General features: G+C 41.5%; 1 protein-coding gene across 2 annotated transcripts; it reads left to right on the top strand.

Moving 5' to 3' along the window:
* Nucleotides 1-221: 221 nt before the first annotated feature.
* SHCBP1 (SHC binding and spindle associated 1) lies at nt 222-50,389 on the top strand. Of its 2 annotated transcripts, none has more exons than XM_005591827.5 (13): nt 222-335; nt 11,934-12,101; nt 12,563-12,678; nt 14,488-14,696; nt 21,260-21,352; nt 25,466-25,699; nt 25,780-25,948; nt 26,265-26,385; nt 29,940-30,071; nt 34,246-34,364; nt 46,810-46,896; nt 47,250-47,391; nt 48,885-50,389. In XM_005591827.5, exons 1-13 carry the CDS (start codon nt 233-235, stop codon nt 49,208-49,210), a joined length of 2,019 nt encoding a protein of 672 aa, XP_005591884.1. In that variant the 5' UTR covers nt 222-232; the 3' UTR covers nt 49,211-50,389. The 2 variants fall into 2 exon arrangements, with proteins under 2 accessions (XP_005591884.1, XP_065393723.1); XM_065537651.2 differs by lacking the exon at nt 222-335 and adding an exon at nt 11,667-11,808.
* Nucleotides 50,390-51,777: the final 1,388 nt, after the last annotated feature.

Here is a 51,777-nt window from a genome sequence, read left to right as displayed (position 1 = left end):
GGAAAATCATTCCAAATTATGTCCCAATTCGACTTTCTTCAACTTCATCCCAGAAAAGCAAAGGCCGGGCACTTGAACAAGAACAGCTGTCAGCCTGGGGCGCCGCCGCGGGGTTGGTGGGGGCTGGAGCGGGGCCGGACTCTAATTGGTCCACGGCCTCGGCCCGACTATCAAATCAGCAGAGCCTGCGTCATCACGTCATTGCCTGGGCGACCGTCCGCGGAAATTTGAAATGGCTGACGGATCGCTGACTGGCGGCGGTCTGGAGGCGGCGGCCATGGCGCCGGAGCGCACGGGCTGGGCGGCAGAGCAGGAGCCGGCGTCTCTGGAGAAAGGTGAGCTCTCCATGCCCGGCCCGAGGTGCCGCCTCTGAGCGGAGGCCTGGGGCGTCGGGACCCTCGGAGGGCGCCTGGGTCGCGGGCCTTCTGGACCCGTCTGTCCAGGGCGGCGGGAACGGCGGTGCGCGGCCGGGACCCAGTGACCGGACGTCAAAGTCGGGCGGTGCCGTGGGGGTGAGGGACTCCCTCTCTTCCCTCTCCCCATCTCCCCCTGTCTTTGCACTCTCTGGCCTCAGCCCGCCCCGAGATTGGAGGGAGCTGGATTGGTCTAGGAATTCCCAATCCAGATGGGTTTTGCGGAAACTGTGCATTTACCGTTGCTCAAGAGGTCATCTTTTTCATCTGCATCTCAAAGGAGATCACGAACCACACTTCCCTTTTCCGAAGAAGAGGAAAGCTTGAACCCTTGGCCTACATGGCTGTCCTGTCCACGGAGGGTAGTGACGTGTCCAAAGTGAGGAGCGCCAACTTGGGCCAGAGTCCAGAAATAGAGCCGGGGTCTCCTAGTTCTCTGCCCTTTCTTCCTCCTCATAGAGTTTCGTTACTATTTTTTTTTCTGGTATTTTAAGCTGGTTCACGTTTTTACGTTAACACTTTCCGTTGTATTGTGTAGCAGAGTCCCAACAAAGTGAGAAAACAGAAGTGTGACAATTCCACTGCTAACCCACCTCTCCAAGTGGCAAAAGTCACTTGGCTTCAGTTTTCCTATCTGGAAGACTAAGCCAATGGTTGTACTTGTGGTGAAGATGAAGTGAAATAAAGTTTTTAAAGTGGTTGCAAAAATAAATACTGCATGACATGTCTTATATGGGGAATCTAAAAAAGAGGAAGTTTCAGAAAGAGAGTAGAGTGGTAGTTGCCAGTGGGTGGGGGGAATGGGGAGATGCCGGTCAAAGGGTCCAAAGTTTCAGTTATGCAACATGAATAGTTCTGGGGATCTGATGTACATACAGCATGGTGACTATAGTTAATAATACTGTATTATTATTACAGTATTAATAGACAATGACGTGATGATGCAGTGACGACGCAAATTTTGTACTTGAAATTTGCTAACAGAGTAGATATAAGTGTTCACACCACACACACACAAAAGGTAATTATGCGAGGTGATGGAAATATTAATTCACTTTACTGTGGTAATCATAATGTAAAGGTATATCAAAACATCATGTTACACACTTTATTTTTTATTTTATTTTTTTGAGGCAGTCTCACTCTGTTGCCCAGGCTGGAGTGCAGTGGCACACAATCTCAGCTCACTGCAACCTCCGCCTCTGGGGTTCAAGTGGTTCTCCTGCCTCAACCTCCCAAGTAGCTGGGATTACAGGCACCCGCCACCACACGTGGCTAATTTTTTTTTTTTTTTTTTTTTTTTGAGACGGAGTCTCGCTCTGTCACCCAGGCTGGAGTGCAGTGGCTGGATCTCAGCTCACTGCAAGCTCCGCCTCCCGGGTTTACACCATTCTCCTGCCTCAGCCTCCCCAGTAGCTGGGACTACAGGCACCTACCACCTCGCCAGGCTAGTTTTTTGTATTTTTAGTAGAGACAGGGTTTCACTGTGTTAGCCAGGATGGTCTCGAGTTCCTGACCTCGTGATCCGCCCGCCTCGGTCTCCCAAAGTGCTGGGATTACAGGCTTGAGCCACCGCGCCCGGCCCAATTTTTGTATTTTTAGTAGGGACGGGGTTTCACCATGTTTCACCATGTTGGCCAGGCTGGTCTAGAGCTCCTGACCTCAGGTGATCCGCCCACCTCGGCCTTCCAAAGTGCTGGGATTACAGGTGTGAGCCACCGCGCCTGGCCATCATGTTATACACTTTATTTTTTATTTTTTTAATTTATTTTTATTTTTATTTTTATTTTTGTTATACACTTTAAATACATATAACTTCTTTATGTTAATTATACCTCCATAAAGCTATAAAGAATGGTGCTGGAAAAAAAAGAATGGTGCTAAAGTACTACTGTTTCTTTAGTAAACATACATTATATAATAGGCACTGTTGTAAATTATTAACAAATAATTAATCTTCTTAATTGAAGTAGGTGTACTATTTTTATCTTTCCTTTATAGACGAGGAAGCTGAGGCACAGAGTGATTGTCACATAACCAGTAAGGTACTGATGCCTTCTAAGGCTCATGTGCATCAGTGTTTGTGAGCAGTAGACCCTTCAGTACACTTTGGTCATCTGTGGGTCAAATACTTCTGGTGGCCTGAACAGGGACAAAGAAATGGAAGGAAGGAGGAAAGGGAAGGAGAAAATCAAGGGGGAGGGAGAAAAAAGGTATCTGCTAACAGCTCAGTTACCTTCCCTGAAACCACCTCTGGAAACTACTCTACATTCTAAATGCTACCCTTTTTAGCATTGCTTATTTAGTAGTTGTTTCATTTATTAAAAACATCTTATTACACAGAATTAGATATGCCACTGGCTGAATCATACCTTATGAAACATTATATACAGCCCAAACCTAATGTGATTTGCATTTTCCAATCTTTTCCTTAGACAGAGTCATTGAAATCAGTGAGGAGGAACCGAATAATCTTACTGAAGTAAACCTTATGGATTATTAAGACTCTCTCATCCCTGTTTATTGAGGGGTGATTGACAGACTGATATTGTAGGAAATAAAGGGAGGGTTTAACCCATCTGAGAGGAAGTCAGCTCCCTTTCTTAAAGGAGCTTTATGGAATTGTTTTGGAAATAACTAACTAAGATACTTGATTATTGTAACTTGCTAACTGCAGTATAAATCACAGGCTGTATGCTTTGCTGTAGTCCCAGAGACTCAGGAGGCTGAGGCAGGAGGGTAGCTTGAGCCCAGGAGTCTGAGGTTGTGGTGAGCTATGATTGCACCACTGCACTCCAGCCTACGTGACAGAGTGAGACCGTTTCTAAAACAAAAACAAAAACAAACAGCCTTCTGCTTCCCCATGTTATGCCCAGACCGTTTATTCCCCGAAGAAGACCACCAGAGTCCAGAGTCAAAGCTAAGCAGCAAGGATCTTTATTACAGGTTCGAACCTGGAGCTCTCACTTGCTCGTGAAACGAGACGGGCAGGAGAGCTCCCCCACTGAGCTCCGAACAAGGTTATATAGTCTAAGGAAAGTAGGCATAGAATCATTATACAAATTAGAGGTATGATTGGCTGGAGTTTGAACAAAGCGATTTGGCAAACTATGATTGGTTCCCGCCATTTCTGATATTTCAGTACAACCCTTGAGGCAGAAGAGCAGTTTTACACAAAGGCAGTTAATTATATTGCGTCAGGTTGCACAACCAGTTTATGGCTCTCTTGCTTAAACACACCTTGTGACCTGGCTATCTTACTTAAACATTCCTTGTGACCTGGCCTCAGAAAGAAAAACATGTACTTACAGAACTTACGAAACCTCTGGTACGTGCAGAGATTAGAAAGCAGAACAAAGAGTTTAGCAACATCGGGGGGCGGGGGGGAAGGGAGAGTACGCATTTTTGTATCTTTGTGTCCTTTCATTTCCCCCTCTCATAAGTAACTGGACATCCAATCTTGGATTTTCGGAGTTTTACAGTGCAACCTCACTTTCTGGGTGCAGGAGAGGCTGGTGATGGCTGCAGAGGACCATGAGTTGGATCGTATCAAATCTCTCTCTGACAAATTGTAAAATCTTATTTATTACACAGGGGCCTATGGTAAATAGAAGTAATAAGGACATCAAGGGGCCTAAAAGGGGGGCCAGAAGGGAAAACATTGAAGAGTTCCACCAATTGTTAGCAGCTGTAGCGAATTGCTGCTTTTTCATTTCTAAGCTTAGTTTATGTAGACGTTGGACTCTCTCTTCAACTAATCCTGACTCATTAATATAGAAACAGCATTCCTCTGAGAAACATGCAGGTTCCCCCTTTTTCTGCGGTGAGCAGATCTAGGGCTCTTCTATTCTGTAAAGTTACCTGGGCCAGGGAAGTGAGTTGCCTCTGGAGAGATGCAAGTGACTCGGCTGATGCTTCCATAGCCAGGGAAAACTGTTGAAGTAACTTATCGTTTTCTATCATGGAGTGTTGTAACGCCCCTCCTGCTAGCCCCGCCGCAACGACAGAGGTGGTTAAGGATATTCCGGCAATTAGCGGTAGAAAAACTGCCCGTCTATGTCGCGTAGTTTCAGTTGGGGCAGTCCCTGCCCAGCCTATAAACTCTGCCGGGGTCAGCAGAGTCAGTCGGGGAACTAGTGTAACGGGGATACACAGCTGCCCGTCAGAGATGCTTTTGGACAGAGTTTTTAGCAGGGTCATGTTACTCCAGAAGAATACACCAGGGGGAGCACGTATGGGGCTATTAGGGTATGTAGCCGTCTGGTTGCAGAGGCTGCTACTGAATGCTGAATAACAGTAGGGGTATTTTTCCTGGTAAGGGTCAGGATACAGGGCTACATTGGGTATTGCAACTGTTGATAAATTAGAGTCTGGTATATAGTTTGTTGGGGGGGGTGAGGATAGGGGAACAGCGGTTAATGGCGGTCTTCCTAGGGTGGCACACATAAAGCAAGAGGACAGGTCGCCTAAGCCAGTAAGGTTGGTGACTGCTAGCCCTTCCTGTAGTAAGGTCAGCCAAGAGAAGGGCTGCAAGTCCTGTGATAACTTGGTTTCTTGTCTGTGGATCTGTGTATGGATTAAGGGTTGAATCTGGACTAGACTTTGCCACAAATATAAGTGGCTACTGGGCCAGGTACTAGTTGATGAATAGTATACCCCTCCATGTTGCGGGGTTGTCCACCGAGAGTCCCACGGGTCTCTAATTATCCAGGTATAGGTGACTGGGGACTCAGTTTGGTAAAAATACCACCCTTGTTGTTCTGTCCAATATCGGACAGAGTGCATCTTACAGTAGCTGTATGGGCAACCTGCACTCTGGTGCCACCAATAATTTTTACAATTATATTCAGTCTGATCATATTCAAAATAGATCATGGGTATTGCTGGTTGGGCAATCTGGAACTTAGTGAAATTGAGGTAAACTATAGTATTACACCCGGAGGGGGGGCAGTCTGCGCTAGCTAGCAGTTTACCCGCTTGGGGGGTTTCCCTGGGGTGAGTTTTGTTCTCATAGAGCCAGAACCTCCAGACATAGGGATTAGACGGCACAGCAGTGAGGAGAGTCAGATGCATAAGGCATAAAAGCATAGGTAAGCTAGACATGGTTACGGCTATGGGGATGACGGTGCAGGGTTAGCTTTAAGGGATTGTTCTTAGCTTTGTCTACAGTCCATGTAACCGGTGCTCCAGACGGCCCGAGACGGTCGGATGATGGGTCCACTGGTTTGACGTGTGTGTAGTGGATCCACGAAGCGATGCCTTCTACCTTGAGAGTGGTGGGAGTAGTCAGGAGTACTTGCAGTGGTCCTTTCCACCTGGGTTGAAGAGTTTCCTGCCGGTGGCGCTTGACTAGGACCCAGTCTCCCGGCTGGAACGGATGAGGCGTTGGCGGAGGTCCTGCCTCATACAGTTCTCGTAGTCTGGGCCAAATTTCCTGGTGAATTTTCTGTAAGGCTTGTAAGGAGAACAAGAGCTCAGAGACGTTTTCAGTTTCAGGTTTGAGTATGTCATCTTTTAGACTGGGGACCAGGGGTGGGGGTCTGCCATACATGATTTCATATGGTGTGAGGCCCAGTCTGTAAGGGGTATTTCGGGCCCGGAACAGAGCGTGGGGGAGAAGTACTACCCAATTAGCGCCAGTCTCCATGGTCAATTTAGTTAAGGTCTCCTTTAGAGTCCAATTCATCCTTTCTACCTGTCCTGAGCTTTGGGGCCTATAAGCACAATGTAATTTCCAATTTGCCCCAAGAATGGAAGCCAAATCCTGACTTACCTTAGCAATGAAGGCTGGTCCATTGTCTGACCCTATTTGGACGGGAAAGCCATACCTGGGGAGGATTTCTTCCAAAATTTTCTTTGCTACAACCTGAGCAGTTTCTCTCTTAGTTGGGAACACTTCTGTCCATCCTGAAAAAGTATCTACAAAGACAAGTAAGTACTGATACCCATATTTTCCAGGCTTTATCTCAGTAAAGTCTATTTCCCAATAGACACCAGGCCTAGTTCCTCTACACCTGATTCCTGCGGCAGTCTGGGTTTGGGGGCAAGCGTTGTTCAGTTGGCAGGCTTTGCAATTTGTTGTGACATTGCTGGCCAGTTCAGCTATGCGTCTGATTCTGAACTTGGCGTGCCTGATTAAGTCTATCATTCGCCGGGCACCCAGGTGGGTTGTCCGGTGGATATGTTCCAACACCTGCCGTCCTAATTTTTCTGGTAGGATGGTTTGGTCATTTATATCAGTCCACCACCCATTTTGAACCTGTTTTAGGGGAAGCGTGTCCATCCATTCGCGATCCTGTTCGGTATAGTCGGGAAAACGTGGCAAATTTCGCGGGCCAGGATCAGGGAGCTGGAGCGCGAGGAGCTGACTGGGAGCTTTTGCTATGCTCTTTGCGGTTTGGTCGGCTAAGAAGTTGCCTCGAGCAATTGGCGTAGTTGGTTTCTGATGCCCAGGGCAATGTACAATAGCCAATTTCTTTGGTTTCCACAAAGCAGTTAATAGAGCTAGGATCTCTTGCTTGTTTTTTATTTCTTTGCCTTTAGCTGTTAATAGTCCCCTCTCTCTGTAGATGGCCCCATGTATGTGCGCAGTAGCGAAAGCATAGCGGCTATCCGTGTATACTGTTAGTTTTTTCTCTGCCCCTAGGGTGAGGGCCTGTGTGAGTGCTATCAGCTCGGCTCTTTGGGCCGATGTCCCTGGAGGCAAGGGTTCTGCCCAGATTACCTCAGTCTCTGACGTTACAGCTGCTCCTGCATACCGCTGGCCTTGGTGGACGTAGCTGCTGCCATCAGTGAACCAGATGAGTTCTGTGTCGGGGAGTGGACGATCTTGCAGGTCCTCCCGCACCCCATGCACCTGAGCCAGTATCTCAGTGCACTCATGGGACGGGGCGTCCAAGTCTGGATTTGGCAGCAGTGAAGCAGGGTTTAAAGAGGTTGGGGGCAGAAAAGTTATTCTGAGGGGGTTTAACAGCAGTCCTTGATAGTGGGTGAGCCGGGCGTTACTCATCCATCGGTCCAGCGGCTGCCGGAGGACGCCTTCAATGGCATGCGGGGTTATAACGTGCAACTCTTGCCCCATGATAAGTTTATCAGCGTCTCGGACCATTAGGGCGGTCGTCGCGATTATCCGGAGGCAGGGTGGCCAGCCAGCAGCCACTGAATCTAATTTTTTTGACAAATAGGCAACTGGCCTCTGCCAGGGGCCTAGGTACTGTGTTAACACGGCTTTTGCAACACCCTTACTTTCATCCACGTATAAGTGGAAGGGCTTGGAGACATCAGGGAGCCCCAGCGCGGGGGCTGATAACAAGGCAGTTTTGATTTGCTGAAAGGCCAGCTTAGCCTCTTCCGTCCAATTGAAGGGCTGCCGTTCCTTTGTTGCCTGGTATAGGGGCTTGGCTAACTCAGCAAATCCGGGTATCCATAACCTACAGAACCCTGCCGACCCCAGGAATTCTCTCACTTGCTGTGTTTACTGGGGTCTAGGGATGCGTAGGACTGTTTCCTTTCGGGCTTTGGTTAGCCAGCGTTGCCCCCCTTTTAATAGGTACCCCAGATAAGTTACCTCTGACTTGCAGATCTGAGCCTTTGTTGCTGAGGCTCAGTAGCCTAGCTCCCCCAGAGTCTTCAGGAGGTCCTCAGTCCCTTGAACTCAAGTTTCCGGGGACCTGGCCGCTATTAAGAGATCATCAACATATTGCAAAAGAGTTATTTCAGGGTGTTGCCGCCGGTACTCACCCAGATCTTCATGAAGGGCTTCATCGAACAGGGTTGGCGAGTTCTTGAACCCTTGTGGCAGTCTGGTCCATGTTAGCTGACCGTTGATGCCCCTCTCAGGATCCGTCCATTGAAATGCAAAGAGTTCTTGACTTTGGGAGCCAGAGGAAGGCTGAAGAAAGCGTCTTTTAGATCAAGAACGGTATACCACTGTTTTTCGGGATGTAAGGCACTCAGAAGGGTGTATGGATTGGGCACAGTGGGATGTATGTCCATGACCCTTTTATTAACTTCTCTTAAATCCTGTACTGGCCTGTAGTCCGTACTTTTGGGTTTACGAACAGGTAACAGTGGAGTATTCCAGGATGAGTGGCAAGCCCGTAGGACTCCCTGGTCTAGGAGTCGGCGGATATGGGGCGTAATTCCTTCTCTTGCCTCCAGGGGCATAGGATATTGCCAAACCTGAACCGGGTCCGTCCCTGGCTTAACTTCCACAAATATGGCAGGTCGATGTTTAGCTAGCCCCAAGCCCCCAGTTTCTGCCCACGCTTCAGGGAAACGCTGGAGCCAAGAGTCAATTTCCTGATCGGGGGGCTTTTGCTCTTGATGGAGTCGGTACTCATCTTCTAAGGTGACAGTCAGGATAGATATTGGCCTGTTTTGGGAATCAGTTATCTTGGGCCCTTCTGGCTCAAAGTGGATTTGGGCCCCCATCTTTGTCAGCAAGTCCCTCCCTAGTAGAGGGCAGGGGCTCTCTGAGATGACTAGGAAGGAATGGGAGACTTTTCCCGTTCCTAAGTCTACAGTCCTCTGGGTTGTCCAGGGGTATTTTTTGATGCCTGTGGCCCCGTGCACCCAGGATGTTTTCTTAGACATTTTTCCAATTGGTTTGGTTAGGACTGAGCGTTCCGCCCCAGTATCGACCAAGAAGCGAACTGGGGACCCCTCCACTTGCAAAGTTACCCTGGGTTCGGGGAGGGGGTCCAAACCCCGTCCTCCCTAGTCAGAGTCCTGGGTAACGAGTACGGAGGTAGAGTTAGCTGGTCTCCGTTTCTTTGGGCAGTCTTTAATCCAGTGACCACGTTCCTTGCAATAAGCACACTGATCCTTTTCTAATCCTTGCCTAGAGCCTTGCTTTTTCTGCTTTCTGCTTTGGCCATTCCCTGCCTGGGGGAAAGCTGCTACTAAGACTTTGGTCATTTCTTTGGTTGCCTTGAACTGTTTTTCTTCTGGAGTATCCCTATTATTATAAACTCGCTGGGCCATCTGAAGGAGGTCCTGAATCTGCTTTCCCTCTAAACCTTCTAATTTCTGGAGTTTTCTTTTAATATCTGGTGTTGCCTGGTTTACAAAGGACATTACTACCGCTGCCTGATTTTCCGGTGCTTCCGGGTCCATAGGGGTAAACTGTCTGAAGGCTTCCATTAATCTCTCTAAATACACAGCGGGGCTTTCTGTCTTACCTTGTAACACAGAATATACTTTAGCCAAATTGGTGGGCTTGCGAGCTGCAGCCCGGAGACCCGCCATTAGAGTCTGGCGATAAATGAGCAGTCGTCCCCTACCTTCTGCCGTGTTGTAGTCCCATCTGGCCCGGGTCAAAGGAAAAGCCGCGTTAATGAGGTCAGGATTTGCAGTTGGCTGGCCGTCATCTCCTGGAACCAGTTTTCTGGCCTCAACTTGGATTCTTTCCCGCTCCTCCGTTGTGAACAGGATTCGGAGGAGCTGTTGACAGTCATCCCAGGTCGGCTGGTGAGTAAACATGACACTGTCTAACAACGAGGTTAGATCTTTGGGATTATCTGAGAACCGAGCATTTTGGGACTTCCAATTGTATAAATCACTGGTGGAAAAAGGCCAATACATGAGACGGGAGAGCCCGGTATCATCGAGCGATCCTATTTCTCTGAGAGGCAGGGCTACAGTGGAGTCAGGGAGTCGGGAAGCTTGGTCCCACTGTACGCGGCCTCGTGTTCGGCCGGCCGGCCCCCCCAGGTTACTTTCGCTCTCGGCTGCTTCCGCTTCTCGGTTTCCCTCTACGGAAGCACCACCCTGGGGGACTGGGTCCTGCGGGATAAGGTGCGGATATGGTGGGGGAAATGTGGGTTCTAACGTTAGGGGGTCCTGGCTGTCCGGCAGCACAGGGGCCGAGGGAGCAGAGGGAGTCCTTTGTCTTGTAGGTCGCGTTACTAGGACCTTGCAAGGCTCAAGGATGAATGGAGTTATCTAGGGCGGTGAGTCTTCCACAAGATTTTGCCACACTAGAATATAAGGAATTTGATCAGGATGTCCTGACTGCCCTGGCAGGAAAATCTTAGTTTTTACCTTAGTAATAATAGAGAGACAGAAAGTTCCTTCGGAGGGCCACCCTACGCCGAAAGAGGGCCATTCCGAATGGCAGAAAGTAACTAGCTTTCCTTTCTTTAGCTCTACGCTTAAGTTATGCCCCCGAGCCTTCACATCCTTAAAATTGGTAACAAGGAGTGAGAGCGGCATGCTCTGGTTGTTGCCCATCTTTGGACTGCTCCTACAAAGAGAAGGGGGGACGAAAATGAGTGTGAAGCAGAGGGGAGTATCCGACAGGTCCGGTCCTGGAAGGGGAAGAAAAGGTTTTATGTTTCATTTTGGGCTTACACTTAACACTTAACAATAACGGACAGACAGTGATAACGATAAGCATTCCCGAGCGCGTGTCGGACTTCCGACCTGAGTCAGACGGGGCAACCAAGGATGGAGGCCCCCAGATGGGCACTGGGGGACGTCTCCCACCAGTCCCGAGTGGCTGTCTTCTAGCGCGTCCGCCAAGACCGTGCCACTTACAGAACAGACCAATACAGGTTACAGATTACGGATTTCGCGAAATTTCAGGGAGACAGACAGAGACAAAGACAGACAGTGACAAAGCCGGCTTACCTACAGATTAAGATCCGTTGACTTGGGGGTCTGGTGGGCTTGGGGGAAATCCCGGACGAGCCCCCATTTGTTATGCCCAGACCGTTTATTCCCCGAAGAAGACCACCAGAGTCCAGAGTCAAAGCTAAGCAGCAAGGATCTTTATTACAGGTTCGAACCTGGAGCTCTCACTTGCTTGTGAAACGAGACGGGCAGGAGAGCTCCCCCACTGAGCTCCGAACAATGTTATATAGTCTAAGGAAAGTAGGCATAGAATCATTATACAAATTAGAGGTATGATTGGCTGGAGTTTGAACAAAGCGATTTGGCAAACTATGATTGGTTCCCGCCATTTCTGATATTTCAGTACAACCCTTGAGGCAGAAGAGCAGTTTTACACAAAGGCAGTTAATTATATTGCGTCAGGTTGCACAACCAATTTATGGCTCTCTTGCTTAAACACACCTTGTGACCTGGCTATCTTACTTAAACATTCCTTGTGACCTGGCCTCAGAAAGAAAAACATGTACTTACAGAACTTACGAAACCTCTGGTACGTGCAGAGATTAGAAAGCAGAACAAAGAGTTTAGCAACATCGGGGGGCGGGGGGGAAGGGAGGGTACGCATTTTTGTATCTTTGTGTCCTTTCACCCACAAAACCTCACAGAACAACAACAAAAATCTAACTTTGAAAGATCTTAAATTCTTATTGTTTTGAAGTAGAATTTGCATTTTGAAATCTTTTTAAGTTTGGAAAACTAGTTTCTTCTGACAGTGGTAGAGGTAAGTAGACCATTCATATTCAAATTCTTGTTTGTATTTTGTTTGGGATTTCTATGCAAGGATATGAAAATCGAAGCATTCAATAAGACACTGGAGCTTGCTTATTTTTGCTTTTTTTTTTTTAGGTTTGTTCCAAGATGAAGATTCATGCAGTGATTGTAGCTACCGTGATAAACCAGGTTCTAGTTTACAAAGTTTTATGCCTGAAGGAAAAACCTTTTTCCCAGAAATTTTCCAAACAAATCAACTTTTGTTCTATGAGCGATTCAGAGCCTATCAAGATTACATTTTAGGTGAGTAGGTTTTTTGCTTTTTTTTTTTTTTGAGATGGAGTTTTGCTCTTGTTGCCCAGACTGGAGTGCAATGGTGTGATCTTGGCTCACCGCAACCTCTGCCTCCCTGGTTCAAGCGATTCTGCCTCAGCCGCCCTAGTAGCTGGGATTACAGGCATGAGCCATGACACCCAGATAATTTTGTATTTTTACTAGAGATGGGGTTTCTCCATGTTGGTCTGGCTGGTATCGAACTCCCAACCTCAGGTGATCCACCTGCCTTGGCCTCCCAAAGTGCTGGGATTACAGGCATGAACCACCATGCCCGGCTGGTTTTTTCTGTCTTTTATCTTTTTAGTTTACAAGTAGATTATTTGTTTCAGTCCCTCAGATTGCCAGTTGTTGTTTCTGAGAAAGTGGATTTATTAACTTCCCTCTGCTTTATGTATTCTCAATTCTTCTTGTGTTTAATTTGTTTGTAGCTGACTGCAAGGCCTCTGAGGTACAGGAATTCACAGCTGAGTTCTTGGAGAAGGTCCTTGAGCCATCTGGATGGCGGGCAGTCTGGCACACTAACGTGTTCAAGGTACTGGTTGAGGTAAGGTTAATTTTGTTTTTAAGACCTTTGTCTGTAGCTATAAGCACTTTACTTCAGACTGTTATAGCCTAAGTGCTTATTTTTAATTAAAGTTTATGAGCTGATTCAAATAGCTGGGATTACAGGCATGAGCCATGACACCCAGATAATTTTGTATTTTTACTAGAGATGGGGTTTCTCCATGTTGGTCTGGCTGGTATCGAACTCCCAACCTCAGGTGATCCACCTGCCTTGGCCTCCCAAAGTGCTGGGATTACAGGCATGAACCACCATGCCCGGCTGGTTTTTTCCCAGTATCCCAGCTACTAGGGCGGCTGAGGCAGAATCGCTTGAACCAGGGAGGCAGAGGTTGCGGTGAGCCAAGATCACACCATTGCACTCCAGTCTGGGCAACAAGAGCAAAACTCCATCTCAAAAAAAAAAAATGAGATGTTTTTCACATCTCATTGCCATGTTGCAGGAAGTGTTCTGCAAATTTTAAAGGCAACTGAGGAGTTGTTACCAGGGAATTAAACTGGTATAAATTAATTAAAAGAAGGTATTTGAGATCACTTAAAAAATTAGGCCTAATTATGAAGTTAATGGTTTCAAAAAAGTTTTTAACTTCTTAATTGTAATTCGTTAAGCAGCTCAAACCTAAGAGACATTTTTATTTATTTATTTTTTTTGAGATGGAGTCTCACTCTGTTGCTTAGGCTGGAGTGCAGTGGCATGATCTTGGCTCACTGCAACCTCCGCTAAGTGGCATTTTAAAACTAGCCCATTTTTTGCATAGCAAGTTTGTTTATATGTGGTTAATCTCTTGACATTGTGTCCCATTGCAGAATGTAAAAGCAATCTTATTCTTCTGCTGACTAGGCCTTTTACATTATATTTGCATTCTAATTACAGCTTTGAATTTTTCTCAGTGTTTGTTAACTGACCACAAAAAGCCCTAGTAACCTAAAATGTCAAACCAGGGTATGTGAATACAAGTTGTCGCTGCAGCTCCCTTAGAAAATGGCATCACATACTGCAGTGATTATGTACGAGGCAGTGGATTGCAGCTATTGCTTGTGAGTTTTAAAATTTTGGATTATGCTAATATTTTTTGGTTGAAGTTCAGGCCTATTCGTTTGGTTATGATAGGGCGCCCCCTGCCAGTCCGTTCTCTGAAAACAGTCAAAGTCATTGTTTCAAAACAGAAGCATGCCATTTCTCTGCTTAAAACTCCTAATGCATTGTCTTTACCAAGGGCTTAGTATTGGCTTTATGGCTTCTCATTGTATAGAAAACACGTAAAATCCAAGCTCCTTCAGATGTCCTTCATGTCCTTGTCTTGTTGCCTCTCTCTCTCTCACCTCATGTCTTGCTGCTCCACTGCACACCACCCCCTTCCTCCATTTCCTCCCTTTGGCTCCAGCAAGGACTGCCTTCCCGCTCGTTCAGCTGCCAAGCCTGTCTCTGGCACAGGCCTTTTGCGCTTTCCCTGCTCTTCACATGGCTGCTTCCTTCTCATCCTCCTCAGCTTGGCTCAGAGCTGATTTCCTTGGCCATCTCAGCAGAACCAGATCCCCACCCCTGCTAGTTATTCTCTGTCACCTACTCGTTATCATTGTGTTTATTGATCTCCCTGATTACAGTGTAAGCTCCATGAGGATTACAGTGTAAGCTCCATGAGCCAGCCTGATTTGTTCGTCCTTTATGTTATGGGTAAAGGCTCCCCACCCACGTTGTATGCTTTTAAAAAAATCAGATTGTCAGTAGTATCTTATAGGTATATCTTAATTTTGATTTCCATGTGTTAAGTCTCATTATTTTAAATTTCAGGCCACAGATGTGGACTTTGCAGCCTTGAAGGCAGTGGTGAGGCTTGCTGAACCATACCTCTGTGACTCTCAAGTGAGCACTTTTACCATGGAGTGCATGAAGGAGCTCCTCGATCTGAAGGAACATCGGTTGCCCCTGCAGGAGCTCTGGGTGGTGTTTGATGATTCGGGAGTGTTTGACCAGACAGCCCTTGCAATTGAGCATGTCAGGTAGGAAAAGAAGTTGAGAAAAATAACCTTGTGGCCAGAAACTTTGGATGAAATGAAGTAATTCTGGTCTGTGTTAGACCCAGATTTAAAACTCAACTGTAAACTTGGTCATTGCAGTATTCAAAAATATCCAAAGATAGGATAATCTTTTTTAAATTAAAAAAAATTAATGTCTTAAATCATTTTTTTCTATTTTTAATTTTGAGACAGAGTCTTGCTCTGTTGTCCAGGCTGGGGTGCATTGGCGTGATCTTGGCTCACTGCAACCTCCACCTCCTGGGTTCAAGCGATTCTCCTGCCTCAGCCTTCTGAGTAGCTGGGATTATAGGCATCCACCACCATGCCCGGCTAAATTTTATACTTCTAGTAGAGACGAGGTTTCACTATGTTGGCCAGGTTGGTCTCAAACTCTTGACCTCAGGTGATCCACCTGCCTCTACCTCCCAAAGTGCTGGGATTACAGGCGTGACCCACCATGCACCTGGCCTAAAAACGTTTTAAGTCATTTTATGATAATTTCAAACTAATAGAAAAGCTGACAAAACTAGTATAGTTGACTCTTGAATGATGCGGGGGTTAGGGGTGCCTATCTCGTCTGACCCCTACACAGTCAAATATCTGAGTATAACATTTGAGTAATATATAATGACCATAATGTAAATAATATTGCTTGGTGTTTTGTAGTATAAAAAGTACTTTCCATTTTCTATACCATTAGTAAGTTAGCCTAGTTTTGCTGAGCTTAACTCGAATGCTCTGCACAGAAGCAGAATGTTTCAGGCCCTGCTGCCAACATCTTACGGACAGTTTCTAATTGTATGCAAGAACATTTAACCCTAGATGTTCAGTATTGGGCCAAGCAGAGTGAATCTAATGAACCGGTTTCTGTCTGGAACCCAAATAACTCTCTTCTATTTTTCTCATTAAAAAAAAAAAAATCTGTCAATTGAAACATTTGAAGATAAAGAGATAACTGATAAGTTTAGGAAATTAGGAATCAGAGAGCTAATCTCTATGGGCATAGAAGTTGGTAGAAAAATAAGTATCTGGAATGTTATTTAGTAGTATTATTTGCAGAGGAGCCTGGTTAAATGTACACTGCATTTTGAGGGCTGAGATTTGGGTCAGTGCCCAGAGAGGGTCAAATTATGAGGGATTTCATTCGTTCATTGATTCAATAAATATTTGAGTGCCAGGTCCTTAGTCAAGGGTGGAGTATGTCTGGTGCATGAGACACACCATCATCAGGGAGCTGTTAGTCTAAAGGTGGGAGATGAGCCTTGAAGAGATAATCACGCACAGTTGTCTGCATGATTGGAAATAGCAGTCAGTGCTGTGAAGAATTACAGAGTGTCCTAAGATTAGGTCAAGTTGCAGTTCTAGGGTTATTTCCTGGAATAATGACATTTGAACTTGGGTTAGCTGGGTGAAAGGGGAGGCAGGGGTGGGGAAGGGAACAGATTTAGGAGCTCAGTGTGTTGAAGGAGCTGAAAGGCCAGCATGGCTGGAACACAGACAGTGCTGGGAGAGACCTAGGAAACGAGATTAGAGAGGTTGGCAGGGCCCAGACAGTGTGGGGCTTTGTTAGCTGGCTAGTCATTTTTGTCTTTAAGAGCAGTGGGAAGCCACTGAAGGATTTTTATTCTTGGGCAAATATGACTAGTTTTGTGTTTTGTGTTTTTATTTTTTTGGAAACAGGGTCTTATTCTGTTGCCCAGGCTGGAGTGCAGTGGTGCAGTTATGGTTCAATGCAGGCTCGAACTGCGGGGCTCAAGTCATCCTCTTGCTTCAGCCTCTGGATCAGCTGGGATTACAGGCATGTGCCACCACTGCCCAGCTAATTTTTTGACACAATTTTTCCATAGAGATGGGGGCCTTGTTGTGTTGCCCAAGCTGGTCTTGAACTCCTGGGCTCAAGCAATCCTCCCACCTCAGTCCCCTAAAGTGCTGCTTTGTGTTTTCAAGGGTTCATTGTGGCTTCTGTGTAGAAAAATGGTGGGAGATGGAATTGGGAGACCATTTAAGAGGCAAGAGAGAGGACTAGAGTGGGGATATGGAGAGGACAGATGGAGGCTTACTGAGAAAGTAGAATGACTGGGACTTGGTCGAGTGAATATCAGAGATGAGAAGATGTGAATGAAGTGAGAGAAGTCAAGGCTGACTTACATGTTTCTGGCTTGAAAGAACCAACACTGGGGGAGGTGCAGATGGGAATGATGTGTAAATGCTTGGCATGGTACTGGTGAGGATGACATTGGAGTGGAGTCATGGAATAGAACTATAAGTTTATCATGTGGAAAAGGCGGAAGGCACTTCTGGCAGCTTGACTAACAAGTTACATGGAGGTTTGAAAGAGCTTGTGAAATTGAGAGTTTACGTACAACGGCTCTGAGGCAGGAGAGGTGCAATAGGGCCAGATTATGAATTTATTTATAGTACCACGTTCAGGACTTCTTTTTGAGGGCTAAAAGGGAGCCAGCAGAGGTTTTTTTAGTTGAGTAGAGGCATGCTTAAGTTCATTACAAAAAAAAAAAAAAAAGACTCCACTAGAGGGTGAAGGGACTAATAGCCCAATCTACAGTAATTAGGAGATGGCTGGTTTCATTTTCAGTGCTTCCTTTTCACAGCAGAACTTCTTGAAAGGGTTATATATAATCACAGTCTATACTTGCTGGCGTCCCAGTAACATTTCTACCCTGACCTCATCTCTGAAATTGTGCACAAAGACTTCTATGTTCTTGTATTCAGTCGACATTTCACTTATCTCATCTTGCCTCTGATCTCATCTTGCTTGACCTCTTGACATTCTAGGTATTTGATCATTCCCTCTTCTTAACACACTCTCTTCTCAGCTTTCGGGACACCACTGTTCAGCTGGTGTCTTACTGGCTTGCTGTCTTAAGTCATCTTGGCCAGCTTTTCCTCTCATGCTCAAACTTTAGAATGTTGGAGTTACCCAGCGATCAGTTCTAGGCCATCTACTGTTTTTTCCCTAATCAACCGTGGAACCACTTTGGAATCACCTGAGGAATTTCTTTATAAAAGTATTCCAACCAATACATGAAGAAAGTGATAGAATATCAGTATTTTGTAACCACTAATGAAATAAAGGTTCTAGACAGTGAACATCAATGACTGCTGCAACCATTAGGGAAAGAGAACTTTATAGAGGGTGGATCAGGCTGACAACCTGTATCTGTTGATCAATCTTAACCTCACAAAAAGACTTGGCTAGGCGTTTTAGTAAAGTCCTTAGTTACTGTTGTTGGTAGGTTCTTAGAAACTGCAATGTTAATGAAACCAATTTTACCATAGGCTGACTGATATAAACAAAAGTTAAAGTTTCTGCAGCATATTTCTGGTCATGAAGACATCATCAAACTTCTAAATAAAGACCCCAAACAATTCTAATCTTAAACACTGAAATAAATATGAGCTATACATACATTAAGACATATTAATGCAAACAAGATAATTATTGACCCAGTTTCCAATTTTCGGTGAAACAGTGAGTGACAGTGGTCATTGTGGTGTTGAGTAAATGAAGGAATAAATGTTTGCAAAGCGGAAATTATAAGGAGCACTTCCTACCATCACCCAGTTCAAAACAATGATAAACATAGTGGGCTCACTGAGCAATTTCATGCCACAGCATTGATTGTTGTGCATTTGTATGATTATTGTATACTTTATGAATTTTTGTTTGACAGTAATTTGTATTCATTCACTTTCCAACCTGTTTATTCCAGTTCAGGGTTGCAGGTGGCCAAAGCCTATTCCCGTAGCTCAGTGTACAAGGCAGGAACCAGCCGTGGACAGGAGCCCATTTCATCACAGAGTGCACTGACACACACTCACACTCAGACTGGGACAAGGCAGACACAGAATTCACCTCATGCATGCATCTTTGGGATGTGGGAGGAAATCAGAGTACCTGGAGAAAACCCATGCAGACATGGGAAAAATGTACACACTCCACACAGACAGTGGCTTTTTGAATGAGGCTCTGCTCTTCCTGCGTCTTGACTGAAGTACATTACACCTCCCTTGAAGTATTCTTGCAAAAAATCCTTCCTGAAGCCCCGCAGGTCTGTAGATCTTACTAGAAATAACATGAAGCACATGTTAAATGACCCATGGGGACTGGGTGCACCTGTAATCGTAGCACTCTGGGAGGCCAAGGCAGGCGGATCATTTTAGCCCAGGAGTTTGAGACCAGCCTAGGCAACATGGCGAAACCCCGTCTCTACTAAAAATACAAAAATTAGCAGGGCATGGTAGTGCATGCCTGTAATCCCAGCTACTCGGGAGGCTGAGGCAGGATAATTGCTTGAACCCAGGAGGCGGAGGCTGTAGTGAGCCAAGGTCGTGCTGCTGCACTCCAGCCTGGGCAGCAGAGCAACACACTGTCTCAAAAAAAAAAAAAAAAAAAAAAAAAAAAAAAGAAAAATGACCCCATGGGGATGTAATCACCAAAATTTAGAGTGTGGGAAATTAGTCAATAAATTGCAAGGGAAAAAAGAGGGAGAGGTAATACATAGGCTAACAGTGATTTAAGAGACGTGTCTGTCAAGGGCAGCAGTGGATCCTCATTTGGTGCCTGATTGGAACAAGTCAACTGTGAAACAGCAGCAGAAGACAATTAGGGGGATTTGAACACTGGATATTTGGTAATATCAAGGAATTAAAACTTTTGGTATAAAGATTTATTTTAGAGATACATACTAAAAACTTGTGAATGATTTGATGTGTCTGAGATTGGTTCAAAATAATCCAGTATATTTGGGAAACTGAAGTGGGTGAGTTGCCTGAGGTCAGTTTGAGACCAGCCTGGCCAACATAGTGAAACCCCATCTCTACTAAAAATACAAAAAATTAGTGGGGCGTGGTGGTAGGTGCCTGTAATCTGAGCTACTAGGGAGGCTGAATCACTTGAACCCAGGAACTGGAGGTTGCAGTGAGACGAGATTGTGCCCTTGCACTCCAGCCTGGGCAACAAGAGCAAAACTCCATCTGAACAACAACAAAAAAATCCAGTATCAAGATGGTAGGGGAGGAGAGCAGAGGGTGCCGGGGTGAAGCAGAGATGAAATAAGATTGTGAGTTGGTAACTGTTGAAGCTGCCTGATGATACATGGTATTCATGATACTATTTCTCTGTTGTTGTATATGTTTAGGATTTTCCAGAATAAATTTGTTAAATCACTTGGAGCGCTTTAAAAAAATATGGATACAGCTGGGCACTGTGGGTCATGCCTGTAATCCCAGCACTTTGGGAGGCCGAGGCGGGGGGATCACCTGAGGTCAGGAGTTCGAGACCAGCCTTGCCAACATGGCAAAATGCTGTCTCTACTAAAAGTACAAAAATTAGCTGGGCGTGGTGGCGGACGCCTGTAATCCCAGCTACTCAGGAGGCTGAGGCAGGAGAATTGCTTGAACCCGGGAGGGTTGCAGTGAGCCAAAATGGAGCCACTGCACTCCAGCCTGGACCGCAAGAGCAAGACTTCGTCTCAAAAAAAAAGAAAAGAAGAGTATGGATGCTGGTTCCCCTGCACCTTCCCCACCCCCACCAGATTCTGATTGATTGGCCTGGGAGAGTGAACTAGTTGTTTTTGTTTTTAAATTTATTTATTTATTTTGAGAAAGAATCTCACTCTGTCACCCAGGCTGGAGTGCAGTGGTGCAATCTGAGTGCACTGCAGCCTCAGCCTCCCAGTTCAAGTGATTCTTGTGCCTCAGCTTCTTGAGTAGCTGGAATTACAGGGGAATCAATTTTTAAAAGTGTCCCAGGGGACTCCAGTGTACAATGAGGGTTGAGAACCACTGCCTTATGATTATGCCCTTACGTGATCTTATACATTGCTTTAACACCGTCAATGTGTTGACAGCTACCAGGTTTATGTCTCCAGCCCAGACCTTTCCCTGGAGGTTTGGGCTATATATTCCTCTGTTATTTTCAACCCCAAACCTGTTTCTCTCTCAGTGTTTTTTGTCTCAGCAAATGGCACTACCATCCATCCAGGTACTGGTGGTCAATAAATAATTCTTCCAATAAAAAGAAAGTCCTGGCCAGGCGCAGTGGCTCACGCCTGTAATCCCAGCACTTTGGGAGTCCGAGGTGGGTGAATCACGAGGTCAGGAGTTTGAGACCAGCCTGGCCCATATGGTGAAACCCCATCTCTACTAAAAATACAAAAAATTAGCTGGGCGTATTGGTGGGTGCCATCTCAGCTATTCAGGAGGCTGAGGCAGGAGAATCACTTAAACCCAGGAGGTGGAGGTTGCAGTGAGCCAAGATCACACCACTGCACTCCAGCCCCGGAGACAGAGTGAGACTCTGTCTCAAAAAAAAAGTCCTAACAAAACCAATGTGGAGAAACTTCTCTTCTTTAACTGATCCAAAAAAGGTCTCTATGTTATGTGACTCATGACTATCAACCATAGCAAATATGCAGCATTCTCCTATGAGAATTGTTTTGATTTACTGTTTAGCTCTCACCCCTCCAAAATCTTAATGTTTTGAGCCAGTGATAGAATTTGAATGATACTAAGTTCCATTTCAGATTTTTCTACCAAAACATTTGGAGGAGTTGGGATGAAGAAGAGGAGGATGAATACGATTATTTTGTCAGATGTGTTGAACCTCGATTAAGATTGTAAGTATTTATTGCTGACCTTGTTGTACATATTGGAAAAATAGTTACCCATGGTTTAATTTTGCCTGTGTGAGATACACACACTCTTTCTCTCTCTCTCTCTGTCTCTCTCTCTCTCTCTATTTTCTTTCCAGGAGCTCATAGACAGAAATAAACTGATGTACAAATTGTACTACCCCTTGACAAGTCATTAAGTGAAACTTGTACAAGTGCAGAGAAACCTACTTTCAGTGTTTATAAATTAAGTCAAAAAGCAGGAAGTTCGGCCGGGCGCGGTGGCTCAAGCCTGTAATCCCAGCACTTTGGGAGGCCGAGACGGGTGGATCACGAGGTCAGCAGATCGAGACCATCCTGGCTAACACAATGAAACCCTGTCTCTACTAAAAATACAAAAAAATTAGCCGGGCGTGATGGCGGCGCCTGTAGTCCCAGCTACTTGGGAGGCTGAGGCAGGAGAATGGCGGGAACCCGGGAGGCGGAGCTTGCAGTGAGCCTAGATCGCGCCACTGCACTCCAGCCTGGGCGACAGAGCAAGACTCCGCCTCAAAAAAAAAAAAAAAAAAAAGCAGGAAGTTCAAGAACATCTAAATTAGTAGCTCACTGTTTTGTTAATTTGAATAAAATTCAATTGAACTAGTGGGTTAAGAAGCCCTTTGTTAAATTCGATTGTTTGAAAAACAGTGACATTATTTGAATTATATAAGACTTATTGGCTTTAATTTTGTAAATAATACTTTAAAGGTATATGGCTTTACTCTAAGTTTCTGTAGTGAAACATAGCAGGCTGAACTAACAGATCTACCTTAAGATATTTTGTCAGCCTCCTGCCTTAAATCTTAATGACCTTATTAAATGTGGCATTTATCTTCCCACTAGATGGTGCTTTAAGACCAGTAATTTTTTCTTGTATTCAATAGCAGTAACTTCATAGGCAGTGCTGCAATAAGAATGAAATTATAACTTGCACTCCAAAAAAATAATTGTAGAAGGTAATTTTTTTCCCTGGGTAAAAGATGATTTTTTTTCCCCCTGTATGAAAGACAAGATGAGAAGATAAGGCAGTAGGCCTTTACATTTTTGTGGAGCTCAAGTTGATTTAGTGAATTTCTCTTGGCTTAAATAGTAAATAATAATAACATGAAAAATGTGTGAGGCCTGGCATGGTGACTGTAATCCCAGTAATTTGGGAGGCTGAAGGAGGAAGACAACTTTTTTGAGACAAGCTCTCACTCTGTTGCCCAGGCTGGAGTGCAGCGTTATGATCTCCCTCACTGCAGCCTCAATCTCCTGGGCTCAAGTGTCCCTCCCACCTCAGCCTCCTGACTAGCTGTAAATACAGGTGCACGCCACCACACTGAGCTAATTTTTGTATTTTTAGTAGAGATGGAGTTTCACCATGTTGGCCAGGCTGGTCTTGAACTCCTGACCTCAAGTGATTTGCCTGCCTCTGCCTCCCAAAATGCTGAGATTACAGGCCTGTGCCATCGTGCCCAGCCCGGGAAGACCTCTTGACCCTAGGAGTTTGAGACCGGCCTGGGCAACATAGTGAGACCCCACCTTTACAAACCTAAAAAAAAAATTAGCTGGGTATGGTAGGGCACGTCTATAGTCCCAGCTGCTGGGGAGGCTGAGGCAGGAAGATCGCTTGAGTCCAGGAGTTTGAAGCTGCAATGAGCTGTGATTAAATCACTGCACTCCAGCTTAGGTGACAGGGCAAGACCTTGTCTCAAAAAAGAAAAAAAAAAGTTTGAAAGTCTGATGAATAGTTTTACCTGGCTTAGAATTATGTATGTCGGATTTTAGCTCTTCATAAATGGGCTATGATTTCTATTTAGGCTTTCCAGTTTTTCCATTGTGCATTTCCTATTTTTCCATAGCATATTCAATAAAATCCCAAAATTTCAATAAGCTTGAGTATTTTCTAGGTTTGATACCCTTGCTCTTGAAAAGAAATGATTGATTTTGATTGACGTGAAATATAAGGGAACATAACGTATATTGGACAAATTCAATCTTTACTTGGAAAAAAGTTGTATTCTGATTTGACAGCCTTGCATGTGCTAACGACAAGCAATGACTTACATGCATAGCTTGTACATCACTGGCAGATGGGAAGGCATAAGGGAGGAATTGTGTGTGGTTATGCAGAAGACATGGTGGTACTCAATGGAGAGACTGGAATGTTATCAGATGTGGGCAGACTTAAAAAATGTCTCTGGGCTAAGATAGGAGTGGGGCTATCAATAGGCAAAATCAAACCAGACTGTCTGGATTTTGTACTGTTCAGTAAATTTTTCCTTTCTACTTCAAAACACACTGCTTATACGTGACTAAAGGAGGTCTGAAAAAAACCAACACTGCTTCAGAACTTCGGGGTCTGAGACACAAATGTTAGTTCATTGCTTCTAGACTATGAAGTAGCAATATAATGAAAAGAAATAAGCTAATGGGCATGGATACTGGAAATGCTAAGAAACTTATTTTAAAATTTGAGTCTTAATCTTCACAACTTAGTAGAACATGATTTCATCCTCAATTTCTTTTTTTATTTTTAAAATTTAAATTTTTTTTTGTTTTTCCCCCTTTTTTTTTTTTCACAGCTGTTCATTCAGTTTCTTTTGGATTAACCAAAGTAGACAAAATCCTTGCTTTTCAAGCTTCACCTAATTCACTTACTTGAAAAGTGGGAAAAGTTTCTTTTTTATTCATTTAAAATGTTTAAGTGTTCATACTATGATCTAAATTTGTTTAAGATATGGTTCTATCTTGCTTTTGTTTTTCCCTATCTTATTTAGAGCGTGACTAAATTAAAAAAAAAATCATTTAAGGCAATTGTGCTCACTCTTGGCTACACATTAGCATCCCCAGGGAACTTAAAAAAATACCCTTCTATGTCCAGAGACTCATTTAATTGGTCTGGATGGGGCCCTGAGCATCTGTTTGTTTGTTTGTTTGTTTGTTTGTTTTTTGAGACAGGGTCTTGCTCTGTCGCCCAGGCTGGAGTACGGAGTACAGTAGCATAATTAGATCTCACAGCAGCCTTGGCCCCTGGGGCTCAAGCCATCTTCCTACCTCAACCTCCCAAGTAGCTGAGACTACAAATGCATGCCACCACGCCAGGCTCATTTTTGTATTTTTGTAGTGACAGGGTTTTGCCATGTTGCCCAGGCTGGCCTCAAACTCCTGGGCTCAAGTGATCTGTCTGCCTTGGCCTCCCAAAGTGCTGGGATTACAGGTGTGAGCCACTATGCCCGGCCTCTTTTACTTTATTTTTAAACCCGTTAATTTTATATCATTAACTTGATTGTGCATATACAAATTATTTTATTGCATCTAGAAATACTCCGTGTTCTGTTTTTATATTTGAGAAAGTTTATAAATTAATACATTTGAAGTGCCAGTATGGTTGTCCAGTACAAAGTTATTTTGTTTCAGTCACTCTCTAGTTTAGTAATGGCACCTTTTTCTCCCCCTCAGAATCTCAAGGGCTTATTTTTAAAAATTCTGTAATAATCTTCCCTAGGGAATATTCAGCATAATTTTGTGCCATAGTGCTTTAAATGGAAGGAGGGACTAGATTATTTGAGTAATTTCTACTTTTTGATCCTATAAATATGGTAACCTTTAATAAATTTTTAAAGTCATATTCAGATCCATGAAAAATATAGTAATCTTAAACATTGTTGTGAAACAATTTGAGATACTGCTCTCCCTACTCCCACTCCCAAATTACCCCCTGCCACCTTCTTATTAAACTTTTGAATCTAATATATGAGAAGAAAATAATTTCTTATTAAATAATAATTACAAATTGTGCAACATGAACTTTCAGTGTTTCTAAGGCACAAATACTTGGATCCAAGAAAAAAAAGTAAACAACTCCTAAAGAGAAGAAAAATTAGTGACCTTAAGGAAGTGGTGCTTTAAACTTCCTACAACTTCCACTTATTATTATTATTATTAGAGTGCTATTCAGAAAGACTTAACATGCACCTGAGTTATATACTATAAAACACTTTTCTTACTGGCTTTTGGAGTGCTAAGTGGGCTGTTTTAATGATGGGAAAATGTGCCTGAAAGGCAGCGGATTTCAATTTGCTTTTAAACTTTCAGGCATTATGACATTCTTGAAGACCGAGTTCCATCAGGACTTGTTGTTGACTACCGCAATCTGTTGTCTCAGTGTGAGGAGAGTTACAGGAAGTTTTTAAATCTGAGAAGCAGTTTGTCAAATTGTAACTCTGATTCTGAGCAGGAAAATATCTCCATGGTGGAAGGGTTAAAATTGTATTCGGAGATGGAACAGTTGAAACAAAAGCTGAAACTCATTGAGAATCCTTTGTTGAGGTATGTGTGTCTTTGTAATTCTTAGTTGGCATCTTTTCTTACTTGCTGTCTTATTGATAGGCCTGTTTTGTTTCTTTAAGGTATGTGTTCGGTTATCAGAAGAATTCTAATATCCAAGCAAAGGGTGTTCGTCCCAGCGGTCAGAAGATCACTCACGTGGTCTCCTCCACCATGGTGGCTGGTCTCCTGCGGTCCCTGCTCACAGACAGGCTTTGTCAGGAGCCCGGTGAGGAAGAAAGAGAAATTCAGGTAAACGGAGTGTTTCTCGCTTCAGGTGGCTTTTTTTCCTTCTGATTCACCACAGGTTTTCACAAATCCCACAAAGTATTTACAGGAGCTTTCCCGAGATGGTTTTCTGTGCAATGGGAAGTAGTCAGAGCCCTGCCTTTAGTCCTCAGTAGTCACTTACCAGGCATGTGTTAGGTCAGTGCGTTATCAAAGGAGATGCTTAAATATGCAGTTTTTGGCTTCCATTTTCAAAGTAAGACATGAAAGTACCTAGAGTAATACTCAAATTACTTTTTTGGGAGTGTATATTTACAAATGTGTTCTTACTGTTTTCTAGTTCCATAGTGATCCACTATCTGCTATAAATGCCTGCTTCGAAGGTGACACTGTTATTGTTTGTCCTGGCCATTATGTGGTACATGGCACTTTCTCCATTGCTGACTCCATTGAGTTGGAAGGTGAGTATGGAAGACACACAGCTAAACTCTCACACCTGATATGTTTAAGTAAACAATAAATCACTGATCTTGTTGAAACTTCAAGAATGTGATTTGAACCCGTTTGATTTCTGGTGAGCTGCCTTGAAGCATTAAGGACATGGAAAGCTTAAAAGAGGTTGACCCAGTGTTTCAGCAACTTGAGTTGTAGTTCTTTGTAGCAGTGTGTATGTTGGGGAGATGTTCACAGGCTCATATAGAAAAAAGACCATTAGGAAGAAACATACTTTCCAGATTGTAGGTGGTTTATGGAAAGGAAATCTAATTTCTAGAATTAAAAAAAGATTCCTAGCAATATTTTAAAAAATTTTAATATTTTAAAAATTTGTTGCTTGCTTTTATCTCATAGATGTTGCAGATATGTTAGTGCATGGCTTTTTGTTTGTTGTTTTACACTTAGCTTATTTTCGTGAGAGGTATAATGAAGGGCATTTAACTTGAAATTGGTACCAGTTATCTTAGTTCTCTAAATGCTTGCTGAATGTCACAAATACTACACTTTGTGTCTTGACCAAAGTATACTTTAGAAAAGATTAATGTTGAAAGATTCTATTAAAAATAACTTTTTGGGCCGGGTGCGGTGGCTCATGCCTGAAATCCCAGCACTTTGGGAGACCGAGGTGGGTAGATCACTTGAGGCCAGGAGTTTGAGACCAGTCTGGCTAACATGGTGAAACCCTGTTGGTACTAAAAATACAAAAATTAGCTGGGCATTTTGTTGCACCCTGTAATCCCAGCTACTCGGGAGGCTGAGGCAGAAGAATCGTTTGAACCTGGGAGGTGGAGGTTGCAATGAGCCAAGATCATACCACTATGCTTCAGCCTGGGTTTCAGAGCAACACTCTGTCTAAAAAAAAAAATAACTTTTTGACAGTTATAATCTTATTGTTCATTTAGAGTGATTTCTGAATTTAGGTTACTTTACAATTGTTCATCTTGGTCCTGTATATATTCATAACGTGTCAAATTTAGTTACACCTGTTCAACTATTTACCAAAATAGCTTCAAGTTAGCAGTGAAGCTTGTAATGCAAAAAATCATATATCATTTTGGGACTTGTGCAGCTGTTCAGAAACTGCTTAAGCTATACTTTTTATCTTGTCAAAACTTCTAAAGAACTGAGGCTGGAAGTTTTCTCCTGTTCCTAGTACATCATCTCACTTCCTTTTTTGTTTCATGTGTACAATTTTTGTTCTTTTCTACTCTCCAATTTTTGATGTATAATAGATGTGTGTATATAAATAATACATCGGCAAGATAAATCACTGTGATAAAAACACTTTATTTTTTGGCGTAGTGGAAATAACACTGATATTATAGTTTGTATGGTAGATAAGAGTTCTTCCTAGATTGGTGAGGAAGTTTTAATGTAATTCCCAGAGTGTCATAAATAGACATAGAATTCTGATAGTTAAGTATAAAAATGGCTGTATATTGACTAACAGTATGGGTCTGAGAATTGGGGAATCAGATGGTATCTCTAGTGTGCATATATGGAGTGTTCATGAGTTAGATTCAAGCTCATCTGATAGTGATCTATAGCTAACCCGTATAACAAGAGATACATATTGAGTACCTACTATGTGCAGGGTGTCAATAGTACTTACAATAGGGTTTTTCTTTCTTGTTTCAAAAATCCATTCTTTAGGTGATGGTTTTATGTTTTAAGTGGAAAGAAATACATAATTATATAAAAATTTGTGTAAGAATCTTTTCTCAGTATGCAATTCTTTTTGTACTTTTAATTTTTCTGATGATAAAAAGCAATGGTTATTGTAGAAAATATGCAAAGTACAGTCAGATACATACAACAATCAGAAACAAAATCACTCATAATTCAGGCATCCAGAGTCCACCCCTGGTAGCATTCCAGTGTGTGGAGTCCCCTTGCATTCTCTAGGGACCCCAAAGCCTTTGTCCTCTTCCAGTGTAGCTACATTGAGTGGCTTTGCTTGTTAAAAACAGTTACTGCTTTCATTTACTCAAAGACTCATCTTTAGACAATGAGAGTTATTTCTTACAGCTTTGTCTATGTGGTTCTGTTTTATAATGGAAGTCAAGCAAATTCCTTAGTTTTCTGATACTGCAGTTTTTTGTAAGCCCATTCAGGTGTTTGACTTGCGTTAATGGTTCAAGTAAGATTTATACAGATCTGATTTTTTTTTGTTTTTTGTTTTTTTGAGATGGAGTCTTGCTCTGTCGCCCAGGCTGGAGTGGAGTGGTGTGATCTCAGCTCACTGCAGCCTCTGCCTCCTGGGTTCAAGCGATTCTGGCTCAGCCTCCTCAGTTGTTGGGATTACTGGTGCCCGCCACCATGTCTGGTTAATTTTTGTAGCTTTAGTAGAGATAAGGTTTCTCCATGTTGGCCAGGCTGGTCTTGAACTCCTTACCTCAAGTGATCCACCTGCCTCGGCCTCCCAAAGTGCTGGAATTATAGACATGAGCCACTGCTCCTGACCGAGATCTGATGCTCTTTTTTTTTTGAGACGGAGTCTCGCTCTGTCGCCCAGGCTGGAGTGCAGTGGCACGATCTTGGCTTACTGCAACCTCCACCTCTCAGGTTCAAGCAGTTCTCCCACCTTAGCCCCCTGAGAAGCTGGGATTACAGGCACATGCCACACTCGGCTAATTTTTGTATTTTTTGTCCAGGCAGGATTTCTCCATGTTGGCCAGGCTGCTTGAACTCCTGACTTTAAGTGATCCACCTGTCTCAGCCTCCCAAAGTGCTAGGATTACAGGCGTGCGCCACTGCACCAGGCCTTGATCTGATGCTTTTTATTTGTTAAGGAGGTAGACTGTTTTTTTTTTTTCCAGTAACTCGTCAGTTTGTCAGATTTTAAGCCAACTGTTTAAGAGAATATTGAACTTAGATCATCTTGAGAACTGCTTAGGTTTCAAATGTAATTTATATTAGAATCATAGAATGTTAGAGTTAGAAACAAACTTCTAAGGGTGAGTGCTTTAAAGTTCTTTGACTTAGCTGTAAGTCCTTATTATTATTATTTTTTGAGATAGGGTCTCATTCTGTCACCCAGAATGAAGGCTGGAGTGCAAAGGCATGATCATAGCTTACTGCAGCCTTAAAATTCTGGGATCAAGTGACCCTCCCACCTTAGCCTCCTTGAGTAGTGAGTAATTGGTGCATGCCACCACGCCTAATTTTTTTTTATCTTTGTAGAGATAGAGTCTCACTATGTTGCCTAGGCTGGTCTCGAACATTATTTATTTTTTTTAGCACTTTTGTAAGTTAATTTAGTGCTGAGCTTATGTGGGATAGTTGATAGGGTAGTCTTCCTGATACGGGAACTAGTCAGAGAGTTGTTATTGTTAAAAATTGGATACCCTGGTTTAAATTAAAGAGGATATGTGGGTAGATAGATTTTATTTAAATGCAACATGTTGACTGGTCTTGTTATCACCTGCAGTCATTTGAACTAGAGAAACCTATTCTAGAGTGTTCATGTTTAGGTGTTTTTCCTCACCCATCTTGAGTGTTCTTCCTCTCTCTTCCTTAGGATATGGCCTACCAGATGACATTGTGATAGAAAAGAGGGGCAAAGGCGACACTTTTGTGGACTGCACCGGTGCTGATATTAAAATTTCAGGCATAAAATTTGTTCAGCACGATGCTGTAGAGGGAATCTTAAGTAAGTATATGAATGTTTGGTGTATCGTTTGTTCTAAGATTTGAAGGAAAACTGTACTTTCTATGGAAGATAGAATTTAATGAAATGCCACTCTTGAGTACAGGCATACCTTGTTTTATTGCACTTCACAGATACTGAGTTTTTTTTTTTCCACAAATTGAAGGTTGTGGCAACCCTGTTTCAAGCCAATCTGTTGGCACCATTTTCCCAAGAGCATGTGCTTACCTTGTGTCTCTGTGTCACATTTTAGTAACTCTCACAATATTGCAAGCCTTTTTTTTTTTTTTTTTAAATTATAGATGATATGCTGATCTGTGAGCAGTGATTTTGATGTTACTATTATAGTTGTTTTGGGGTGCCATGAACCATATCCATATAAGATGGTGAACTTAACTGATAATTTTGTGGGTCTGACTGTTCCACCAATCAGCCACTCCCCTATCTCTCTCCTTCTCTTTGGACTACCTTATTCCTTGAGACACAGCAATATTGAAATTAGACCAGTTAATAACCGCTACAATGGCATCTATGTGTTCAAGTGAAAGGAAGAGTCACGTGTCTCTCATGTTAAATTTAAAAACTAGAAATGTTTAACTTAGTGAGGAAGGCATGTCGAAAGCTGAGACAGCCTGACACCTAGGTCTCTCGGGTCAGTTGGGGAAGTTTTGAATGTAAAGGAAAAGTTCATAAAGGAAATTAAAAGCACTACTCTAGTGAACACATGAATGATAAGAAAGCGAAACAGCCTTATTACTGATATGGAGAAAGTTTCCATAGTCTGGATAGAAGATCAAATCAGCCACCACATTCCTTAAATTAGAGCCTATTGCAGAGCAGAGCCCTAACTTCCTTCAGTTCTGTGAAGGCTGAAGAAGGTGAGGAAGCTGTAGAAGAAGAGTTTGAAGCTAGCAGAGGTTGGTTCATGAGGTTTAAGGAAAAAAGCCATCTCTGTAACATAGAAGTGCAAGATGAAGCAGCAGGTGCTGATGCAAGCTACAGCAAGTTAACCAGAAGATCTAGCTAAGGTAATTGATGAAGGTGGATACACTAAACAACACATTTGCAATGTAGATGAAATAACCTTCTATTGGAAGAAGATGCCATCTAGTACTTTTCATTGCTAGAGAGGAGAAGTCAGTGCTTGGTTTCACAGCTTCAAAGGACAGGTTGACACTCTCGTTCGGAGTGAATATAACTGGTTACTTCTAAGTTGAAGCCAGTGCTCATTTACCATTCTGAAAATCCTAGAGCCCTTAAGAATTATGCCACATCTACTCTGCCTGTGCCCTAGAAATGGAACAACAAAGCCTGAATGGTAGCACATCTGTTTATAACGTGGTTTACTGAATATTTTAGGCCCATTATTGAGATTTACTACTGAAAAAAAAAGACTCCTTTAAAAATATGATTGCTTATTGACAATGTACCTGTTCATCAGAGAACTAATGATGGGAGGTGTACCAGGAGATTAATGTTGTTTTCATGTCTCCTAATAACATCCATTCTGTAGCCCATGGATCAAGGAGTAATTTCGACTTTCAAATCTTACTATTTGAGTAATACACTTCATAAGGCTCTACCAGCTATTGATAGTGATTCCTCTGATGGGTCTAGGCAAAGTCAACTGAAAACTTTCTGGGAAGAAGTCATCATTCTAGATGTCATTAAGAACATTTATGATTCATGGGAGGAGGTTAAAATCTCAACATTAACGTGGGTTCTGGAGAGGTTGATTCCAGCCCTCATGGATGATTGAGGGGTTCAAGACTTGAATGGAGGAAGTAACTGCAGATGTGGAAATAGCAAGAGGACTAGAGCCTGATGGTAGCAAGTAGGACCTCAAGATGTGACTGAATTGCTTCAATCTTGTAACAAAATTGGAACAGATGAGGAGTTGCTTCTTATGGATGAGCAAAGAAGGTGGGTTCCTGAGATGGAATCTCCTGGGGAGGATGCTGTGAACATGGTTGAATGACAACAAATGATTTAGAGTATTATGTAAACTTGGTAAAGCAGAGGCAGACTTTGAAGGGATTGACTCCAATTTTGAATAACTTTCTACTGTGGGTAAAGTGCTATCAAACAAGATCACATGCTACAGAGAAATCCTTTCATGAAAGGAAGAGTCAATCAATGTGGCAAACGTCATTGTTGTCTTATTTTTAAAAATTGTCACAGCCACCTTAACCTTCAGCAAACACCATTCTGATCAGTAAGCAGCCATCAACATTGAGGTAAGACCCTTCACCAGCAAAAAGATTATGTCTTACTGAAAGCTCAGAGGATTGTTAGCATGTTTTAGCAAAATAAAGTATTTTAAATTAAGATGTATACATTTTTAAAAAACATAATGCTTTTGTACACTTAATAGATGCATTATAAACATAGTACTCATTAGTATAAACTCATATGCTCATTAGTATAAACATAAATTTTATTTATTTTTTGTTTTTAGAGACAGTCTCACTGTCATCTAGGCTAGAGTGTAATACCACGATCATAGCTCACTGTAGCCTCAAACTCCTGGGCTCAAGCAATTCTGTCTCTGCCCCCCAAGTAACTGGGACTACAGGCATGTGTCACCACATCTGGCTAATTTTGGTATTTTGTAGAGATGGAGTCTTGCCCTGTTGTCCAGGCTGGTCTCAGACTCCTGGCCTCAAGTGATCCACCCGCTGCAGACTCCCATAGACAACTTTTGTATGCACTGGTAAACCAAAAAAAAATGTGTGACTCACTTCAGTTGTGATATTTCCTTTATTGTGGTGGTTTGGAACTCAACCTGCAATATCTCTGGGGTATGAGTGTGTATGGAAGGCTGATTATTTATTTATGAAGCTGGGCGTGGTGGGTCACACCTGCAATCCCAGCACTTTGGGAGGCCGAGGAGGGTGGATCACCTGAGGTCAGGAGTTTGAGACTAGCCTAGCGAACATAGTGGAACCCCGTCTCTACTAAAAATACAAAAATTAGCCAGGTGTGGTGGTACACACCTGTGATCCCATCTACTCTGGAGGCTGAGGCAGGAGAATTCCTTGAACCCGGGAAGCAGAGGTTGCAGTGAGCCAAGATCGCACCACTGCACTCCAGCTCAGGCAACAGAGTGAGGCTTCATCTCAAAAAAAAAAAAAAAAAAATTACTCATTTAGAATGGGTGCTGTGGCTTACTCCTGTAATTCCAACACTATGGGAGGCTGAGGTGGGTGGATCACCTGAGGTCAGGGGTTCGAGACCAGCCTGGCCAACATGATGAAACCCTGTCTCTACTAAAAAATACAAAAATTAGCTGGGCGTGGTGGCAGGTGCCTGTAATCCCAGCTACTCAGGAGGCTGAGGCAGGAGAATCACTTGAAACTGAGAGGCGGAGGTCTCGCTCTGTTGCCCAGGCTGGAGTGCAGTGGCGTGATCTCAGCTCACTGCAAGCTCCACCTTTCGGGTTCGAGCGATTCCCCTGCTTCAGCCCCCAAGTAGCTGGGATTACAGGTGCCTGCCACCACGCCTGGCTAATATTTGTATTTTTTAGTAGAGACGGGGTTTCACCATGTTGGCCAGGTTGGTCTTGAACTCCTGACCTTGGGTGATCTGCCCCCGCCTCGGCCTCCCAAAGTGTGAGCCACCGCATGTGGCCGAAAAAATTATTTTTTTGTGTACATAGTGTGACGACTTAGCAATCTTAACCCTGAAGTGAAAAATAGCCTATTCATGAGAATTTGTTGTTTAATATTAGTTTCTTTTCTGTGTGGTGATTTTTTTCTTTTAAAGCTTTCCAGTGTTGTGTTCTCTGTATTCAAGGTAGCACTAGAATGAAGTTATCTCCACACTGGAGTAGTGCTTGTTTCCTGGAATCTTTGTATCCCCTTTCTTGAATCAAAGCCTTTTTCTTCCAAGATACTCAGCAAAATTGCTCTCTGATGCTTTTTTTTTCTGGTAATGGAAAGTACTTTTGTATCTGAGGTCAAGTCATTCTTTTTAAAGATAGTTGCTTTTGGATTGTAGAAAATAACTCAAAATAGTCATTGTTTTATATTTTATGAATTTGTAATTTAGGTAAGAATATTTAAATGATAGCCATTGAGAAATATTTAGACCATAGCTAATGTCAGCACCAAGCTATCTCTAACATTGGGAAAGGCACATTACTTCTTAAAGCAGTCAGCATGTATTTTCATCCCAGTTGTTCACCGTGGTAAGACTACGCTGGAAAACTGTGTGCTGCAGTGTGAGACGACCGGAGTCACAGTGCGGACATCGGCAGAGTTTCTAATGAAGAACTCGGATTTATATGGCGCCAAGGTAGAAGCTCTTGGAGAAGTAGTTTTAAGTTGTAAATCAAAATATGAAATATGGGACCAAGATGTATGTGCGTACTCCCACTCTCTTCAGACAGTCATTTCTACCAAGTCAGTCAAACTCAACTGTGCAAGGGTCTTCTCATGTAGCATTTTCAAATGATAGGAAGAAAAGTAATAAATCTCACAATTACTTTATGTAGCTTTAAGAGAGGTTTAGACCCTTAAAATTATAACTTTGTAATTGTAGATTCACACAGTATTGTAAGAAATAACAGGGAGAGGTCCTGCATTATGCCCTTCACCAGTGTCCCCTAACGGTAACATCTTGTGAAACTGTTGTGCGACATCACAACCAGAATACTGGCATCGATCCAGTTAAGTGAAAGAATATTCCCATCACCACAGGGACCCCTCATGCTGCCCTCTTAGAGCTAAACTCACCTGCGTCTCCCACCAACTCCTTCCTTAACTCCAGGCACACCTTAAGCTGTTGTTCATTTCTATTTATTTCATCATTTCAAAAATGTAGAAATGGAATCACACAGTATGTAGCTCTTTGGGATTGACTTTTCTCACTTAGTGCGGTTCTGTGGAGCTTCACCTAGGTCGTTGTATGTACCAATAGCTTGCTCCTTTTTACTGTGGAGGAATAGTCCAATGTGTGATGGTTCCATAGTTTGTTTAGTGACTTGTGGGAGGATGTCTAGATTGTCTCCGGTTTTTGCCTATTGTCGGTAAAGCTGCTATAAACGTTCGGGTACAGGTTTTTGTGTGAACACAGTTTTCATTTTTTAAGGAGTAAATGCCAATGGATGCAATTGTAGGTTATATAGTAGTTGCACGTTTAGATTTTTTTAAAGAAACCGCTGAAATGTTTTCCAGAGTAGTTGTACCATTTTACATTCCTACTAGCAATGTTTGAGTGGTCTAGTTTCTCCCTGTCCTCAAGAGCATTTGGTGTTTTGGCTATTTTTTGTTTTAGCCATTCTGGTAAGTGTGCAGTAATATCTCATTGTGGTTTTGATTGTCATTTCCCCAGTTGTTACTGATGTCGAGCATTTTCTCATATGCTTTTTTTTTTTTTTTTTTTTTTTTTTTTGAGACTGAGTCTGGCTCTGTCCCCCGGCTGGAGTGCAGTGGCGCCATCACGGCTCACTGCAAGCTCGGCCTCCCGGGATCACGCCATTCTCCTGCCTCAGCCTCCTGAGTAGCTGGGACTACAGGCGCCCGCTACCGCGCCCGGCTAATTTTTTGTATTTTTAGTAGAGACGGGGTTTCACCGCGGTCTCGATCTCCTGACCTTGTGATCCGCCCGCCTCGGCTTCCCAAAGTGCTGGGATTACAGGTGTGAGCCACCGCGCCCGGCCCTCATATGCTTTTTTACCACTCTTATGTCCTCTTTATTGAAATATCCGTGACTTTTGCCCCATTTTCTAATTGGATTGTTTGTTCTCTTTTACTGTAGAGGTTTGAGAGTTCTCTGTATATTCTAAGTACTAGTCTGTTGTCAAGTATGTGGTTTGGAGACTTTTTTTGCCGCTCTGTAGCTTGTCTTTTCACCTTCTTCATATGGGCTTTTATGGAGCAAAGTATTTTGATGAAGGCCAGTCTGTCAGTTTTTCCTTTTATGAGTCGAGCTTTTGGTAATAAGAACTCTGCCTGTCGGGCGCGGTGGCTCAAGCCTGTAATCCCAGCACTTTGGGAGGCCGAGACGGGCGGATCACGAGGTCAGGAGATCGAGACCATCCTGGCTAACACGGTGAAACCCCGTCTCTACTAAAAAATACAAAAAACTAGCCGGGCGCGGTGGCGGGCGCCTGTAGTCCCAGCTACTCAGGAGGCTGAGGCAGGAGAATGGCGTAAACCCGGGAGGCCGAGCTTTCAGTGAGCTGAGATCCGGCCGCTGCACTCCAGCCTGGGCGGCAGAGCGAGACTCCGTCTCACAAAAAAAAGAACTCTGCCTAGCCAAGATCCTGATTTTCTCCTATTTTTTTTCTAAAATTTTTGTAGCTTTATATTTTACGTAATGTTGTGATCCATTTTCTAGTTAATTTTGGTCTAAGGTGTGAGGTTTAGGTCATGGTTCATTTCTTTTCCTATTCTTTTTCACTAATCTGCGTAGCCATCCCTCCACCAACACCTGTAGCTATACATTAAGTCTTAAAATCAGGTAGAGTGATTTCTCCTACTTTGTTTTTTTCAAAATTGTTTCAGCTACTCTGGTTCCTTTGCTTTTCAATACAAATGTTAAAATAATTTTGTCTATATCCACAAAAGATCATGCTGAGATTTTGATAGGAACTTTAATAAACCCATATGTCAATTTGGGAAGGATTAACGCCTTCCAATCTTTGAACACAATGTATTTCTCCATTTATTTAAAATCTCTGATTTCCTTTTTTTGAGATAGGGTCTTGTTCTGTCACCCAGGCTGGAGTACAGTGGCATGAACATGGCTCATGGCATAGCTTCAGTCTCCTGGGCTCAAGCCATCTTCCCACCTCTGCCTCTCAAGTAGCTGGGACCACAGGTGCATGCCACTACACCGAGCTAATATTTTTTACTTTATTTTTTGTAGAGATGGGGTCTTGCCATGTTGCCCAGGCTGTTCTCCAACTCCTAGGCTCAAACAGTCCTCCTGCTTCAGTCTCCCGAAGTGCTGGAATTATAAACATGAGCCACCACACCCAGCCAAATCTTTGTTTTCTTTCGTCAGCATTGTGTACTCTTCAGTATACAAATGTTGCATGTGTTTTGTTAGATTTGTACCTAATTATTTCACTTTGAGTTACTGTGATATTTTTAATTTCAATGTCCATATGTTCATTGCTAGTATATAGAAATGTAATTTATTTTTTATATGTTTATGCTATATCCTATGACTTTGTTGAACTGTACTTACAGGAATGTTTTTGTAGATTCCTTAGGATTTTCTATATACAGAGTAATGTTATTTGCAAATAAGGGCAGGTTCTTTTTTTTCTTTTCTAATCTTTTTGCCTTTTCCCCCCTTGCCTTATTGCAGTGGCTAGAATTTCCAGCACTATGAAAGCAGACATCCTTACCTTGGTTTTGATATTAGAGAGAATATATTTAGTATTCCATCAAAAAGAACAAGGTTGATCAGGTTTTTAGATCATCTTTATGAAGTTGAAGAATTTCTGCTCTTCTTTTTTGAGAATTTTTATCATAAGTGGATTTTGACTTCTTTTTTTCTGAGTTCCTTTCTCAGGAATAGGCTGACTTTTAATGTTTTTTCTGGATAGATTGATATGATCACATGATTTTTCTTATTGGAAAACAGAAAATGTTGAGTTACATTGGTTGATTTTCAAATTTTGAGCCAGCCTTCCTCTGTGGCATAAACCCCACTTGCTCATGGTATATAATTCTTTTTATATATTGCTGAATTATATTTGCTAATCTTTTGTTAGGAAATTTTGCATCTATATTCATGAATATTGGACTCTAGTTTTGGTTTTCTGTACCACTGTCTTTGTCTGGTTTTATTATCGATAATAATAGCTTCATAAAATGAATACTGAAGTGTTCCCTTCTCTTCTATTTTGTAGAGGAGATTGTGTAGAATTGCTGTTTGTTCTTCAGATGTTTGATGGATTTCTCCAATGCAATCACCTGGGCCTGGAGATTGCTCTTTTGGAATTTTTAAAATTATGAACTAAATTACATTATTAGTTTTAGAAGGGTATTCAACTGACCTATTTCATATTGAGTATATTTTGGTAGTTTGTGCTTTTTGTGATACTGGACTACTAGTTCTAAATTGTCAGATTTATATGTATAGAATTGTTTGTAGTATTTCCTTATTCTTCTGATATCTGCAGGGTATATAGTAATGATGCCTGTTTCATACTTGATGTTGGTAGTTTGTTTCATTGTTCTGTGTTTTTTTTTACTTTTTGATAATTGTTGTTTTCAATTTCATTTATTTTAGTTCTTTTTTAAAATTTAATTGTAATTTTTAGTGTTACTTTTTTATGTTCTTTTTATGATTTTGTTCCTTCTGCTTGTTTTGGGTTTATTTTACTTGTTTTGGGTTTTCCACCTGAGAGATGAGATTATTGATTTGAGACTTTTTCTCTTTTCTAATGTAAGCATTTAATGTTATAAACTTGTCTCTCAGCATTGCTCTAGCTGTTTTGTAAACTTTGATATTTTTTATTTTTATTCTTCGGTTCGTCACAATTTAGAAATGTATTGTTTAATTTCATAATATTTGGAATTTTTACTATTATCTTTCTGTTGCTGATTTCCAGTTTCATTCCATTTTGGTCAGAAAACACACTATATGATTTTAATTCTTTTAAATTTCTAGAGGTTTCTTTTATGGCTCAGGATATGGTCTATCTGAATACATACTGTGTGAGCAAATGAAAAAAATGTGTATTCTGCTGTCGTTGGGTGGTATATTCTATAAAATGTCAACTAGATCAACTTGGTTGGTGGTGGTGAGTTCTTTTGTATTCTTTCTGATTTTTTCTTCTGTCAGTTGTTGAGAGAGGGGTGTTGAAGTCTCTAACTATAACTGGATTTGTTTGTTTGCTTTTTCAGTACTATTAGTTTTTGCTTCACATATTTTGCAGTTCTGTTACTTGGTGTATGCTCATTTAGGATTGCTGTGTCTTTTTGGTGAGTCAGCATGTTTATGATTACTTTATGTTGTCTCCGGTGATTTTTTTTGCTCCAAAGTCTACTTTATCTGATGTTAATATAGCCACATCTGCTTTCCTTTGATTATTGTTTGCATGATACGTCTTTTTCTTTCTTTCTTTCTTTTTTTTTATTATACTTTTAAGTTCTAGGGTACTTGTGCACAACGTGCAGGTCTGTTACATATGTATACATGTGCCATGTTGTTGTGCTGCACCCATTAACTCGTCATTTACATTAGGTTTATCTCCTAATGCTATCCCTCCTGCCTCCCGCCATTCCACGACAGGCCCTGGTGTGTGATGTTCCCCACCCTGTGTACAAGTGTTCTTGTTCAGTTCCCACCTATGAGTGAGAACATGCAGTGTTTGGTTTTCTGTCCTTGCAATAGTTTGCTCAGAATGATGGTTTCCAGCTTCATCCATGTCCCTACAAAGGACATAAACTCATCCTTTTTTATGGCTGCATAGTATTCCATGGTGTATATGTGCCACATTTTCTTAATCCAGTCTGTCACTGATGGACATTTTGGTTGGTTCCAAGTCTTTGCTATTGTGAGTAGTGCCGCAATAAACATATGTGTGCATGTGTCTTTATAGCAGCATGATTTATACTCCTTTTTTTTTTTTTTGAGACAGAGTCTCGCTCTGTCGCCCAGGCTGGAGTGCAGTGGCTGGATCTCAGCTCACTGCAAGCTCCGCCTCCCGGGTTCACGCCATTCTCCTGCCTCAGCCTCCTGAGTAGCTGGGACTACAGGCACCTACCACCTCGCCCGGCTAGTTTTTTGTATTTTTTTAGTAGAGACGGGGTTTCACTGTGTTAGCCAGGATGGTCTTGATCTCCTGACCTCATGATCTGCCTGTCTCGGCCTCCCAAAGTGCTGGGATTACAGGCTTGAGCCACCACGCCCGGCCCATGATTTATACTCCTTTGGGTATATATCCAGTAATGGGATGGCTGGGTCAAATGGTATTTCTAGTTCTACATCCTTGAGGAATCTCCACACTGTCTTCCACAATGGTTGAACTAGTTTACAGTCCCACCAACAGGGTAAAAGTGTTCCTATTTCTCCACATCCTCTCCAGCACCCGTTGTTTCCTGACTTTTTAATGATCACCATTCTAACTGGTGTGAGATGGTATCTCATTGTGGTTTTGATTTGCATTTCTCTGATGGCCAGTGATGACGAGCATTTTTTCATGTGTCTGTTGGCTGCACAAATGTCTTCTTTTGAGAAGTGTCTGTTCATATCCTTTGCCCACTTTTTGATGGGGTTGTTTGATATTTTTTCTTGTAAATTTGTTTAACTTCTTTGTAGATTCTGGATATTAGCCATTTGTCAGATGGGTAGATTGTAAAAATTTTCTCCCATTCTGTAGGTTACCAGTTCACTCTGATGGTAGTTTATTTTGCTGTGCAGAAGCTCTTTAGTTTAACTAGATCCCATTTGTCAATTTTGGCTTTTGTTGCCATTGCTTTTGCTGTTTTAGTCATGAAGTCCTCGCCCATTCCTATGTCCTGAATGGTATTGCCTAGGTTTTCTTCTAAGGTTTTTATGGTTTTAGGTCTAACATTTAAGCCTTTAATCCATCTTGAATTAATTTTTGTAAGGTGTAAGGAAAGGATCCAGTTTCAGCTTTCTACATATGGCTAGCCAGTTTTCCCAGCATCATTTATTAAATAGGGAACCCTTTCCCCATTTCTTGTTTTTGTCAGGTCTGTCAAAGATCAGATGGTTGTGGTATTATTTCTGAGGACTCTGTTCTGTTCCATTGGTCTATATCTGTTTTGGTACCAGTACCATGCTGTTTTGGTTACTGTAGCTTTGTAGTATAGTTTGAATTCAGGTAGCATGATGCCTCCAGCTTTGTTCTTTTGGCTTAGGATTGTCTTGGCAGTGTGGCCTCTTTTTTGGTTCCATCTGAACTTTAAAGTAGTTTTTTTCTAATTCTGTGAAGAAAGTCATTGGTAGCTTGATGGGGATGGCATTGAATCTATAAATTACCTTGGTCAGTATGGCCATTTTCACAATACTGATTCTTCCTATCGATGAGCATGGCATGTTCTTCCATTTGTTTGTGTCCTCTTTTATTTCATTGAGCAGTGGTTTGTAGTTCTCCTTGAAGAGGTTCTTCACATCCCTTGTAAGTTGGATTCCTAGGTATATTATTCTCTTTGAAGATATTGTGAATGGGAGTTCACTTATCATTTGACTCTCTGTTTGTCTGTTATTGGTGTATAGGAATGCCTGTGATTTTTGCACATTGATTTTGTATCCTAAGACTTTGTTAAAGTTGGTTATCTGCTTAAGGAGATTTTGGGCTGAGATGATGGGGTTTTCTAAACATACAATCATATATGTCATCTGCAAACAGGCACAATTTGACTTCCTCTTTTCCTAATTCAATCTCCTTTGTTTCTTTCTCCTGTCTGAGTGCCCTGGCGAAAACTTCCAACACTATATTGAATAGGAGTGGTGAGAGAGGGCATCCCTGTCTTGTGCCAGTTTTCAAAGGGAATGCCTCCAGTTTTTGCCCATTCAGTATGATATTGGCTGTGGGTTTGTCATAAATAGCTCTTATTATTTTGAGATACGTTTCATCAATACCTAGTTTATTGAGAGTTTTTAGCATGAAAGACTGTTGACTGTTGTTGAAGGCCTTTTCTGCATCTATGAGATAATCATGTGGTTTTTGTCTTTGGTTCTGTTTATATGCTGGATTACGTTTATTGACTTGCGTGTGTTGAACCAGCGTTGCATCCCAGGGATGAAGCCAACTTGATCGTGGTGGATAAGCTTTTTGATGTTCTACTGGATTCGGTTTGCCAGTATTTTATTGAGGATTTTTGCATCAATGTTCATCAGGGATATTGGTCTAAAATTCTCTTTTTTTGTTGTGTCCCTGCCAGGCTTTGGTATCAGGATGATGCAGGCCTCATAAAATGAGTTAGGGAGGATTCCGTCTTTTTCTATTGATTGGAATAGTTTCAGAAGGAATGGTACCAGCTCCTCTTTGTACCTCTGGTAGAATTCAGCTCTGAATCCATCTGGTCCTGGACTTTTTTTTGGTTGGTAGGCTATTAATTATTGCCTCAATTTCAGAGCCTGCTATTGGTCTATTCAGGGATCCAACTTCTTGCTGGTTTAGTGTTGGGAGGGTGTTTGTGTCCAGGAATTTAACCATTTCTTGTAGATTTTCTAGTTTATTTGCCTAGAGGTGTTTATAGTATTCTCTGATGGTAGTTTATGTTTCTGTGGGATTGGTGGTGATACCCCTTTATTATTTTTTATTGTGTCTATTTGATTCTTTTCTCTTTTCTTCTTTATTTGTCTTGTTAGCGGTCTATCAATTTTGTTGATCTTTTAAAAAAACTAGCTCCTGGATTCATTGATTTTTTGAAGGTTTTTCTGTGTCTCTATCTCCTTCAGTTCTCCTCTGATCTTAGTGATTTCTTGCCTTCCGCTGGCTTTTGAATGTGTTTGCTCTTGCTTCTCTAGTTCTTTTAATTGTGATGTTAGGGTGTCAGTTTTAGATCTTTCCTGCTTTCTCTTGTGGGCATTTAGTGCTATAAATTTCCTTCTACACACTGCTTTAAATGTGTCCCAGAGATTCTGGTATGTTGTATCTTTGTGCTCATTGGTTTCAAAGAACATCTTTATTTCTGCCTTCATTTCGTTATGTACCTAGTAGTCATTCAGGAGCAGGTTGTTCAGTTTCCATGTATTTGAGCAGTTTTGTTTTGAGTGAGTTTCTTAATCCTGAGTTCTAATTTGATTGTACTGTGGTCTGAGAGACAGTTTGTTTTAATTTCTCTTCTTTTACATTTGCTAAGGAGTGCTTTGCTTCCAACTATGTGGTTAATTTTGGAATAAGTGCGATGTGGTGCTGAGAAGAATGTATATTCTGTTGATTTGGGGTGGAGAGTTCTGTAGATGTCTATTAGGTCTGCTTGGTGCAGAGCTGAGTTCAATTCCCCGATATCCTTATTAACTTTCTGTCTCATTGATCTGTCTAATGTTGACAGTGGGGTGTTAAAGTGTCCCATTATTATTGTGTGGGAGTCTAAGTCTCTTTGTGGGTCTCTAAGGACTTGCTTTATGAATCTGGGCGCTCCTGTATTGGGTGCATATATATTTAGGATAGTTAGCTCTTCTTGTTGAATTGATCCCTTTAGCATTGTCTTTTTCTATTGTTTTAATTTCAACTTGCCTATATTCTGTTTGAAGTGAGTTGTAGGCAGCATATAGTTGAGTCATGTTTTTAATCCACTTTGGCAGTCTGTCTTTTAATTGTATTTAGACCACTTACATTTAATTATTAATGTTAAACTTTTAGTCTATTTCATGTTTTCTGTTTGTTCTGCTTTTCATTTCGTGATTTGCTTTTTTTCTGCCAACTGTGGATACCCGAATATTTTTCAGAATTTCATTTGTTTTTGAGAATATCTCCTTGTATAGCTTTTTTAGTGGTTGCTCTAGGTTTTATATTATATGTACCAACAGTTTACTGGTGTCACCAGTTCAAGGAAAGTATAGAAACTTTGCCTTCTTTTATTATTCTTTACCATCTCCTTTTTATAACTGTCTTAAACATTTCCCTTATGTACATACATCTAGAACCATATTAGACAATTTTATGATTTTTGTTTCAAATGTCAAACATAATTTAGAACACTCAAGAGAAGGAAAGCTTACTGTATTTATTTACCTATATCTTTGCTTACTGTGTAGGTTTTTTTTTTCTTTTTGAGGTTCCAAGATCCTCTCTTTTATCATTTTTGTTTAGATAACTTCCCTTAGTGATTCTATGAAGATAGGTCTGCTGGTGACAAATTTTCTTATTTTCCCTTCTTCTTAGAATATCTTGATTTCCTCTTCGTTCCTGAAGAATATTTTCACTAGTTATAAGATTCTGGGTTGACAATTTCTTTTCTTTTAGCCCTTGAACAATACTTTGTCTCTTTCATCTGGCATCCATGGTTTCTGATGCTGTCAATCACATTTGCTCTCCTATAGGTAAGGCATAAAATTTTCATTGATGCTTTCAAGATTTTTGTTTTTAGCTTACACTATTTTAATTATGATGTATTTTGGCATGGATTTCTTTGAGTTTATCCTGTTTGGTGTCTGCTCAGCTTCTTGAACCTGTAGGCTTATTATCCAAATCCTGCCAAATTTGGGAGCTTTTAGTCATTATTTCTTCAAGTATGTTTTTAGCTTCACCCTCTTTCTTTTCTCTTTCCAGGACTCTGATGACATTAATATTGGATCTTTTGTTATATTCCAGCAGACCCCTGGGGCTCTGTTTACTTTTCTTTTTCAGTATGTTTTCTCTGCTATTTGGTAAATTTTATTGTTCTGTCTTCTAGTTCACTGATTCTTTCCTCTGTTGTTTTCATTCTGCTGTTGAGCACATCCACTGAGCTTTCTATTTTAGTTATTGTATTTTTCAGTTCTAAAATTTCCATTTGGTTTTTTATATCATCTACTTCTTTGCTGAGACTTTCATTTTTCATTTTTTTTATGTGTTCATAATTGCTTATTGAAGCATTTTTATCATGGCTGCTTTAAAATCACTGTCAGTTAATTCTATCATCTCTGACATCTTGGTTTTGGCATCTGTTGATTGTCTTATTCATTTTGACATTTTCCTGATTCTTGGTATGACACAAGATTTTCAAATATTTTTGTATTATGTTGTGAGAATCTGGATCTTCTGTTTTAACTTGGCTTCTCTGACATACTACAAGAAGGGACAGGGTTAGGGGTAGATGAGCATTGTCTTTTTACTGGTGGAGGTAGACGTCATGCTTCCCACTTGGCCTCCATTGATACCCAAGTTGGGTTGGGGAGCTCCTTGTTACTGCTATGTAGGGATAAGAGGTCTAGCTTCCTACATGGTCTCCACTGGCACTGTGATATATGGGAGTGGTCTTGTTACCACTGGGCAATGGTGAAAGTCTGGAATCTCCACGAGGCCTGCTCTGACACTGCCCCAATAGGGAGGGAGTGGTTGTCTTGGCCCTGCCAGGTAGGGGTACAAGTCCAGGCTCCTCATACAGTTTTCACTGACACTGCTGCAGGGAGGGCCTTGCAACTGTGGTTGGTGGGGATGAAAGTCCTGGCTCCTTGCTTGATCTTCTCTGGTACTGCCCCAGTCAAGGTGTTGGGTACCTGGTTACATCCTTGAGGGGGCAAAAGTTTAAGTTTTTCTCTTGACCTTTGCTGGCATGGGTGAGATTGGGGCTGCTGTTTTATTCTGTGGTGTTTACCTGCAATAGAGCTATTATTATCTAAAAGTTTTCTGTCTTTCTAGGTTGCCTAGTCCTTTTGTTACAGCAGCTTTTTTTTAAGTGTATGTCTGTTGGTGTACTGGATTGCTGGCTTCTTCAACTCCAAGTCTAGGGATTATGAAGCAAAAAGAAAGGAACTTACCACTGTGTTGGTGTTGTTTCTTAGGTCCTGAGGTCCCTAGCTGGTCTGTCTTATTCCCTCCACTTTTTAGTCTTATGCTTGTTTTATATATAATGCCCATTGTTTTTGGTTGTACCTAGCAGGAGGAATAGGGACATCTACTCCATCATCCCAGAAGTGGCAGACTCCTCAGTTACTTTTTAATTGCCAAATTATCTGTTCCTTTTCATAACATATTTTGAATATGACTTTCATTTGCTACATGACTACAGGTTTAAATTGTTCTCCTTTACAAATTTTATGTGATTCCTGATAGTTTGATATTTAATTTTAACTATCTTGCTGTAGATATTTTTTAACGTAATCACCCCTAATCTTTTTTTGCACATAACCCCAAACTGAAAATCTCCTAGAAGTAGGCCCAATTAGCACATTTTTAAAGTCCTCTCTACAGAAGGGTTAGATTGGTGTATACATATGATTCAGGCACATGTACAGGGTTAAATAATAATAAATGTTTTCTCATGGAATACTACTGCTACTAGAAAATTAACTGAACATACATGCAGTAGATGTGTTATCAATGGTTGTAGCAACTCTTCTTCATCGATGCTGTTGTGTGTTAAATTATTCCCAAATGGTTGCTGAAATAACTATAGAGGTTTGAGTGAATCATTTTTGTTTCCAGAGTGCCTTGCATAGCATTGGGAAATAAATTCTTACTACTCTTATGTTTTTTGGTGCCATGAGGTGTGAGAGAATAGTGTCATGTTTGATCTTTCTGGTTACTCTGTTTGAATGACGCTTGAACTGGCTGCTAATGTTAACGTGTGTGGTAGGGAAAGCCATTGTTTAACTCATAGAAATGATTTTTAAGTTGGGTTGGGGTATTTTAAAACTGGCACGTTTTGGAAAATGTGGGATCTTGTTTCTATCCACAAATTACAATATTTTACTAAATTCAAATACTTTTCTCCAACTAATTGAGTATCTGAGAGAATGGTCATTTTGAATAAGTACATCTTTCAACAAAATTGTTAATGACTTTTTTTCTTGGCAGAATCAGAAAACATTTATCTAGAATGAAAGAGAGTAGAGCAAGAATCAAGTGTTGACACTCTTAGCCTGTGTGTGAGTGTGTGTGTGTGTGGTTTTGAAAGTGATAAATTGTCAACAACTTGCTAGAAATGGAACAAATGGAAGTGTTGATTAAAAATGGCTGATAACACTTACCTGTAAAATACTTTATCTTTGTGCTGTACATTTGTACTGTGTTAAAGGCTAAGAAGTAATTGTAGTAATCTCTTACAGTCTTGCCTTTTAAAAACTGATTGTCATTATCTCAAACTGTGACTCACAGGGTGCCGGTATAGAAATCTACCCTGGGAGTCAGTGCACCCTGAGTGACAATGGGATCCATCACTGCAAGGAAGGGATCCTCATTAAGGTGAGCATTGGCCAAAACACCCACTTTTCAATGGATAGAATGGCTTCACCTACAAATTATGCTTTATTAAATTGTTGGGTTCTGTTTTTCTGGTTTTGAAAAGGAAGCAGTATACACATTTTGATAATATCGGTAGTCAGTGATTGGAATCTCTTGTGAGAATGCTTTGTTACCTATAGATCTGCAGAAATGACAGAGGAAAGCTGTGTCACTAAGGGCTCAGACTGTGCTACAACATGGGACGAAGCATAGCTTTTCTCCTTTATTTTTAGAATAGTATGAATAAAGAAGATTTTTAAGGCAGGAAATGTTGAATATGACAGTTCCTAAAACATTTGTTTTCAATGTCACAGGACTTCTTAGATGAACATTATGACATTCCCAAGATATCCATGGTGAATAACATAATACATAATAATGAAGGTTATGGTGTTGTCTTGGTGAAACCTACAATCTTCTCTGACCTGCAAGAAAATGCTGAAGATGGAACTGAAGGTATGTTTAGTAATTTTTAATATAAAAACCAGACATAATTTATTTCAGCATTAAATGCTGATTAAGGATCTGAGTCTTCCTCTGTTCCTTAAAAAAGGTTGTTGGGATATGCTTGGGCAGACAGAGAGAGAGAACCTTGATAAAGCCATGATATTATAGAATGTGAAAGAAACTCTCAAGGTCAATTAGTTCAACTGTCATTCAAAATCTTGATATTGTGGTTTCTGTGCAGTTCCCTTATCATGCTTAGCTTTCAATGAGGGTGGATGTGTGATAGCAACGGTGGGTATGCGATAGCAACGGTGGGTGTGTGATGCTATGGTGGGTGTGTGATAGCAACAGTGGCTCCTACTGGCATTTGTTAAGGCTGGAGGCAGTGAAATGAATGTACCAGGTTGCAGGCTGCATTTCCTGGAGGGGATAGTGGAGTTTATCTCTGTTTTTATTGGTGGAAGTAAATGCCTTCCTGTCACCTGCCGTTCTTGGCAGCAAAGGGGAACTAACTCAGTGGAAATCTGTGAACTTCAAGCTATGAGGTAGATCACTATCAAGCTTTGATGTAGGTGAGGAAAGTTTAAAGCAGTTTATTTATTTAATCAGCTTTTTCAGGTTGAAAGAGTTTAAAGGGTAGTCCTTGTCATCCTTCAGGATCCGCTCCAGTTACATCTCTGCAACTTCTTTATTTCTTCACAGGTCTCAAAAAAGTAAAATCAAAGTGTCAGCTGGGCAGGACTCATCTGAAAGCTCTGGGGGCAGACTCTGCCTCCAGATGCATTCATGTCGTTCATTGGCAGAATTCATTCCTTTAGCTTGTGGGTCTGAAGTCTCCATTTTCTTGCTGGCTGCTGGCTGCTGGCTGTTTGCTGGGGCTGGCATTCAGCTCCTAGAGCCTGCTCTCAGGTTCTTGCCTTGAGGTCCCCCCACCTCAGCAACAGAGAACATCCCTCAAGGCAAATCTCATGCTCTGAATTTCTCTTGACTTCTTCTCTTGCAACCAGCTGGAGAAAACTGATTAGCAATCTTAATTACATTGTAAAATTACAATGCAAAATTCTTCTGCCATTTTATAGCCATGAAAGTAATCCCAGGGGTGGGGATCATGGGGCCTATCTAAAATTAGCTGCTAGATTGGGACTTCATTTAGAAAAGTGGCGCTATCTTATCAGTCTGCATCCTAGCTCCTGACACAGTGCTTAGCAGATAGTAACTATCCAAGAAATGTCTGTTGAGTAAAAGTGATTCTGGGATGAAAAGGGTGAAGGAAGAGTTCAAAATTGTTGATCCTGCCTGAGGTTCAGGGAACCTTGGCATAGAAAGCAAGGCAGCTGCTTGTTGAGAATCTTATGGCAAACAATTTGTAAAATCCAGTTAGAGGACAGCAGAAATCCTTTGCTGAAAAAAACCTGCAAGCTCTAACAGACTGTGTAGAAATACATGTTTTAGTTGGGTTAGCTTGTGTATTTAACTTTGTTATTATTTGTTTGTTTCTCCAGAAAATAAAGCACTTAAAATTCAGACAAGTGGAGAGCCAGATGTGACTGAAGGAGTGGATCTAGAAGAGCTGATGCAGTGTGCAACTGGTAAAATGGAGCTTTATGCAAGAACTGACCTTTCTGAGCAAGTCGAGGGAAATTGTGAAATTGTAAATGAACTAATTGCTGCCTCCACACAAAAAGGCCAGATGAAGAAGAAAAGGTTGAGTGAACTGGGGATCACTCAAGCTGATGACAACTTAATGTCACAGGAGATGTTCGTTGGGATTGTGGGGAACCAGTTCAAGTGGAATGGGAAAGGTAGTTTTGGTACATTTCTTTTCTGACCACAGTGATGTAAGTAGGTAGCAAAAGACTGGATTTTGCACATGTTGCCCTAAGAATCACTGCTGCCATTGTAGTTTGCTTTAATGTCTGTGTTTTATATTTGATTATTGGGGCTTGAGTGAAAGGTAGATTTATTTCCATTTGCAGGTGTTGCACATAAAACACTCCCTTTTTATAAGAAAAATCATAAGTGCATATAAAATAGAAAATATTTGGAGATTGCTTATCTGAAAGTCTTGCTTTCTTGTACACATGGTTCTCTCATATTAAGCCTGGTAGTAACTTTTTAGTGTAATTACCTTTAGCACTTCAAAGATGAGGAAGAAAGGAAGGGAATGTAAGACTAGTGCATAAAAATGCAATAGATGTCGTATGTACAGGGTTCTTCTTAGAGTTGCCTTTTCATCCCAATTACAGTGAGTCTGATTTCCATCTTGTATTTGCGTAATACTTGTCTTAAAAGCTTTTATGATTGGGAATTTATCTGCCTAATCAGACTTATTATTGAGACTGTCAATGGGATGCATTTTTCTGTTGAGCTATTCAGTCATCAAAACAGTAATAGACAGCATAGGAAGTTTGAAGCAGAAATGAAATGTGTTATTCAGAGCCAGTGTTGTACATAGAACATTTTTACTATTGCTGAATGGGAATGATTAAAAACAAGGTATTCTTCAGACCAGGTTGTGGCTCACACTTGTAATCGCAGCACCTTGAGAGGCTGAGGCAGGAGGATCACTTGAGCCCAGGAGTTCGAGACTAGCCTGGGCAGCATAGTGAGACCCTGTCTCTACTAAAAGTAAATTAAAAAAAAAAATTAGCTGGGTGTGGTGGTGCATGCATGTAGTTCCAGCTACTCAGGAGACTGAGGCTGGAGGATCCTTGAGCCCAGGAGGTTGAGGCTGCAGTGAGGTGTGATTGTGCCACTGCATTCTAGCCTGAGTGACAGAGTGAGACCCTGTCTCAAGAAAAAAAAAAAAAAGCATTTTTCTCTTACCATTGCAGTATTCTGATTATATTACTGACATAGTCAAAATGATTAACTGTACAAACTGTATTTGCTGTGTGTTCTTGGTATCATATTGTAAAACACAGCTTTTAAAAATATTTATATTTTAAAAACTGTATGTGACATTAATATGCCTAATGATTAAAATTATAGTGATGAAATAACAAAATTGAATCTTGTTATATCTTTTCAAACCCACTATGGGCCATAGTGTCAGTGTAGCATTTGTGGTCCATTGAAGAACACATGGTATTTGGTATCTGTTTTCATGCTTTAGAAAGAGTATTACATTTTTTCCCATTAAGTGTGCTTATGTTTGTTTTTTAAATTTGAGTAAAAAAAGAATTCTTATTTTTTGGATGCTACTAAATGTAGGATTTATGTTAGATTTATTATTTGATCATTGAAAGGTATTTTTACTTTAAAAAAAATCTTGTTGCAAAGAGGTTCAAAAAGTAATGTTCATTTCTGCATCAGTTTCAGCCAAATGTTGATATTAAAACCTTTTATTCTTTTTTTAAATTTTTGCCTCTAGATGTGATGCCTTAAGATAAAAACCAATTATTCAACTTAAAAAAAAACAAAACACTTTTTCTTTTTTTTTTTTGTGATGGAGTCTTGCTCTGTCACCCAGGCCGGAATGCAGTGGCGCTATCTCGGCTTACTACAACCTCCGCCTCCTGAATTCGAGCAGTTCTCCTGTCTTAGCCTCCTGAGTAGCTGGGATTATAGGTGCCCGCCACCATGACCAGCTATTTTTTTTTTGTATTTATTTTATTTTGTTTTGTTTTTGAGATGGAGCTTTGCTTTGTCACCCAGGCTGGAGTGCAGTGGCATGATCTCAGCTCATTGCAACCTCAGTCTCCTGGGTTCAAGTGATTCTCATGTCTCAGCCTCCCGAGTAGCTCGTATTACAGGTGCCTGCTACCATGCCTGGCTAATTTTTGTATTTTTAGTGGAGACAGGGTTTCACCATTTTGGCCAGGCTGGTCTCAAACTCCTGACCTCAGGTGATCCACCCACCTCGGCCTCCCAAATCACATTGATTTTTCAATTTAATTTCTACTTTATCTTGGTTTAGATTTTGTAGATAAGTTAGTAACAATACGTTCCTTGTTCCTTTTTATAACATGGAGTTTTTCAGGTTTCATTTCTATTTTAGCTTAAATCTAAGCTTATATTAATTTTTATTCACATGATTCATTATAATGAGTAGGCCTTCTTTGTTCTTATTTAAGTTATATGCAATACATTTTGCCTCAATCATGGAGCGTTAAACATCTCAAATGGTATAGCATAGGGAATTTAGGGAGTGCTCTAGAAGGGTATGGATTTGATATTTGAGATGAAAACACTGATGTGGAAAAAGGATAGCCTTCTGTGTTGACTAATCGTGTGTCCTATCCTTATGGTCCACCCTTTGTGTGACCTTGAATTTATGACAGGTAGCAAAATTCTATACCTTGATTTGAGTATTTTATTTCAGCTTCTTCAGATGTATTTCCATTCCTCAGTTTCTTGTATTATTGCACCATAGATAGTAACATGAATATATTT

Source organism: Macaca fascicularis, chromosome 20 (genome assembly GCF_037993035.2).
Source record: "Macaca fascicularis isolate 582-1 chromosome 20, T2T-MFA8v1.1".
Taxonomy (NCBI): Eukaryota; Metazoa; Chordata; class Mammalia; order Primates; family Cercopithecidae; genus Macaca; species Macaca fascicularis.
Note: the sequence above shows the minus strand (reverse complement) of the source record. Positions and strands in the feature narration are given on the sequence as shown.

Bases quoted from the DNA above. Each gene is read 5' to 3' on its own strand.
- SHCBP1 (XM_005591827.5), top strand. From the start codon at position 233: ATGGCTGACGGATCGCTGACTGGCGGCGGTCTGGAGGCGGCGGCCATG. The intron at 336-11,933 runs GTGAGCTCTCCA...TTTTTTTTTTAG, and splicing joins GCCGGCGTCTCTGGAGAAAG to GTTTGTTCCAAGATGAAGAT. The intron at 25,700-25,779 runs GTATGTGTGTCT...TGTTTCTTTAAG, and splicing joins ATTGAGAATCCTTTGTTGAG to GTATGTGTTCGGTTATCAGA.